Source organism: Hylobates moloch, unplaced genomic scaffold (assembly GCF_009828535.3).
Source record: "Hylobates moloch isolate HMO894 unplaced genomic scaffold, HMol_V3 SCAFFOLD_9, whole genome shotgun sequence".
Classification (NCBI taxonomy): domain Eukaryota; kingdom Metazoa; phylum Chordata; class Mammalia; order Primates; family Hylobatidae; genus Hylobates; species Hylobates moloch.
The window spans coordinates 66,271,695-66,343,783 of record NW_026652284.1 but is presented as its reverse complement, the minus strand read 5'-3'; the positions used below and the strand labels follow the sequence as shown (position 1 = coordinate 66,343,783).

At 39.4% G+C, this 72,089-nt stretch overlaps 2 protein-coding genes across 2 annotated transcripts in view; one reads left to right on the top strand and one right to left on the bottom strand.

The window, feature by feature from the left end:
• The window catches only part of ATP6V0D2 (ATPase H+ transporting V0 subunit d2), a 53,344-nt gene extending 40,472 nt beyond the window's left edge, over positions 1–12,872 (bottom strand). The window contains exon 1 of the mRNA XM_032758465.2: positions 12,674–12,872. Coding sequence (XP_032614356.1) covers positions 12,674–12,803 — 130 coding nt within the window. The 5' untranslated portion in view covers positions 12,804–12,872. The remainder of the gene's footprint in view (positions 1–12,673) is intronic.
• Positions 12,873–42,365: 29,493 nt separating this feature from the next.
• On the top strand, positions 42,366–63,711 carry PSKH2 (protein serine kinase H2). Its single transcript, XM_032758464.2, has 3 exons — positions 42,366–42,596; positions 47,377–48,043; positions 62,050–63,711. Exons 1-3 carry the CDS (start codon positions 42,412–42,414, stop codon positions 62,353–62,355), a joined length of 1,158 nt encoding a protein of 385 aa, XP_032614355.1. The 5' UTR covers positions 42,366–42,411; the 3' UTR covers positions 62,356–63,711.
• Positions 63,712–72,089: the final 8,378 nt, after the last annotated feature.

Sequence of the window (72,089 nt, the reverse complement as noted above, 5' to 3'; positions counted from 1 at the left end):
TTAAGTGGGAGATAAATAAATTAAAAATAGAACTCCCATATGATCTAGCAATCTCACTACTGGGTATATATCCAAAGGAAATGAAATCAGTATGTTGAAGAGATATCTGTACTCCTACATTCATTATAACATTGCTCACAATAGCTAAGACATAGAATCAAGCTAAGTGCCCATCAATGGAAGGTGGTATAAATATACCATAGGATACTGCTCAGCCTTCAAAAAGAAAGAAATCTTGTCATTTGTGATAACTCAGAAGTAGAGAGTAAAGTAGTGGTCATCAAAGGGCAAGGAGTGGGCAAGGAGTGGGCCAGGAGTGGTGGCTCATGCCTGTAATCCCAGCACTTTGGGAGGCAGAGGTGGGAAGATCCCTTGAGCCCAGGGGCTTGAGGCTGCAGTGAGCTATGATCGTGCCACTGTACTCCAGCCTGGGTGACAAAGCAAGACCCTGTCTCTACATTTAAAAAAAGAGAAAGAAAGAAAGAAAGAAGGAAAGAAGAAAGAAAGAAAGAAAGAAAGAAAGAAAGAAAGAAAGAAAGAAAGAAAGAAAGAAAGAAAGAAAGAAAGAAACGACTTAGTGGGGGACAGGTGAGAGGGTGAGGGGTTGGAAAGATGTCAAAGGATACAAAACTCAGATTCAGTTAGATAGGAGGAATAACTTCAAGAGACCTATGGTACAAGATGGTGACTATAGTAAATAACAATGTATTGTATTTTTAAAATCATGTAAAGAGTAGATTTTGTGTTCTCCCCACAAAAAATAAGTATGTGAGCTAACATATATGTTAATTCACTTGATTGATAACATATAGGTCACATTGGGCAGGCTTCCAAATTAACCTGCCTGGTGGAGGTCTTATGATGCCTGTCCTGTCCTGTCCTGTCCTATCCCAGAGTAAAGAATCTTACCATGAGTCCCTCAGATTGTTGATGTACTGATTAATACATAACCTACTGGCACTGAAGAGGACACTGATTTGTTTCTGAATCATCAAGTTTTGGTGATTTGTTTCTGCATCATGAAGTTTACTGATTGTCTTGCACATAGACATTTTAGCCTGTATATCATCTGTAGCCAGTGATTGTAACCTCTGTATTGTGACCTTTAATGAAAAGAACAACTCTAGTATGAAGAGTCCTCCTCTGTTCTTCTAAACTTTCCCTTTAAAGCCTTCCAACTTGTAGCAGACTCTGGGACACACTCAGCTTTGTTGCTCTGTCTTCCTTGATCGGTCCTCACATTTGGCTTCCAATAAACCTTTACTGAACTATTTCCGCCTCAACAGACTTAATTTTGGTTGATACCACAATTAATACATATATTAAAACATCATAGGCTGGGCGTGGTGACTCATGCCTGTAATCCCAGCACTTTGGGGGGCTGAGGCGGGTGGATCACTTGAGGTCAGGAGTCCGAGACCAGCCTGGCCAACATGGCGAAACCCCGTCTCTACTAAAAATACAAAAATTAGCTGGGTGTGGTGGTGTGCGCCTGTAATCCCAGCTACTCAGGAGGCTGAGGCATGAGAATTGCTTGAAGCCAGGAGGCAGAAGTTGCAGTGAGCTGAGATTGCGCCACTGCACTTCAGCCTGGGCAAAGGAGTGAGAGACTCTGTCTCAAAAAATAAAATATAAAATAAAATAAAACATCATGTTGCATATGATAAATACATGCAATTTTTATGTGTCAATTTTAAAGGAGTGGTAGAGAAGGAGAGGTGAGATTTGAAGCCAAAGAAATAAGCAGGACTGTCCTAGGGAGGGTTTGGTATGCCATGTTTATCCTGAGATAGCAGGAAGCCACTGCGAGCTATGAATGGATTGCTCTGGTAGCTGGGGGAGGGTGGATCTGCAATTAGGGACAATGTGGTTCTTGCAGTCTTCCTCAGTGTCTGGAGTAGATTTTGCATCGGAAATGCTGTTCATCTGACGGCAGAATTTATTTGCTCAATTACCTATTTAATTAACTTAAAACAATTCTACTTTGTTGCCATGCCTTATTTGGCTTTCATTTTGGCATTTCAGATTTTTATGCAATTTGACAGTTTGAATTCTCAGCACCAAGGAATATTTGCCAACAGAAGTGACACAAATGGTATTTCTTTCAAAACCATGATATTTTGCTCATGTGACATATGTTTCTTTCAAGCTAAATAACTTTCAAGCCTTTCAGCTGCCAGGGACATCCTGAAATTAAATGTCTCAGTGTTTCATACCCTGTAGGAACCTTATAATACTGTAATCAGTGAAAGTAGAACAGAAGGAACCTCTCTTCCCCAGCACTAAAATGATCCAAGGAATGCTTGATTTCAGATTCCAAGAGAATCTGAGGGTCTGAAATGCACGCTGGGATGATGATAGACTGTCAATAATAACAACAGTACTCATAGTTTTATAGTTTTCATAATGAGTTCACTTAATTTTTTTTCCTACATTTCCCTAAATGCTTATCTAAGTAGGTGTGTGAGTAATAAGACTTCATGGTAAAATAAATTTGGAAGGCACAAGCTTCTTTACTGTAGGAATTGAAAGGCTTTACTACATGAAAGTGATTTCTTTGAAAAGAGTATGGGACAGAACCTCCCAAGCCACTAAAAAACAATGGGCCGCCCACAGAGCACACTTGGGAAAATCACACTACTTTTTATCTAGAAAAGTAGAGTGGCAAATGGTGTTTTTTCCTTTTTATTAAGATAAGGAAAATAGGATATATTCCAAACTGTAGGATCACTACCAATTAGATCAATTTAATAGGTGTCACACAGCAATAGAATAAAAAAAATAGATTACACCATTTTAACAAATAGAGTCTATCACATAGTGTGAATGTGTGCCTGGATGTATGCACTCAGAGTCATAATATAAACATGCGTTTTCTGTGGGTTGCAGTTACTGCGTGAGGGGAATTATCTGAGATCACTTGGCTATAGGGAAGTTAGACTTCATGGTTATTGTCTACTAATTTGTTGGCAGACTATTTTTAGAAAATTCCTTTTTGGCTGGGCATGGTGGCTGATGCTTGTAACCCCAGCTACTCTGGAGGCTGAGGTGGGAGGGTTGCTGAGCCCAGGTGTTTGAGACCAGTCTGGGTAACATAGGGAGACCCCGTCTCTACTAAAAGTAAAGAGAAGTGACTGTCTACCGTTCTATCCAAGCAGCCCCCTGCCTTTCCCCACACTCTGCTGCTGCTGAACTTAGGGAAATTATCTGACTTTTCTGAACTCAGTTTCCTCATCTACAAAATGGATATAGCCTATGCTTTCAGGTTGTTTTGGGGATTAAACAAGGTTGTCTGGTACAGCGGCTCATGCCTGTAATCCCAGGACTTCGGGAGGCCGAGGTGGGAGGATTGCTTGAGGTCAGGAGTTTCAGACTAGACTGGGCAACATAGCAAAACCCCATCTCTACAAAAGAAAAAAAAAAGTTAGCTGGGCATGGTGGCACATGCCTGTGGTCCCCCTACTCAGGAAGCTGAGGTGGGAGAATTGCTTGAGTCTGGGAGGTGGGGGCTGGAGTAAGCCATGTTCAAGCTACTGCACTCTGGCTCAGGCAATAGAGTGAGATCCTGTCTCAAAAAATCAAACGAACAAACAAACAAACAAACAAAGAAGATGCAGGTAGGTAAAGAGCCAGCATAGAGAATCCACCACAAAATATTATTTTTTTCAATTGTACCCACCTATCTCCAAAATAAATTGCTAAGGAGTTCAACTTTTATCCTCTAAACCAGAATTTTTCCAACTAACATATTGGAATCAACCATCAAATCCGGTAATTACTCAGACTTTTATAAATACACCAGAAGATGTACAACCAGACACTTCTTTCTCCATTTTTGCTAATATACTGCTATTCTCAGGGTGTGGAAATTTCAAAGTCCTCTTTGGTGCTTTATTACTCCAAATGCTCTGCATTTCTTCCCTGATTTCTGCTCCTCACTCCCATTTTGAATGACATCTGGCACTTCGATTACTGCAGCAATCTTTGAATCGATTTTCCCACGCTCATTTCTCCTCATGTGCTCCCCACCTGAAGTTTAATCTTTCCTAAGAATTGTTTTGGTCCTGTAATGATCCTAAAAATAGCTTGGAGCCACTGAAAAGTTTTAGGCAGATTAAAAACAACTTTTATAAAATTTGTAGAGCGTTTTACCATTGCCAGAATGGTTTTAGTATACATAATCTCTTAACTTTAACAATAATCCTGTTTCATAGATGAAGAAACTGAGGCTCAGAGTAACTTGTTCCTGTTTTCCATGCTGGCAAGTAGTTAACTGAGAATCATACCTGACTCTTGTCTTCATTCAGTGTTAGCTTCAGGATCTTGAAACTTCAAATCAAACCTTCAAGGTTTTTCAGAGTTTTCCCAGCCTGAATTCCAGCCTTATCTCCAAGTATTCTAGTATTGCAGCCTAACTGGTTTACTCCCCATCCACAGGCTTTTATTTTTTCCCTTTTTAAATTCATTTGTTTTCTCTGCCTGCTAGAATGTCTTGACATCTCAATTCTTCTCCTCCTGAAACCCCATTTCATTGGCCTTTTATCAACCTATTATTCAAGATTTGGTTCACCTTCAAGTATATCTGCTGTCAATAGGTTTGAACCATTTTTGGATTTGAATTTTTATCTCATTTTACTTATTTGTGACATCCTATCAACTACACAGCTGTCTAGGTAGTAAATGGTGCCTTTTTTTTTTTTTTTTAGACAGATTCTTGCTCTGTCACCCAGGCTAAAGTACAGTGACATAATCATAGCTCACTGCAACCTTGAACTCCTGGCCTCTAGCAATCCTCTTGCCTCAGCCTCTCGAAGTGCTGGGATTGCAAACATGAGCCACTGCATCCAGCATGTTCTTTTTTGTACTCTCCACAGCTCCAAATGCATTTTTTGCCACATAAATGAGCCTCAAATATTAATTTGTGATTAAAACTTAAGATCCATGTAGCAGTGGCCCCACAGAACTTCATTATGCATTATCTTAGTAAATCTTACTAGGGTTGAAAAATCTCCATTTTAATTTTTACTTACCAAAATAAATATTTTCAAAACTGGTGCTCTCTGAAGGAGAACAGAATAAACTAAATGGAGTCATATCCAAATGCAACTATCCAAAACCATAAAATGGGAAGAACTATTTCAGGAATTCCAAAGTCTAGCAGAAGAGGGAAAACAAATTCTTGTTGTATATAAACTACAGTGCAGGGGTGTATTGTTAAGATTTACAATTTACAAAACATCTTCAGATATTTTGGATCCTCCCAGTGAACTGGGAGTTAGGCCAGGGAGATACCATCTAAAGATGAGATAAGAAAGCACTTATCAGTGCTCACGCTTGCAATTCCAGCATTTTGGGAGGCTGAAGCGGGAGGATTGTTTGAGGCCACGAGTTCAAGACCAGCCTGGGCAACAAAGTGAGACCTTGTCTTTGCAAGTGACAAAAAAGTTAGCCAGGCTTGGTGGCACGCACCTGTGGTCCCAGGTACTTGAAAGGCTAAGGCAGGAGGATCACTTGAGCCTAGGAGATTGAGGCTGCATTGAGCCATGATCACGCTACCCGCTACTGCATTCCCTGGCTTGGGCAACAGAATGAGACCCTGTGTCAAAATAAAAATAAAAAATATAAAAAAAAAACACCATGTTAAAGGTTAAGCAGCTTGCTTAGAAACCCAGAACCATAAAGCAGAAGATCCAGGACTTGAATCCAACATGCAGATATTTCCAGCGTGTATTTTCAGATTCTTACTACATGCAAAATACGCTCTTAGGCTTAGGAAGGTAGGAGAGAGAAAAGTTTAAGGTGTACTTTCTGCCCTTAAGAAGTTTACAGGCAGCCGGGCACAGTGGCTCACGCTTGTAATCCCAGCACTTTGGGAGGCCGAGGCGGGTGGATCACGAGGTCAGGAGCTAGAGACTATCCAAGCTAACACAGTGAAACCCAATCTCTACTAAAAATACAAAAAAGTAGCCGGGCGTGGTGGTGGGCACCTGTAGTCCCAGCTACTCGGGAGACTGAGGCAGGAGAATGGCATGAACCTGGGAGGCGGAGCTTGCAGTGAGCCGAGACTGTGCCACTGCACTCCAGCCTGGGCGACAGAGACTCTATCTCAAAAAAAAAAAAAAAAAAAAAGAAGTTTACAGGGTGGCTTAACGCTTGTAATCTCAGTACTTTGGGAGGCCGAGGTGGGCAGATCACTTGAGCTCAGGAGTTCAAGACCAGCCTGGGCAACATGATGAAACCCCGTCTCTACAAAAATACAAAAATTATCCAGGAACAGTGGCCTATGCCTGTAGTCCCAGCTGCTCAGGAGGCTGAGGTGGGCGGGTCGCTTAAGTCCAGGAGAGGTAGAGGTTGCAGTAACTGAGATCACGCCACTGCACTCCAGCCTGGGTGTCAGAGCCAGACCCTGTCTTAAAAAAAATAAAAAAGCTTGCAATAAAGCGGATAGAGCTATGTATTTATTTATCAGCTAAGCCTGTAACCGCAGCAGCCTCTGGAGCTAGATAGATAAACAAGGCAAATGTTCTGCCTCAGGATGACACATCTATGCAAATGTCACAGATGTTATAAAGGGTTAGGTTCATTACAAGGTACCGTGGAGCATAAAGTTGAAGCTTGTCAATTCCGTCCCATCATAGATACTGTAGGAAGAGGCTTACAGAGGAAATGACTTAAATGGAGACTTTAAAGGGAGATGGTCACTTTCCAGGGACATGGGATAAGGGATGGAATTTGTGATTGAAGGTGCAGCTTTAGAAAAGGCAAAGCATTCTGAGGAAGGGCTTACAAGGTAGATCAGCCTTTTAAGCATAGTGTCATTTATCTTGCCTGATGGAAGCTCTTGGGGTGTGTGTGTGTGTGTGTGTGTGTGTGTGTATGTGTGTGTGTGTGTGTGTGTGTGTGTATGTGTTTTAAACAGGAAAGAGAGAATTGGATATGTCTTATTAATATAAGGCAGAAAAAGTGCTATAATTAGAGGTACAAATAATGTCTAAGGAAACAAAGAGAAAGCTGTTTGAAATCAGTCATCCTCCTATATGTTATTTTGAAATTAAAAACAAGGAATAGGTGTATATATGGGTAAACAGTGACAGGTCCCTATGCTTGTCACTCACCTACCCACCACCCTCTGCCACTCGTTCCTAGCTTCACGTAACCTCTATTTTTAGTTTCTTTTTAATCCTTTCACAGTTTCTTTGTATCTAGGCAATCATATAGGAAGTATATTTTTAAAATTTAGCCCCCTTTTTACTAAAGAGTGCCATGCCACACCTGGTTCTTCCCCTTGCTTTTCTGACTTAATGTATCTTGGTAATCTTTCCATATTTCTCCTTTTAGAGTGCTTCCTCATGCGTTTTTCCTTTTAAATACAGAATATTCCATTATGTGAATGTTCCATAACTTATTTAACTTATTCCTGGCTAGTTGTGGTGGCTCAGGCCTATGATCCCAGCATGTTGGAAGGCCAAGGTGGGAGGACTGCTTGAGCCCAGGAGTTTGAGAGTAGCCTGGGCAACATAAGACCCTGTCTGTATTAAAAAATAAATTTTAAAAAATGAAAACTTATTTCCTGCAGAGGGACACTTGATTTGTTTCCATCTTTTTCTATTCCAAACTATGCCACATAAAAGGCCAGCCGCGGTGGGTCACTCCTGTAATCCCAGCAGTTTGGGAGGCTGAGGTGGGTGGATCATTTGAGGTTAGGAGTTTGAGACCTGCCAGGGCCAACATGGTGAGACCCCATCTCTACTAAAAATACAAAAAATTAGCCAGACGTGGTGGTGCACGCCTGTAGTCCCAGCTATTCGGGAGGCAGAGGCACAAGAATCACCTGAACCCAGGAGGCAGAGGTTGCAGTGAGCCGAGATCACGCCATTACACTCCAGCCAGGGTGACAGAGTGAGACTCCGTCTCAAAAACAACAAAAAACTATGCCACATAAAGAGCCTTGTACAGCTGTCATCTCACATGTGTGTAAGTTTGTCTATGAGACTTGGAATTCCTGGACAAAGTGTATAAGCATTTGGAATTTCGGTAGGTACTACCCAATTGCCATCCTTAAGGGGTTCTCATTTTTCTAATATTTTTATTCTCCAGGTAGGATCCTTTTTAGGGCAGGGACTCTATCTTGTTCATCTTTACTTTCTTGGCCCTAGCTAGAAAGTGCTTACTAGATGGTGTTGAATTAATTCCTACCTGAAGACACAGTTGGAGAAGCTCTGAAGCTCAAGCCCCTTGACAGGGGCACCATTGTTGGTGAGATATAATCAGCCTCCCTAATTCCCTTCTAAACAAATTGTGGCAAGGACAAAGTAAGGACTTAATCCAGGCAGGCAGCTAACGTCTGGAATCCCAGCACTTTAGGAGGCCAAGGCGGGCGGATCACTTGGGGTCAGGAGTTTGAGACCAGCCTGGCCAACATGGTGAAATCCTATCTCCACTAAAAAAAAAACAAAACAAACAAACAAAAAAACTAGCCAGGCATGGTGGCACATGCCTGTAATTCTAGCTACTTGGGAGGCTGAGGCAGGAGAATGGCTTGAACCTGGGAGGCAGAGGTTGCAGTGAGCCAAGATCATGCCATTGGACACCAGCCTGGATGACATGAGCTAAAGTCTGTCTCAAAAAAAAAAAAAAAAAAGACTTAATCCAGAATGACCTCCCACATCTTGAGAGCCAGTGGACACTGTTATCATATGTTTTAGAAAAGACTATTTACTACTAAACTTTAAGTATTGATTTACTATTTTGTCTTTTTTGAGGAGGGAAGAATATTTCCAAAAGTCTTATTTGTAATTTTTAAAAATTCTGATGCAAACTGTAGTGTTATTTTTTAAAAGAATATCCTATGCTCTTTTAAAGTTATTGTTTTGGTTCCAAGTTACTTTTAAAGACCCTAAAGTTTATAGATACAACTTTAAAGCAATACCAGTGACAAAGGCAATGGGAACTAATTTCCTTCTTCTGTACCTAGGAAAGACTGAGTCACAGTGGATCCAGAGATCTGAATCAAGTCAGAATTAGTCAGGGGCAGGCCTCGGAATACATGAGTATTTCTTACCGCACTCAACCCAATTATGCACACAATTAAGCCCAATTATGAATACTAACACTGTTCAAAGCTTTGCTGGATGATCTTTATTTTCTCTCTTCCAAATTTACCCAAAACCTTATATGTTCCTTGCAAGTTGTTCTAAAACAATTGGTTGCTATCAGAACATTTTCCTTTTAAAGACCAGATGACTTAAAAAGACTAAAGCAAATTTAATCTTGGCCAAGTTAGTTTTTCTTTTACAGAAAGTGCCTGCTTCAACATATGGTATTGGAATGGCACAGTGTAACCTGTTGTTTATCCATAATTTGTATGGTGTATATTTTGTGCAAAAGTAAACTAAAATCTTGAATCCTTTAGGATTCTATTCCAACAAGTGCCCTTGATTTCTTCTCAACTCTGAATCTAGCTCAGGGCGGACTGAATCTCCCTAAGTACATTCACAGATGCAACAATTGCACTGCTGTTCATACACTATTTATTTCTCAACATCCTATAAAATAATCAGGTACAGCAGTCATTATTTTCTATTTCAAAATGGAGTGGACATCAACTCAACACAGACCTATTCATATATCTTCAATTTATACTCAGGAGGCAATGGCATATTTTTGTGGAAAGGGAGACACAGATAGCTCTATCCATCCTCCATCACTGACAGCCTGTTAGGTGGTCACAGCCATTCTAAGCCCCAGTGTCCTCAACTAACAGAAGACATGAAATTCTTGTTTAGATTTGTTTTCTCAGCAGTCATGATAACCTAAACATGGTTTGATGATTCATGCTTGATATTTCTGGGAGTCTCTGAACAGTAGATTGGCACAAAGATTCAAATGTAGTTGAGAATTGGGAAGAGAGAGAGTTAGAAATCATGAGACACAATGACAATAAAGCAGTAGAGTACAGGTGGGGTGGCTTCAGGTGGTTTCTCATCCCCTGATGTTGTATGGAAAATTCTGCATATGCCTGCTTATGTGTGTTTTTCTAACACAAGCTTTATTCTTGAGGTCTTTGAGATGGTTTGAAACCTTTTCTTCTCTCCCAAACTGAAAATGAAGATACCAGATTCAGCTAACTCTCTACGTAGAGGATAGATCTGTTAATCTCATTTCTTCCTCCTTCTATCTATCCCCTTCCCTCAACAAGTCTTTTGAGTAAGAGGGACCTTGGCAGAAAATATAGGGTGCAAATTTTAAATTCCGGATTTTTATCTTTTTACTTTCTAGAATTCTTTTTTTTTTTTTTTTTTCCTGAGACAGGGTCTCACTCTGTCGCCCAGGCTGGAGCACAGTGGTGCAGTTACAGCTCACTGCAGCCTCAACCTTTTGGGCTCAAGCCATCCTCCTGCCACAGCCTCCCAAGTAGCTGGGACTACAGGCATGCGCCACCATGCCCAGACAATTTTTAAAATTTTTAGTAGAGACAAGGTCTTGCTATGTTGCTCACGCTGGTCTTGAACTCCTGGCCTCAAGCAGTCCTCCCACCTAGGCCTTTCAAAATGCTGGGATTACAGGCATAAGCCACTACACCCAACCTATTTTTCTAGAATTCTTTTTTTGTTTGTTTGTTTTTTGAGACAGAATTTCACTGTGTCACCCAGGCTGGAGTGCAGTGGCATGATCTCAGCTCACTGCAACCTCTGCCTCCCAGGTTCAAGAAATTCTCCTGCCTCAACCTCCTAAGCACCTGGGATTACAGGTGTCTGCCACCACACCCAACTAATTTTTTCTATTTCTAGTAGACACGGGGTTTTACAGGCATGAGCCACCTCTCCAGGCCTAGCATTCTTTATATGGCTTTAGATATGGCTTCCCTTGATTTATCTCTGAATTCTTTTCTTCTTTCCTTCTTCTTTTTTTTTTTTTTTTGGTATCACAAAGATATTTTATGTATTCCTTGCATTTAAATTTGCATTCCTTAGCTCATTTAAGAGCTTGGCTGAAAACTAAATAGAATTCATTAAAATGGCTCCGAGTCTCAGAAACACTTAGTCAGCCCTGTGTTCTTTATTTTATGTAGATTTTCTATACATGACTAACGTTCTCCAGTCACCAAACCCGTATTTTAATATGCTGAAGTGACTTAGGATTTGTGGTTTTACTGTAATTATCTGTAGCCAACAGAATTAGTTATCTGAAAGGTTCTTGCTGTTTCCAATGCTAATGAAGTGCAGGGTTTGTTCTAACTTGGGTGGTTCTGTCTGAACTCTGGCTTTAACTGGTCAGAACTGTAAACAAGTAGCCTCAGGACCCTTCAGCCCTACTTGAGGAGACTGCAAAGTCACCTTTAGAAGGTTCATTGGTTCGTTTTTGCCTTTTAATACCCTTCCTAGGAGGCTTTATTATTCGTGCTTTCTTGCCTTTTCTAGAATAATCTGGAAGCTTTAAACCACCTTATTATTGACCTATATGGGTTTTATAAGTATGTTTCAAAATGAGTGAGTGTGGCTGTTTTTAATAATAAGAATACTGTTACAGATGTGGAATCTTTGGTAAGGTTTTGAAAAAAAAATTTGGTTTAGAGACAATTTCGACTTGTTGAGTATTTATTTATTATAACTGAGAACACTGAGACTCAGAGGCTTGGAGCCACAGGTCACCTACCTAGGCATGACAGAAGTCAAATCCAGGACTTTTGAATCCAGGGCTGGCCCCACCAGTAACGTCTCTTGATTTTTTTTTTTTTTTAACTTCAGTGAAAGGTAAATTTCAAACTCTCAAATCAATAGATACTGAGAAATGTGATAGAATAAAATTCTATAGAACAAGGTTTTAAATATATATATTTTTTCTTTGTCGTAGATCCCTTGGCAGTGTGGTGAAGCCCTTCTCCAAATGTTTATAAATATGTAGAATGAAAATACACAGGATTATAAAGGAAACCAAATATTTTTAGATATAGTTATCAAAATGTCTTTAAAATGTATAAGAATCTGGCGGGCATGATGGCTCATGCCTGTAATTCCAGCACTTTAGGAGGCCAAGGCAGTCGGATCACCTGAGGTCAGGAGTTCGAGACCAGCCTGGCCAACATGGTGAAAACCCATCTCTCCAAAACGTACAAAAATTAGCCGGGCCAGGTGGTGGGCACCTGTAATCCCAGTTACTTGGGAGGCTGAGGCAGGAGAATCGCTTGAACCCGGGAGGTGGAGGTTGCAGTGAGCCAAGATCATACCACCGTACTTCAGCCTATGCAACAAGAGTGAAACTCCGTCTCAAAAAATAAATAAATAATAAAGGATGAGTGTAATATCTAACTTCAAAATAGAGAAAACATACATGACATTTCAAGGTATCTGCAAGAACTTTAAAGGGATACGAAAACATTGAATTTTTGTTGGTGACAGTGTCACAGATACTACTTATCTTAACTACTGTGATTTGTTGCCTACATTCGTAATGAAAGATGTTACATTTCACTTAGAGGTTAAAAATAGAAATGTATTTTTTTTTTCCTCATTCAAGTTTATGGACCCCAGAAATCTGGACTGCAGGAATAAGGATCTGCTCAGAACTCTCAAACCATACAATTATGGGCTTTTTTTCTCCATGCTTCTGGAGAGTGACATCATTTCATTTTGTTTTTTTTTTCTTTTTAAAGGGTGAGAAGAGCTACACTTACCTTCTAGGGTCTCACACTGGACCAGGTTGATATAGTCTTGCTGGGTCAGGAGGCTGGCCTTGCATCCTCGAACCAGGCCCTCCAGGTAGCCATGGTCCACGTTGAAGTACAGCTCCGCACCTTCGAGCATGGGGGAAGAGATCGAAGCCAAGGTAGGGTGAAACAGCTCTGTAGTCCTGGACAGCCCCTGAAGATTTGCACTAGCCTGGGAAAAGTGCGAGTAATTATCAGGCAGCACAAGCAATCTATCAGGTGATAGTCAGGGTTTTTGTGACTAGTTTCCTCCGGTTTCAGTGGCTTTCAACACAGCACACTCAGCCCTGTTTTTACAGCAACAATGAATCAGCCAGATGACCCAAGTAAACCCAGGCAACAAACCACGATTGGGAAAAAGAGATATGAGAGTCAGGGGAGGATCCAGGCTCAATTCTTACTCTCTCACAGATGGGACCCTTCCCAGCTTTGCTATTGGGAGGCTTCAAACTCCTGAATAGTTTGTAAACATTCCTACCACCAGCTGAGCTTTCAACTGTAATTTACACTAATCCAAAATTCTTTGAGGACTATCAGTATGAACAAAGAGAGGGTTTTTAATAAAAATAATTTAATTTAGGCCAGCATGATGGCTCACCTGTAATCCCAGCACTTTGGGAGGCTTAGGGGGGCAGATCACCTGAAGTGGAGACCAGCTTGGCCAGCACGGTGAAACCCCATCTCTACCAAAAATACAAAACTTAGCCAGGCTTTGTGGCTCATGCCTGTAATCCCAGCTACTCAGGAGGCTGAGGCACAACAATCGATTGAACGTGGGAGGCGGAGGCTGCAGTCAGCTGAGATCGTGCCACTGCACTCCAGCCTGGAGGACAGAGTGAGACTCTGTCTCAAAATAATAATAATAACAATAATAATAATAATAATTATTATTATTATATAAGTAAATCAAATGTGACTAGGCAGTTTGAAGAGTCATGAGAACCTAATTCTGCCACACAGTGTAAGACAATGGTCAGAAATGTCCTAAAATTGCCAAAAGGGGGCAGTTGCTTCCTAGCCAGTCGAAGGGCATAGCCCAGGAAACAGTCCTGGAAACAGATACGGAAGGCTATGATTCTATAATAATAAGCCACTACCACTGCAAAATTGGACTGTTTAGAAGGCACTCTATTTTCTTTTTCCTACTTGAATCTCATGTTTACTCTGCAATGTGGATCTGCACATACAGTATTATTACTAAAATCACAAATAAGGAACCAGGCCTCGGAAGCTGTGAGGCAGCTCAAAATGCACAGCTGGCAATACAGTAAGTATTTAATGAAGCTGGGACTTGTGTTGAGTTTCATACTCCAAAAGGAGTGCTTGTTCTCTCATATATTGTATTTAGTTAAAAAATTATGTAAAATATCCTGAATGCTATTTGCATATAGAGTGTTTCATATATATCATGTCAAATCTTTAATCGGAACTAAAGTCCCAGAAATTCTCCAGTCTCTATCGAGGTATTTCCAAACTGTTTGGGAGAAGCTAGATAAAAAGGAATCAATGTAAATTCTGCTTTGATTGTTGAAAATCACAGAGAATCAAACCTACCTTTTCACAGTGCCCAGACTTTGAAAGTATTCAATAAATAATAGAGGCTGTCATTATTGTTATCATTCTGTATCCACCCACCACAATTCCACCATCCTTAAACATCCTGAGTGTGTTTTATGTTGAATCAGTCACTTATTTATCACTTCTGTGGTCAAAAGATGGTTACATATCCGCAGTTTTATAGAGTTCAAACTAATACAACTTAAATAAATTATAAACACCACACTTATCTTTTCCTAATTATTTTACTATGTTTTACTATTATTTATGCACTTGAGGTTATTATGTCTATTGTATTTATAAGGTAGATATTCTATATAATGACATGCTGTCATGCATCTCTTCTCAACTCTGGGTTTAATGACATAATGATGGTAGCTTGCAGCAGACCATGGCAGGAATGAAGTATTTATACCATGAAAATGGGCAAATGCTACAAATCAGGGCTTGATTCATTGTTTGGTTAATTGTCTGGACTTGAGAAAAAGATGGAGAAAATGTTAATAAAGCAAAGTAAAAGTATGTAATGTTTATAGCCATCATGTTGTAAATTGCAAAAATATTTGAAGAAATGTTCTTTCAGTATTTAAAAACTGTTATCTGATTCAGCAAGGAAGCCACTCCCTTTATGAAGATCAAGAGAAGTTTTACATATGTCTTCGTAGTTTCACTTTCATATTATTCATTAATGTAAATAGAAATATTAGCCAACATTTATGTTGGATATTCACTTATTTGTCAATTGCAGGTACAGGTTGGGTACAGATAGAAGAATTGAACGAACAAAAAAATCAATGAAAACATTCTGTGAAAATCAATTGACTATTGAATTGGAATTTACAATAAAGAGTATTTTTTTGGCTGGGTGCAGTGGCTCACGCTTGTAATCTCAGCACTTTGGGAGACTGAGGCAGGTGGATTGCTTAAGGCCAGGAGTTTGAGACCAGCCTAGGCAACATAGTGAGACCCAATGTCCACAAAAAATTTAAAAAAATTAACCAGGCATAGCGGTGTGCACTTGTGGTCCCAGCTACTTGGGAGGCTGAGGTGGGAGTATCACTTGAGCTGGCTAGGCAAAGGTTGCAGTGAGTCGAGATCACACCATTGCATTCCAGCCTGGGTGACACAGTGAAAGCACATCTAAAAAAAAAAAAGTATTATTTTACTGTTACGTATAAATTGGTTGATACACATTCTTTGCATCAGTAAAATTTAAAATAAACATGCCATACATTTTTATGGACAGCCAATTGTTAAATGTGCACACCATAGCATCTTCACAGTCTTGCCTAGAGCCAGTCCTGGAGGTCAACATGCTCAAAAAAAAAAAAAAAAAAAAAAAAAAGGAATTTTGTTGTTGTGTGTGCAAAACAACTTTCCAATTTGCCATATTTTACATTTATATGTAGAGACAATTTCAATGCATCTTTAAAATAATAGTCACCCACATCTTTTGCTATTATGAAATTGATGGGTAAGGCAGCAAAGTGTTCCCCTTCCCTTCACATTGTCCTTCTCACCTGGCAGAAGCAAAAATGTCTCACTCTTGCTAAAGGTACTTGTCATAAATGCCATCAAGCTCACAAAAAATGAGAGGAAACCCAATAGAATGACAAGATCTGGAGTTTCTTTATAAATGGGTCCTTATGGTGAAAACATAATAAAATTGTCATTCCAGTGTTTAAACTACCAATGATGTTCAGGAGAGTGGGCTTTGCAATGTGACAGTCATGGGTTTGTGGCTCCATCTCTCTAATGGCCAGTGTTTTCATGCGTAAAATAGAAATAATAACACCTGCCTCATAGGTTGTTGCAAAAATTAAATAAGATAATATCTTTAACATGCTTAGCACAGGCGGGCGTGTGTGCTAAGTACTTGGTGAAAGGAAGCTACAGTTTTAGTTATCCATGGTCAATGACAGTCTGAAAATATTAAATGGAAAATTCCAGAAATAAATCATACACTTTAAATTTTGTGTCATTCTGAATAGTGTGATGAAATCTTTCTCTTGCCAGCCCCCTATGCCCCAGCCAGAATATGAATCCTCCCTTTGTCCTCCAGGCTGTAGGCACCCCCTGCTTGTGAGTCACTTAGCAGCCATCTCAATTATCAAACCAACTGTCAAGGCAGTTGTTTTATGTTCAAGTAACATTTATTTTACTTAATAATGGACCCAACATGCGAGAGTAGTTCATCTAATTTATAGATAAACTTTAAATTACACTGGTATGTATGTACAGGAAAAAAACATAGTATATAAAGAGTTTGGCAACCGTTGGGGTGGATTAGGAGGGACTATTGTACAAAAACCACTGTAATCACTTTTATTTATTTATTTATTTATTTAAGAAGGAGTCTCGCTCTGTCCCCTAGGCTGGAGTGCAGTGGCACGATCTTGGCTCACTGCAACCTCTAACTCCTGGGTTCAAGCGATTCTCCTGCCTCAGCCTCCTGAGTAGCTGGGATTATAGGTGCATGCCACCATGCCCAGCTAATTTTTGTATTTTTAGTAGAGACGGGGTTTCACCATGTTGGCCAGGCTAGTCTCAAACTCCTGGCCTCAGGTGATCTGCCCACCCCGGCTTCCCAAAGTGCTGGGATTACAGGTGTGAGTCACTGAGCCCGGCCTGTAATCACTTTTAGATTGAATTTCCTAAATCCAGGAACAGTGCCTTATTCATTTTTCATTTTTCTTTTTCTTTCTTTTTTTTTTTTTAAAGAGACAGGGACTCACTGTCACCCAGGCTGGAGTGCAGTGATGTGATCATGGCTCACTGCAGTCTTGAACTCTTGGGTTCAAGCCATCTTCCCACCTCAGGCTCCTGAGCAGCAGATACTACCAATGCACACCAACAGTCCTGACTCATTTTTCCATCTCTCCAGTGCTTAGTAGCATGCCTTGTGGGGGGCAGAGAATTCAATACTCATTTCATGAATTAACTAGAGTCAGAGTTTTAAAATGACTTAAAATTGCTTTTACAGAATCTTTAATTCCCTGTTTCTCTAGGAAACACTATACTTGGCGAGTGTATCTGAAGAGTGAGGGTATTTTGTGGTTTTGTAGCATAATGCACATACATATATAATTGTGGATGCGTGTATATCTGTATAGGATGTATAAGAATTATTGTGACTTTCTGTGAACTTCAGGGGCTCCTAAGAGTCATTATCTTCATAGCATTAGAGGATCAATTTATTCTGCAAGGAAAGGAGATATTCCTTGAAGAGGTAAAGTGTCTCTTATTCTGAGCATAAAAAGTTTCTTTCTAGGTGTAGTAGGTTCTTCAAAGCACAATGCAAAAGCAAAGGAGAAGAAGGCTGCTTCCCACACAGCACACAGTCCTCTGATGTCTTCGATGCAGCTAAGGCAGCCCAAGGCTTTGCCAACTCTAAAGTAGTTGTCAGGGTGGACAGTCATATTCACCCTCAGCCCCTGAGAGCATCTTTAGAGGCAGTGTGTGGTACACAATGCCCCTCAGAGCAGACCTATGATGCCATCATTAATAGCTAATCAAAGGCCAGGTCAAAGCCCTTTCCTAGGACTATCAGCACTTTAAAAAAACAAAACAAAACTTTTAAACTTTTTAGGTCGGGTACAGTGGCTCACGCCTGTGATCCCAGCACTTCACGAGGTGGAGGCAGGTGGATCACTTGAGCCTAGGAGTCCAAGACCAGCCTGGGCAACATGAAAAAATCACGTCCTTACAAAAAATATAAACAAACAAAAATTGACTGGGCGTGGTGGGCACGTGCCTGTAGTCTCAGCCACTTGGGAGGCTGAGGTGGAAGAATCGATTGAGCCCCCAGAGGCTGAGGCTTCAGTGAGCCTTGATCACGCCACTGCAATCCAGCCAGGGCAACGGAGTGAGAACGTGTCTCAAAAACCAAAAACAAAAACCAAAAAAAAGAAATCCCAAAACAAACAAACCAAAACCAAACCAAACTCTTAAGCTTTTTATGATGGAAAATTTTAAACATACAGGAAAGAAACACTACTATAATTAACCCCCACTTATCCATCACCTACCTTCAATAACTATGGACTCATGGCCAACCTTGTGTCAGTTACACAAAGGATCAGTAAAGTACTTTTTATATAGTCAAACAGTAAATATTTTAGGAATTGTGGGCCATTTCATCACTGTTGAAATGACTCAACTTTGCTGTTGTAGTAGAGAAGCAGCCGCATATCACACATAAATGAATGAATGTGACTGTGTTCCAGTAAAACTTTATTTACAAAAACACTTCATGGGTCAGATTTGACTTCTAGGGTATAATTTGCCAACCCCTGATCTATATATAACCTTGCTCACTTTCTTCCCACCCTGAATTATTTTCAAGTAAAACCAAGATATATTATTTTATCCATAAACATTTCAGTATCTCTGAAAGATAAAGATCCTTTTGCCATATAATCACAATTCTATTAACATACTTAAAGTTATTCCTTAATATCAACAAAATCTAGCCTGGACATGGTGGCTCACGCCTGTAATCCCAACACTTTGGAAGGCCAAGGCAGGTGGATTACCTGAGGTCAGGAGTTTGAGACTAACCTGGCCAACATGGCAAAACCTCATCTCTACTAAAAATGAAAAATTAGCCGGGCATGGTGGTGGATGCCTGTCGTCCCAGCCGAGGCTGAGGCAGGAGAATAGCTTGAACTCAGGAGGCGGAGTTTGCAGTGAGCCAAGATCGCTCCACTGCACTCCAGCCTTGGAGACAGGGTGAGACTCTGTCTCAAACAAACAAACAAACAAACAACAAAAACCCAAAATCTAGTCAATGTCCAAATTTTCCCAATTGTTTTGTAATTTTTATTTTTTATTTTTGCAGTCGGTTTATTTGAATAGGAGACACTACAATTGGTTTACATGTTTTTATATTTTCTTTTAGGTATGCCTTCCCTCTTCTAACCCTTCTTTTTAAGAAACTGGTGGGTCATGTACCCTGTAGAGTTTTCCACATTTGGAATTTGCTGATTGCATCGTGTGGTGTCATTTAACATGTTGTGGTGTCCCCTGTAATTCCTATAAATTGGTAGTTAGATCTGGAGGCTAGATCACATTTATCTTAGATTTTTCTTTTGCAAGAACACTCACAGCAGTACTGAATGCTTGCATCAGAATGCATGTAACATTTGTCTCTCACTTTTTTTTCAAAGCAGCCATTTATGATCACCACCTAGATCCACGATTTCATTAGGAATAACAAAATAATTATATTTTTAGTTTATTACTCCTTCATTCATTAGCTGAAATACTCTAAAAAAGAAACTACATCAACTATTGGTTACCCTAGTATACAGTTTGTATAGAAAAGGCAGGATAGGCCAAGTGCGGTGGCTTATACCTGTAATCCCAGCACTTTGGGATGCCAAGGCAGGTGGATCATGAGGTCAGGAGTTCAAGATCAGCCTGGCCAAGATGGTGAAACCCCCTCTCTACTAAAAATACAAAAATTAGCCAGGCATGGTGGCGGATGCCTGTCATCCCAGCTGAGGCTGAGGCAGGAGAATCGCTTGAACCCAGGAGGCAGAGTTTGCAGTGAGCTGAGATCACACCACTGCACTCCAGCCTGGGCGACCGAGCAAGACTTTATCTCAAAAAAAAAAGAACAGGATAAAGGCCAGGGTTTCTAACAAATAAAGATATTATTAAGGTACATGAATAAACATGATTAACATGTTCTTTTGATACAACTCTGGCAGGATTTTTTTGTGTTTCCTTCCTTCCTTCCTTCCTTCCTTCCTTCCTTCCTTCCTTCCTTCTTCCTTCCTTCCTTCCTTCCTTCCTTCCTTCCTTCCTTCCTTCCTTCCTTCTCTCCCTCCATCCCTCCCTCCTTTCCTCTTTCTTTCTTTCTTCTTTCTTCTTTCCTCTCTCTCTCTCTTTCTTTCTTTCCTTTCTTTCTTTCTTTTCTTTTTTCAGACAAAGTCTTGGTCTGTTGCCCCGGCTGGATTACAGTGGTGCAATCTTGGCTCACTGCAACCTCCGCCTCCCGAGTTCAAGTGATTCTCCTGCCTCAGCCTCCTGAGTAGCTAGGATTACAGGCGCCCACCACTGCAGTCAGCCAATTTTTGTATTTTTAGTAGTGATGGGGTTTCACCATGTTGGCCAGGCTGGTCTCAAACTCCTGACCTCAAGTGATCCACCTACCTCAGCCTCCCAAAGTGATGGTGTTTCACCATGTTGGTCAGGCTGGTCTCGAACTCCTGACCTCAAGTGATCCACCTACCTCAGCCTCCCAAAGTGCTGGGATTACAGGCATGAGCCACCACACCTGACCAACTCTGACCCTTTTTGATAGCTTCCTTGCTTTCTGTAATGACTGGATCTTCCAAGCTCATTTTGTACGATTTTTTGCCCAGACCTAGAGTGGGCTGTTCTCTGAGAAGCTCTGGTTTAACACTGCAGTTCTTATTCCAGCTGCTTTATTAAGATATAATTGAAAAAATTTGAATATATTTACTGTATAGAATGTGAATTTTTGATACATGTATACATTGTGAAATGATTATCTTTTTTTGTATGTGTATAAAGAGAAAAATTTAAGATTTAGTCTCTTAAATTTTAAGTGTACCATACAGTATTGTCACCTATATTCACTATGCTGTACATTAGGTCCCCAGATTTACTCACCTTGTAACTGAACATTAGTACTCATGGACAAATATCTCCCCATTTCCCCTCTCCTCCAGCCCCTGGCAATCAGCATTCTACTTCTGCTCTCTGTTTCTATGAGTTCAACTTTTTCAGATGCCTCATATAAGTGAGATCATACAGTTTTTGTCTTCTTAATCCCACTTCTGGGCATATGTCCAAAGGAAATAAAGTCAGTATCTCAAAGAGATATTTACACTCCCATGTTTATTGCAGCATTATTCACAATAGCCAAGACATGGAAACGCAGTGGCATTCAATGGATGAATGGATAAAGAAAATTGATAAAGCTAATACATTTATATGTATATGTGTATATACATATGTGTGTCTGTGTGTATATATATATAATGGAGTATGTATTATTTATTATTATTTATTTAGTCCTAAAAGAGAAGGAAATCCATTTGCAACAATGTTGATTAGCTTTGAGAAGATGGCGGTTCTTTTGTTAAAAAAAAAAAGGAAATTAAAAAAAAAAGATATGGGATCTCACTATGTTGCCCAGTCTGCTCACCTGGGCTCAAGTGATCCTCCTACCTTGCCCTACCAAAGTGCTGGGATCCAGGAAGATTGCAGTTCTTAATGCATGTTCAGAAAAATGCAAAGCCCCTGCTGTGCGTGGATGGTACAATACGTGGTGTGATGGCCCCCACTTCTCTCTGGAATCTAAAGTGAGGGCCCAGGAGGCAGATTTCTAAGAGCAGATGTGCTCAGTAGGGAACAGTGCTTTCGTGGATGGCTATGTGGTTACCTTTTCTTAACTTTCCCTCCACTACTTAAGTTTTTCTAATTAGAACATGTCAAAACAAAACAAATCTTCCATATCAGTCCAAGAAAAATATTATCCTGGAAAAAGTGAATTATAAAATCATATGAACTTGATGCCTGTGTATGTTCTTCAAGGATTCTAACTTGACTAAGGCAGATTACAGTGAGAAAACTTAGCATATGACTGTCTTCAGTATCAGAACACTGCAGGCAAACCTGATTGCTCACTTGACATTGATTCCAAACAGATACTATGCTCCTCAGCCAGAGCACACTCCTGGTTTAACTTGCCTTTGATAAACAGAGGAGAATTTGTGAACTGTCGCCAGAATCATTGACTTTCTGGACTTCTTCACCCAGAAGGATCTCTTATGTTTGGAGTTGGAAGTGGGGCCATTTATGCTTTGTTGATTTTGGCAATTTAAAGTTATGAGTATTTTAATATTTTCTTCTTTCTGAAGAGAAGACTAAAAGAATTTTAGGTGTTGGTTAGTTATTAAATCTTCCTTGGCAGTAATTTGTAATGTGTTATTTGCCCAAATGGTTTACCTTCTGTATTGTAACAAAATAATATTTTTGCTATTATATATTAATTAAACCTGGACCTGATTTAGTACACCTTCCTTCATAATATCTCACTGTTCTTCAGTGACCTTATTTCATTTCTTATTACAAAATCTGTCTAGTGGCAAGAACTTTTATTTGAATTAGAAAAATGGAAAAATCAATCATCATTTGTTAATATTTAGATAAAATATTTATGTAGGCATAACTACAAAGCAAAAGTAAGAAGTTCAAAATCATGGAATAGCTATATATTTCAAATGCTTAAGGGAATTACTTAGTACTTTAATCCAAATTCTATATTCTGATTGCAGTGAAATGAATAATTACCTGGGAAAGATGATAATTTTTGTCTATATTTTATTATATATTACTGTCCTTATTTTCTGCTTATCAGAGCAATGCATACTTTTTATAAAAATTGAACCATTACAAAAATATATGAGATTAAAGCTACTTCATATCACTCTTTTTTTTTTTTTTTTGAGACGGAGTCTCGCCCTTTCACCCAGGCTGGAGTGCAGTGGCGCGATCTCGGCTCACTGCAGGCTCCGCCCCCCGGGGTTCACGCCATTCTCCTGCCTCAGCCTCCCGCGTAGCTGGGACTACAGGCGCCTGCCACCTCGCCTGGCTAATTTTTTGTATTTTTAGTAGAGACGGGGTTTCACCGGGTTAGCCAGGATGGTCTCGATCTCCTGACCTTGTGATCCGCCCGCCTCGGCCTCCCAAAGTGCTGCGATTACAGGCGTGAGCCACCGCGCCCGGCCTACTTAATACCACTCTTAAAGAGAACCTCTGATAACAATTTGGGGGAACACTAAAGTTGCTTATTGAAGCACCAAAATATTTGCTTCGGGTGGCCGAATAAATTTTTCAAAGGTCATTTTGATTTTGAACCACAAGAGGTCGCCATAACATTATAGCAAGCGTCTACATTTGGTTCCTCTCATCTGCAAATTTTTAATTTGAAATATGTCATGTCAAAGTTTTAACAAGTGGCTTTGGGTTGTTTATGTTAAGAGATTCTTTAGACATCTCACTAAGTGTCAAGAAGTTCTGCTACTCCCTAGCTCTTACTCACTTCCCAAACCACTGTTGGTCTTCATCACAAATGTCAAGCCTTTCTTCTCTTTCCTAAAGAGCAAGTGACTTTTTACGTTTTTTGGCTGTTATTTCACACTCTATGTATGTTTTCATTTCCTCTGTGTATTCACAGTGACTTATTTTATTTTAAGAATCCCTGAGAGATGATCTGTGAAAAAAAAAGAGAGTTCTGTGAACAAACGGGTTTGGGAAATGCAGTTGATAATCAATGTATCATCTTGGACAGTCCGTGTGCATATTAACATAGTAAAGTCTCCGAGAAGCCCTTCATAATTAAAGGTGTTTAACTTTAACCCAGCGCTTTCCAAACAATTGATTGGACAATGCCTTCCTTTGTTTAGATAATTGTATTAGTCCTTTTTCACACTGCTATAAATAACTACCTGAGCCTGGGTATTTTATTTTATTTTATATTTTATTGTATTTTATTTTGTTTTATTTTATTTTATTAAGAGACAGGGTCTCCCTATGCTGCGTAGGCTGGTCTCAAACTCCCGGACTCAAGTGATCCTCTTGCCTCGGCCTCCCAAGTACTGAGACTGAGTAATTTGTAAAGAAGAGGTTTAATTGGCTCATGGTTCCACAGGTTATGCAGGAAGCATGGCTGGGGAGGCCTCAGGAAACTTACAATCATGGCAGAAGGCATAGAGGAAGGAGAAATGTCTTACATGGCCAGAGAAGGAGCAAGAGAGAGAGGGGGCAGATGCCACACACACACTTTAAAACAACCAGATCTTGTGAGAACTCTATCAGGAGACGGTACTATGGGGATGGTGCTAAACCATTAGAAACCACCCCCATGATCCAATCACTTCCTACTGGGCCCCACCTTTCACACTGGGGATTACAATTCAACATGAGATTTGGGTGGGGACACAAAGCCAAACCATATGACTATTTAATACATTTAGCAACCTGAAGAAGTGGTATTCTTTTGAACATTATCTGGGAAATTCTGATTTATAATATTAATTATTTTAAAAGTGTTACAAAACTCATATATCACTATTCTATACATATCCACTTCATTTTTAACTTGAACAAATTATATCTTTTGAATTCACATTAATTTAAAAATTTGTATTTTAAAATATGTATTTTTAAAGCTTGACGGTATTTTCTTCTGTCTTCTAAATATTTCCTATTTTTAATTTTTTTTTTTTTTTGCATTTTGATGGCAATGATCCCAGGAGCTGTCTTGCTACAGCAGTAACTTGTATAGTAATTACATAAACTAATGATGGAAAATTCACCGGCTGGACTTGTAAATGGCATTATTATGACTAGAATACTATTTTCATGAGAAATAATGAACTAAGGAAAGTGAATTATAGGCAGAAAGATCATTATTTTAAATTATTATAAGGCCACAAAAATGTCACAGAAGAAAGATTAGTAATCAGAAAAGGTTTTATACTAACAAACCTTGCAATCTTAGTGTACAAGGAGACCTTAGTGTCATTTGATATAATGTCATATCACCTGCAGAAATCGGGAAGAACTCATGACTGTTTGAGGCTGATCATTAAATTTTCAGATATCTTCAAGTAGTAGAAATATCTGTTTCCTAGCAAAGCAAAACGTGTTCCCATGAAACTAATCTACTGGTTCTATTTCTGCAATATATAGGTTTTCTTTTTTTGAAATGACTTTTTTATTTTCTGGAAAATAAATTTCTTGATGTAAGAATTCTCTAAAGATCACATGGAATAGAATAATAGAACATATTGGCAATGACAGAGAATTTAGGACAACAACAACAGCCTTCTTACCTTAAAGAAAGAGAAACTCAATTTCTAAAAGATTAAGACAATTTTTTAAATGTTAAGTTAAATTTAAAAATTGTAAACATCTCTATTGAAATATGATTCAATGCCATAAAAGCCAACCCTTTAAAGTGTGCAATTCAGTGGTTTCTTATATTCAGAATTGTGCGATCATTCTCAAAATTTAAGTTTAGAACATTTTTATCACTCAAAAAAGGAATCTCATACCCATTACTACTCATTTCCCATTTTCTCCCTCCTACTTTCCCCCACCTCTACACAACCACGAATCTACTGTCTCCATAGATTTACCTATTCTGGGCATTTCATATACACGGAACAATATAACTTGTGTTCTTTTGTGTTTGGATTCTTTTGCTTAGCAAGATTTCAAGATTCATCCATGTTGTAGCAGATACAAGTACTTTACTCCTTTTTATTGCCAAATAATATTGCTTTCTCTTTTTTTTCTGTCTCAAATCTTTTTTAAAAATAATTTCAACTTTTATTTTAGATTCAGGGGTACATGTGCAGATTTGCTACATAGGTATATTGCATAATGCTGAGGTTTGGGGTACAGATGATCCTGTCACTCAAGTAGTGAGCATAATACCTGATAAGTAGTTTGTCAGCCCATGCCCTCCTCCGTCTCCTTCTGCTCTAGCAGTCCCCAGTGTCTATTGTTGCCATCTTTATGTCCATGTGTACTCAATGTTTAGCTTCCACTTACAGATGGAACATGCAGTATTTGGTTTTCTGTTCCTGGGTTAAGTTGCTTAGGATAACGACCTCCAGCTGCATCCATATTGTTGCAGAGAACATGATTTCATTATTTTTATGGTTGCATAGTGTTCTGTGGTGTGTATATGTACCACATTTTCTTTATTTAACCCACCACTGATGGGTACCTATGTTGCCCAGGGCTGATGCCCACCTAGGTTGATTCAGCGCCTTTGCTCTTGTGAGTAGTGCTGTGAAAGACATGTGAGTCCATGTGTCTTTTTGGTAAAATAATTTATGTTCTTTCGGGTATATACTCAGTAATGGGATTGCTGGGTTGAATGGTAGTTCTGTTTTAAGTTCTTTGAGAAATCTCCAAATTGTTTTCCAAAGTGGCTGAACTAATTTACATTGTCATCAACAGTGTATAAGCATTTTCTTTTCTCTGAAGCCTCACATCTGTTATTTTTGTTTTTTTTTTAATAATAGCCATTCTGACTGGTGTCAGATAGTATCTCATTGTGGTTTTCATTTTCATTTATCTGATGGTTAGTGATCATGAGCATTTTTTTCTTATATTTGTTGGCTGCTTATATGTCTTCTTTTGAGAAGTACCTGTCCATGTCTTTTGCCCACTTTTTAATGGGGTTACTTATTTTTCACTTGTTGATTTGTTTAGTTCCTTATAGATTGTGGATATTAGACCTTTGTTGGATGCACAGTTTGTAAATATTTTCTCTCATCCTGTAGGTTGTCTGTTTACTCTACTGATCGTTTCTTTTGTTGTGCAGAAGCTCTTTAATTAGGCTCCACTTGTAAATTTTTGTTTTTGTTGCAATTGCTTTTGAGGACTTGGTCGTAAATTCTTCCTTAAGGCTAACTTCAAGAATGGTGTAAGAATTAAAAAAAAAAAAAAACAGACATCACAAATCAATAATGGCAGAACTGGGGGTAAAACAAAGATATTACAATTCCAGGTTTATGATACATTTATGTTTTATTTTAAAATTGATTTATAAATGATACATAATTTTGTCCAAATATTAGTTAACTATTGATTGACCTTAGAGCTCTATTCTGAAATGGGGTTATTTTTCTGGGGAAAAACTTCTACTTCTCTATTTCCACCATGAGTTGGCAGGTTACTGAATAGTACACAACACAGGATCTCAGATACAGGTATCAGTGAAAAGAGTGGTGAATTGCAAAGTCAGCAAAGATAGGAGGTTATAAGATTTGGGTGAGTGGAATTTACTTGGGGAGAATGAGGTCATCACCTTCCCACTCCACTCTTCTGCTAAAGCAATGAGATCCGGTCTAATGTCTCCTGAACCCTAAGAGGTAACTTGCTTTGGTGATCTCACATGTGTGGTGAGTAGAAAATAAGAAAATTTTTTCAAAAGAACTGAGATTGATCATACAGTGCATTTCAATGTCATAATGTATCCAATATAGAAGGCTTTTCTGGGTATATGCAAAAGGCAGAAACAATAAAGGAAAAAGTGGAAAAATTTCTGCATAAATATTTAAAATATATATATGTTTAAAAATTATCATAAACAAAACTGAAAGACAAGACTGACATTTACTTTTGAGTCCCATAGACTGAAACATCTGCTAAGAAGGGAGTATTCCTTTGGGCAGAACTGAATATGCCAAAGAGTTAATATCTTTAATTTATAAAGAGCACATTAATACAGGAAAGAAAAATTGGCAAAGGGCAGATAGTTTTATTGTGAGGGTGGAGAGGAGAGCAACCCAAAAGAAAAATTGACAAAAAAGAGACAATTCACAAACAGGAGTATAAGTGGCCGAAAAATGTCAGGAGCAAAATTGAAACTTTCTAATAATCAAAGAAATGTAAATTCTAACTATCAGGTTTTATTGAATTCTTCAAAAAATTGAAAAATTGGTACTACCAGTTGAGTTCCTCAGGAAGCAGGATTTTTAGTTAATTTTCAACTTTAATTTTAGTGTGTAGGACTTTTATTAGAGAGGGTTCCTGGAATCAACACCTGTGGAAAGGAGTGGAAGTAAGATTGGACAGAGGGAGAACTTGAGCTCTGATGCAGCCTCAAAGAAGGCCTCAGCCCACCCCACAGGGAGCTCTGGAGTTGTGATGACCTTCAGAGTGATTGGAAACAAAGAGCTGGGCCTTTATACCTTCCGTATATTAGTCCTTAGACATGAGCTTAGGCATGACCTTGGGGGAGGCAATTTTCTTTAGCTGAGGCATTCCCAAAGAGGAACCAGCCAGGGGCTTACAGAGGATGGGGCAGTGGGAGCAGCCACCTCTGGGTGCAGGTAAGAAAGAAGAGTGATGCCTACAGAGAATTTAAAAACAATAACGAACTGCCTACAAAGTAGGTCTGCCTTTTTTTTTTTTTTTTTTTTTTTTGAGACGGAGTCTCGCTCTGTTGCCCAGGCCGGAGTGCAGTGGCACAATCTCGGCTCACTGCAAGCTCCACCTCCCGGCTTCACACCATTCTCCTGCCTCAGCCTCCCGAGTAGCTGGGACTACAGGCACCTGCCACCATGGCTAATTTTTTATACCACCATACACCACCAAGTCTAAACAATGTCAGTGATAAAATACTCTCTCTCCAAACTTTTGTTGGTCTAAGGTCAAAATAATTGAAATTACTGTGGAATTTAATAATATGTATGTAAGTTTCACATTTGCACACTTTTATTAGTCATCTGTTATACAGTGATATAAGAAGAAATATCTATCTGTATATCTATAGTTTATCTATATCTGCTATCTGTCTTTATTTATATCTATTTTGCTATCTATATCTATATCAATAGATACAGATTTTATCTGGCTATATCTATCTATATTTATATCTATATCCATCTATATCAATCTATATCTGTATCTGCTGTGTATCTATATCTATTCATATGAATAACTATATCTATATATTTATTGCCAGGAACTGGGGGCAGATATGTAGATATGCTTCTCAACTATATACGTCTATACCTATATCTGAGATAGATATAGCTATAGTTGAGGAGCATCTGTATAGATATATTTATAGATATAGATATATTGGTCCCTGCCCCCAGTTCCTGGCATAGAGCTCCTAAAACCCTCATAGATGGGGGTGGTATAAGTATTTTTTGTTGTAATATTTGTTCTAATAGTATTCGGTCTCTGATCCCAGTTTCTGACACAGAGCTCTTAAATCTCTTGAAATTTCCTGGGTGACAGGATCTTTTTTTTGTTCTAATGAGGCAAATCTTGGAGGTTCCTCAAGAGCCTCAGGACGTGGGCTGTTGCCAGGGGAACCAACCATGTGATTAGAGGGGTGGAACTTTCAGTTCATTGGGTGCTTGTGAAAAACACAGATTTTTGTCTTTCCCAGGCTGATATTTTGAGAACAGTGTTCTCGAATTTGTGCTTCTTTTTTTTTTTTTTTTGAGACAGGGTCTTGTTCTGTTGCCCAGGCTGGAGTCCAGTGGTACAATCACAGATCACTACAGCCTCGACCTACTGGGCTCAAACCATCCTACTGCCTTTCACCATTTCTAGTTACTGGAGCCATAGGTGCACACCACCATGCTTGGCTATTTATTTATTTATTTATTTATTTATTTATTTATTTAATAGAAACAAGGTCTCCTTATGTTGCCCAGGTTTAGAATTTCCATTTTTAACTAGCTCTGTGGGTTATTTTTGCATTAAAATGAATTATGATTATTATTATTTTTAGAAATGGGGTCTCACTATGTTGCCCAGGCTGGTCTTGAACTCCTGGGCTCAAGCAATCCTCCCACTTTAGCCTGCCAAAGTGCTGGGATTATAGGCATGAGACACTGTGCCCAGACCCTGATTTATGCACATTAAAGTTGGAGAACTGTTGATAATTGCTGGGATCAAGGGTGACAAAAATGACAATATACATATTGAACTAGTGAATGCTTTTCTTTTTGAAACAGGGCTTGGCGCTGTCACCCAGGCTAGAGTGCAGTGGTACAATCTTGGCTCACTGCATCCTCCCCATCCTGGGCTCAAGTGATCCTCCCACTGCAGCCTCCTGAGTAGCTGGGACTCCAGGCTCATGCCACCATGCCGGGCTAATTTTATTTTGTATTTTTTATAGAGATGAGGTTTCGCCATGTTGCCCAGGCTGGCCTCGAACTCCTGAGCTCAAGTGATCCTCCCGCTTCGGCCTCCCATAGTACTGGGATTACAGGCATGAACCACTGTGTCCGGGCCCTGAATACTTTTATTTTTAAATTTTATTTATTTATTTATTTATTTGAGACAGGGTCTTGCTTTGTCACCCAGGCTGGAGTGCAGTGGTGAAACTATGGCTCACTGCAGCCTTGACCTCCTGGGCTCAAACGATCCTCCCACCTCAGCCTCCCAAGTAGCTGGACTACAGGTATTAACCACCATGCCCAGCTAATTTTTAAATTTTTTGTAGAGACAGGGTCTCGCTATGTTTCCCAGGCTGGTCTTGAACTCCTGGACGCAAGTGACCCTCCAGCTTTGGCCTCTGAACATGTTGGAATTATAGGCGTGAGCCATGGCACCCAACCTGTGAATACTTTTAAATTCTGAATTTTATTTGACTCCTTATCTGAGCTATTTTCCTAGCAAGTGATTATATAATCAACATTTTAAAAGGCCCAAACAGATAGAGAAAATCAGTGATGCAATTTTAGTAACCTGAGAGCCCTTTTTCTCTCAGAAATTTACTGCTTCATTAAGGTACCCAACATGTATTTAGAAACTGAAGTAAATAAACGAAGAAGAAATGTCTTAAACAAAACAAAGAAAACACGAGATAGCATTTCAGAAAGAGCACTTCACATAGTGGAGGAACGAGTTCTGGATCTAAACATCTTCAGGTATTCCTGAAACTAAATGACCCCTGACAAATTTGGACACCAAACACGTTGATAATAGGGTGAAGATAATTAGGTCTTGAAAGCTTTCACAGTTGGCTTCAGCTTGACCACAGTCTTCTCTTGGGCAGTAGGGCTTTGTCCTACCTTCTGAGACTAATGTTTGGAGGGAAACTGTGACCTCCAATTTCAATCCACAGCAGGGTTCTCCAAAATGTTGCAGAAAGACAATTGGTCACAGACTAACAGCTGGGGAGAAACGTATGGTCAAAGGTGCAATTGACGGTGTTCCAGGAAGAAAAAGCTATTTCCCTGGAGAGAAAGAATTGTGTGGAAATTGTAGATATATAAGAAGTATCTTATATAGGTTGTGAAAATGCATAGAATCTACAAATCAAACGAGAACCAAGGTTCTTTTTCCCTATTAACTTTTTAAAGTCTTGTTTATCTTAAACATTGCAGCAAGGAAAGCCAGAGTACATTTCAGTAAATGGTTAAGAAACGCTGATTTATTTAAGTTAGAAATCAGTTTTGAAATGTTTGTGAAAACTATGCAAAAATTCTTCAAATAAAAATGCAGAATTGATTTTTATTTGTTAAAATGTTCACTTGAAAATAGTTTATCTAGATATTCAGTGTTACCATTTAAAATAATAGTTGCATTGAACACTTGGTATCTATGGCATCCATGAGAATTGTGTCTTGCAAACCTCCTACTATGGCGAACACAGTTGATTGGGGGCCCCAGGGTCTGAGCTTTGAAATCCATCTTTGAGTTTGCACAGCGGCCACACCACCCATGAGCAGCTCCTCATCAGCTGACTGAGTGTGGTGAGGATGCTAAAGCTGATCTTTTTCTGACAGACGGGGGACTCCTTTCTCAGTTGACTTTGACTCAAGGACTCCCCGATGACCTGCATAGCACTCTGAGAAACTTTCTCTCAACCCTCTTCAGTGGTTTTCCTAGTCTTTCCCATCACTCTCTTTAATTTTTTTACATGGATATTACACCTAATAAAATCCTTGCACATTTAGTTCTGTCTTGGCATCTGCTTCTTGGAAGATCTAGAATAACAGTATCTCTTTGGTAGCTTCTTCCCTCAGAATTGTATTCTGATTGGAGGTTACAGTGGTTGAATTTGAGGTGCAGGAATAAAAATGCATTTTTTTTGTAAAAAAAAAAAAGACTGTGAAACTGGAATCTAGACTGCAGTGATGGAAAGTTTAAAAATGTCTAACTGCTGACATGCCACTGATATTTATTTAGTTTCTTTTTATTTCCGTTATCCTCTTAAATATTTTGGATGATTTGATCCTCTTTTTCATATTTATTTCTCTATCACCTAGCAACTGCACATTTTCCTTTCACGATGCTTTACTTGAAATTGCATGAGTTAATAGTTATCTTAGACCTTTAAAAAGTTTATGAAATGGAGGGAACATCCCTGAAGAAATGAAACAAATAAATATAAATAACTTATTATGGCAAAGTCAAAGAACTTGATTAAAAAAGCATAGATATAAATATATTTAAAAATAAATAAGCATACAGATACAGTCTCATAATAGTTTTTTTAAACTTTTAAAATTTAAATATTATTAATTTATTTTTAGAGATGGCTCTTTCTGTATTGGCTAAGCTGGTCGCAAACTCCTGGGCTCAAGCAATCCTCTTGCCTCAACCTTCCAAATTGTTGGGATTACAAGTGTGAGCCACCATGCCCAGCAAGTCTGATAATAGTTTTAACATCATATGAGGGCTGGGTGTGGTGGCTATCTCCTGTAATTCCAGCACTTTGGGAAGCTGAGGTGGGCAGTCACTTGGGGTCAGGAGTTCAAGACCAGCCTGGCCAACATGGTGAAACCCTGTCTCGTCCAAAAATACAAAAATTAGCTGGGTGTGGTGGCACGCACCTGTAGTCCCAGCTACTCGGGAGGCTGAGGCCAGAGGATCCCCTGAACCTGGGAGGCAGAGGTTGCAGTGATCTGAGATCGCACCACTGCATTCCAGCCTGGATGACAGAGTGAGACTCCTTCTCAATTAAAAAATTATCTATCTATCTATCATCTATCTATCTATCTATCTATCTATCTATCTATCATCTATCTATCTATCTATCATCTATCTAATGTATCTATCATCTAGCTATCTAATCTATAGATATTTAAATATAGCTAAATATATCTGTATCTGTAGATATCTAAATATATCTATGTATCATATGGGCTACAGACAATTAATAAAAATTTATAGATTGAAGTCAGGTAGCATGATGCCTCCAGCTTTGTTCTTCTTGCCCAGGATTGTCTTGGCTACGAGGGCTCTTTTTGGTTCCACATGAAGTTTACAGTAGTTTTTTCCAATTCTGTGAAGAAAGTCAGTGATAGCTTGATTGGGATGGCTTGAATCTATAAGTTACTTTGGGCACTATGGCCATTTTCAGGATATTAATTTTTCCTATCCATGAGCATGGAATGTTTTTCCATTTGTTTGTGTACTCCTTATTTCTTTCAGCAGTGGTTTGTAGTTCTCCTTGAAGAGGTCCTTCACATCCCTTGTAAGTTGGATTCCTAGGTCTTTTATTCTCTTTGTAGGAATTGTGAATGGGAGTTCACTCATGATTCGGCTCTCTGTCTGTTATTGGTGTATAGGAATGCTTGTGATTTTTGCCTTTAATTTTGTATCATGAAACTTTGCTACAACTTCCTGAGAAGTTGCTTATCAGCTAAAGGAGATTTTGGGCTGAGACGACAGAGTTTTCTAAATATACAATCATGTCATCTGCAAACAGAGACAATTTGACTTCCTCTCTTCCTAATTGAATATCCTTTATTTCTTTCTCTTGCCTGATTGCCCTGGCCAGAACTTCCAATACTATGTTGAATAGGAGTGGTGGGAGAGGGCATCCTTGTCTTGTGTCAGTTTTCAAAGGAAATGCTTCCAGTTTTTGCCCATTCAGTATGATATCGGCTGTGGGTTTGTCATAAATAGCTCCTATTATTTTGAGATAAGTTCCATCGATACCTAGTTTATTGAGAATTTTTAGCATGAAGAGGTGTTGAATTTTGTCGAAGGCATTTTTTGCATCTATTGAGATAATCATGTGGTTTTTGTAATTGGTTCTGTTTATGTTTATTGATTTGCATATGTTGAATCAGGCTTATATCCCAGGGATGAAGCCAACTTGATCGTGGTGGATAAGCTTTTTGATATGCTGCTGGATTTGGTTTGCCAGTATTTTACTGAGCATTTTCGCATCAATGTTCATCGGGGATATTGGCCTGAAATTTTCATTTTTTTTTGTTGTGTTTCTGCCAGGTTTTGGTATCAGGATGATGCTGGCCTCATAAAATGAGTTAGGGAGGATTCCCTCTTTTTCTATTGTTTGGAATAGTTTCAGAAGGAATGGTACCAGCTCGTCTTTGTACCTCTGGTAGAATTCAGCTGTGAGTCTGTCTGGTCCTGGACTTTCTTTGGTTGGTAGGCTATTAATTACTGCCTCAATTTCAGAACTTGTTATTGGTTTATTCAGGGATTCGACTTCTTCCTGGTTTAGACTTGGGAGGGTGTATGTGTCCAGGAATTTTTCCATTTCTTCTAGATTTTCTAGTTTATTTGCATAGAGGTGTTTACAGTATTCTCTGATGGTAGTTTGTATTTCTGTGGGATCAGTGGTGATCTCCCCTATATCATTTTTTATTGTGTCTATTTGATTCTTCTCTCTTTTCTTCTTTATTAGTCTTGCTAGTGGTCTATGAATTTTGTTGATCTTTCCAAAAAACCAGCTCCTGGATTCATTGATTTTTTGAGGGTTTTTTCGTGTCTCTACCTCCTACAGTTCTGCTCTGATCTTAGTTATTTCTTGTCTTCTGCTAGATTTTGAATTTGTTTGCTGTTGCTTCTCTAGTTATTTTAATTTCGATATTAGGGTGTCAATTTTAGATCTTTCCTGCTTTCTCTTATGGGCATTTAGTGCTATAAATTTTCCTTCAAACTACACTACAAGGCTACAGTAGCCAAAACAGCATGGTACTGGTACCAAAACGGATATATAGACCAATGGAACAGAACAGAGGCCTCAGAAATAACACCACACATCTACAACCATCTGATCTTTGACAAACCTGACACAAACAAGCAATGGGGAAAAGATTCCCTATTTAATAAATGGTGTTGGGAAAACTGGCTAGCCATATGCAGAAAACTGAAACTGGACCCCTTCCTTACACCTTATACAAAAATTAACTCAAGATAGATCAAAGACTTAAATGTAAGCCCTAGGACCATAAAAGTCCTAGAAGAAAACCTGGGAAATACCATTCAGGACATAGGCATGGGCAAAGACTTCATGTCTAAAACACCAAAAGCAATGGCAACAAAAGCCAAAATTGACAAATGGGATCCAATTAAACTAAAGAGCTTCTGCACACCAAAAGAAACTATCATCAGAGTGAACAGGCAGCCTGTTCACTGAAATTTTCATTGAAAATTTTTACAATCTATCCATTGGACAAAGAGCTAACATCCAGAATCTACAAGGAACTTAAATGAATTTACAAGAAAAACTCAAACAACTCCATCAAAAAGTGGGCAAAGGATATGAACAGACACTTTTCAAAAGAAGACATTTATGCAGCCAACAGACATATTAAAAAATGCTCATCATCACTGGTCATTGGAGAAATGCAAATCAAAACCACAATGAGTTACCAACTCACCCCTGTTAGAATGGTGATCATTAAAAAGTCAGGAAAGAACAGATGCCGGAGAGGATGTGGAGAAATAGGGATGCTTTTACACTGTTGGTGGGAGTGTAAATTAGTTTAACCATTGTGGAAGATAGTGTGGTGATTCCTCAAGGATCTAGAACTAGAAATACCATTTGACCTGGCAATCCCATTACTGGGTATATACCCCAAGGATTATAAATCATGCTACTATAAAGACACATGCACACATATGTTTATTGTGGCATTATTCACAATAACAAAGACTTGGAACCAACCCAAATGTCCATCAATAATAGACTGGATAAAGAAAATGTGGCACATATACACCATGGAATACCATGCTGCCATAAAAAAGGATGAGTTCATGTCCTTTGCAGGGACATGGATGAAAGTGGAAACCATCATTTTCAGCAAACTAACACAGGAACAGAAAGCGAAACAGCACATGTTCTCACTCATAAGTGGGAGTGGACCAATGAAAACATATGGGCACAGGGAGGGGAACATCAGAGACTGGGGCCTGTCATGGGTGGGAAGGCTAGGGGAGGGATAACATTAGGAGAAATACCTAACGTAGGTGATGGGTTGATGGGTGCAGCAAACCACCATGGCACATACATACCTATGTAACAAAACTGCACATTCTGCTCATGTACCCCAGAACTTAAAGTATAATAAAAAAATTTATAGAGATCATTCTTTGTTTGGAATACTTGGCTGGACACAAAGACTTAGGTTTTCAAGAGACTTACTACCTAGTTATGATTAGAGTTGACCACATGAAAGAAAAAGTCATAGAAGCCCAGGATTTGGAAGAGATCTGAAGGTTCAAGTCCAATCACCTTTGTGCTTGAGTATCCTTTTCCTCAGCAAGGCCAAGGGGTGCCCAGGCTGCTTAAACAGCTCTGGTGGTAGACAGCCTGCAATTTCCTAAGCATAGTGTTCATCTCTAGATTTATCTTTGACTTTCAAAATTCCCCTTTCGGTGCGGTGGCTCACACCTATAATCCCAGCACTTTGGGAGGCTGAGGCAGGAGGATCACTTGAGCCCAGGAATTGGAGACTAGCCTGACCAATGTAGTGAGATCCTGTCTCAAAAAAAAAAAAATTTCTCTTTGTAGTGAAATTTCACTCTTCAGTCCCAGTTCCACGACAGTAGAAGCCAGCCTCCATGATGGCTTCTCCAAATCCCCACCTCCTAGTAGCCACATCCCTGTGGAGTTTCTTCCCACATTGACAAGAGTTGCTCTGCATGACTAACAACATGTGGCAAAAGTGATGGCATGCCACTTCTGAGATTGAGTTATGAGAGACCGAAGCTTCTGTTTGCGTGTTCTCCTGCTCATTTGCTCAGGCACACTCACACTCCTCACTGGCTGTGGGGGATGCCAGCTGTCATGCTGCAAGGACACTCAGGCAGCCTATGGAGAAGCCCACGTGGTGAAGAGTGGAGGCCTTCTGCCAACAGCAAGCTGGGACCTGAGGCCTGCTGACGGTCATGTGCATGCACTTGGAAGGGGATTCAGTTCCTGTCAAGCCTTGTGATGACTGTAGCCTCGTCAGACAGCTTGGCTGCAACCTTATTCCTCAAATCCTGAGCCAGATCTACCCTCTCAGATACTCAATCTTCAGAAAATGTGAGAAAATAAATGCTTGTTGTTTTAAAACTGTAAAATTTTGGGGAAATTTGTTATGCAGCAATAGATAACTAATGCAACCCCTTGAAGCCATTTATTTATTTATTTTTGAGACAAGGTCTTGCTCTGTCATCCAGGCTGGACCGAAGTGGTGTGATCCGTAGCTCACTGCTACCTCAAATTCCTGGGTTCAAGGGATCCTCCTGCTTAAGCTGTGACTATAGGTGCACACCACCATGCCAGGATAATTTTTGTGTAGACGGAGTCTCACTATATGCTTAGTCTGGTCTCAAACTCTTAGTCTCAACAGATCCCCCTGTCTCAGCCTCCTAAAGCGTTGGGATTACAGGTGTGGGCCACCACACCTAGGACCATTCACTTATACAAGATAATATTTCTGAGTATTTATAACATTCCAGGTGCTGATGTAAGTGCTTCACATGAATTAAATTATTTCCAGCCTGGGCAACATAGCAAGACATTGTCTGTACAAAAAAAAGAAAAGAAAATTAGCTAGGTATAGTGGTGTGCACTTGTAGTCCCAGGTACTCAGGAGGCTGAGGTGGGCGAATTGCTTGAGCCCTGAACTCGGAGGTCAAGGCTGTGGCGAGTTGTAATCAGGCTGTGGTGAGCTGTGATCATATCATTGCACTCCAGCCTGGGTGACAGAAAGAGACCTAGTCTGTAAAAAATAACAAATAAAAAGTAAAAGAATTAAATGATTCCCAACAACCCTATGACATTCGTGTTATTATTATTTCAATTTCACAGATAAGAAAACTGAGAAGACAGAGAGGTTAAATATCTTTCCTAAGGTCACAGAACTGGTAAGTGGTGTACCGGGACTTTAACCTGGAAAGTCTCCTCTCAGAGCTGTCTCAGGAGGTTGCCATCCAGAGCTGCATTCGTCTCAAGGCTTGGCTGAGGTTGAGAATCGGTTCCCAGGATCACGCCTATAGTTGTCAGCAGGCCTCAGTTCTTTGCTCTCTGTCAGCTGGAGGCCTCCCTTCCTCACCATTGGAACTTATTTTATCAGTGATTTTAAAAATGAGATCATGCTATGTAGGCTTTTTTTTTTTTTAACCTTGCAACATATTGTAACTATTTTACCATGTAACCATTTCTAGCCATCGTTTTTGAAAGCTTTGGATGCAAATTGCCAACTTGAAAAGGCAGAAATCCTTTAGGCAAATCAGTGAAAATACAGTGAAATACTCTTATCACTTTATCTTTTTAAACTTGTGCATTAAAATAAGAAAACTTCATTTCCTGTTGTGCCTGGGGATTTCTTTAAGTCACTACAATAACAAAATGAAATTTATGTTTTTACTGGACAGCAGAGATTTTTTCTATCACTTATTACTATATACTAATTTTTATTTTCTTTTTTATAGTTACAAGACAAATAAAACTTATAAAACTTGAAATTCTACAGAAGCTAAATATTCTTTCTTTGGTGCTAAATATAAAGATATGCAAGTTAACATGAATTATTCATTAGCGTAGTGACAAAAATATTCTCAGTAATTCAAAAATTATTACTGACTTGCCTGAATTATTACAGTCCTAATTTTGTAAGGTGCCGTGATAGTGCGAAATAGTTTGGCAGGGTGGCAGGAAAGTGCCCACCATCTCTGAGTTTCACACAAAGACATCCTACTTAGAAGCTCATTATTATTTGTTTATGGGAAGAAAACTGTGAGAGCAGCTTTGCATTGTTGGTTTCACACATCATGTATGTGAAATTGGCTTAAAAGAGCCCCATGCCAGTTGTCATGACAAACACAGAACCTACACCTTGGGGAAAAGGAAGCTGATAAGACGTATACCTTCAAACTGATGTTTAAGGCAGGAGATCACTTTTGAGAAAATTAATCCCTGTAGGGGGGATCTAAAGAGAACTAAAACTTGAAAAGCAACAACACTGAAGCTATTTCAAGCAGAACTAATGTCTAAGTGATGCAAATTCTTCATTTTACCTGTTAAAAAGGAAGGTTCTATCTTTTTAGCTGTAAGGTAAAGGAGGGTATAGTACTGTAGGGCTTCCTGGTATATCACTCCTTAGGGTATCCCTAGTTACTTGTTTTGTACTCTTTATGTTGCTGGAGTATAATAAAAACTGATGACAGAATATCACAATTGTATTCTTTTCCATATTTTTCACTAATATTGTTCATGAAAGAAAGAAGTGTGTTTTCCCTAAATGTTAGTCTAAATCTGCAATGATTTTTTGGTTTGGCATAGTTCCTTAAATCCTTACAGTGAAATACTCTTTAGGGGTTGGATTATACTTTTTGAAGAATATCTCTCATAAACCAAGCCACTTAATTAAATCACTGTATGAAATGTAAGTCAGAAAGTTATTCTAGAAAGTTTCTATAGTTTCAGAATCTCGATAGTCCAGGACACATTCTGGATTTAATTCTTTGTGTCCTCCTAATTCTTCTTTTTAAAAACTTCGTGTAGAGTAGTATTTGGTATCAGGTGATGGGAGCTATGTATTACATATTATTATGAATGTTACAGTTGACTAGTAAGAATTTGTGACTTTTGGAAAGCAGTTGAGGTATGATTTTTTTTATTAAGAAGGAGGTCCACTCTAATTACTCTTTATAGTAAATACCATGTCACAGAACCATTTCCATTTATTCAGTTGCTTTAAGTGTCATAGGTAGTCACTTAAAAGCACTAAACACATTGATATAAAAATAAAGCTTCATTTAAAGCTGGCCTTAAGTCTAGAGCTATTTTAAGATTTTATTACTTTAATGAAGTTAAATACGTAATTCAAATAACTATGAATAGTTAATTAATGGGTGAATAGCAAATGGTCCCAAACAATGCTTGGGTGGTCTCCATATAATCAAGCAATTATACACAATAAAGAGAAATACATGCAGGAGAGTCTATGTATTTGGATATTTTTCTATATGTTAGTTTATGAATTATTCTTTCTGAGATTAGTCATATTAAAAGGATATATTTATGACCATTTTAACATTTCACAGCTTAGTGGAAATCCTTGAAAGTAAAAGTTTCAAATGCACAGGTACTTAAATTTTGTCTCCAAGCAAAATATTTACATCAATCAACACTTCTAGTTAATACTTGGGTCTTTCCAAAAGAGAACTAATCAGTGGTTCCATTAATGTTTTCATTTTTAAAGGGCTTTAAAATCAGCAACTGTGTTTTCCAATTTTCAAGGAACATGGTTTAGACTTAGTGGGAGGCTTGTGACAAAGCTTTCTCTGCTGTGCGGCCAGCTGCAGCCAGGACAGAAGAGGTTTCTGTAGCCTACTATGAAGGCCCTCACGGCTGGGAGAAGGTGGACAGGAAGAAGGACTGCCTGTCTCGTGGAAGTGTCTGGCGCCTTCACTGCTGCCCAGGTTTAGGTTTTATAGTAGATGCTTCCTATTTGCTGTGCGAAGCTTATGCAAACAATCCTTACAACAGGCTCTCTGAGGAACAAATTTTGTGTTTTTTTGAGTAGTACTTTAACATCTGACTTCAGTTTGTTCTCTTTATTTCTCTCTTCCATTCTGTTTATACTATTAGGTTGGTGCAAAAGTAATTGCAGCTTTTGCCTTTACTTTTTTTTTTTTGAGATGTACTCTTGCTCTGTCACCCAGGCTGGAGTGCAGTGGCGCAATCTCAGCTCACTGCAACCTTCGCCTCCCAGGTTCAAGCAATTCTCTTGCCTCAGCCTCCCGAGTAGCTGGGACTACAGGCATGCACCACCAGGCCCATCTAATGTTTGTATTTTTAGTAGAGATGGGGTTTCACCATGTTGGCCAGGGTGGTCTGGAACTCCTGACTTCAGGTGATCCACCTGCCTCGGCCTCCCAAAGTGCTGGGATTACAGGCGTGAGCCACTATGCCCGGCCTTGGCTTTACTTTTAATGGCAAAAAAACACAATTACTTTTGCTCTAACCTATTAGATAGCCTATTCTGCAAATTAGTTCCAAAGCTCGAGACATATAAGAATGAGTTGTTTACCTCCTTAAAACAAACCTTTCCTTGTTTCTTAGTAGTTGGAGAATTCTGAGGGTTCTTTAGGAAGAAAAGTCCATTATTTGGTAGTTATGCTCTCTTTGCAGGATGACTAATTTTCCCTCAGCTATATGCAAGCCATATTTTAAATTTTCCATCAAAATATAGCTCTGGGAAAATTCATGACTAATTTATTCATCACAGACATTCCCTGTTAAACCAAACTACAAATTAAATGAAATTAGAAAGGAAATTACACAAATTGAAGTAGCACTGACCTGGAAATCGGGAAACAGCCTCCGGTTCCGGTTCTACAACTTGCGAGGCATGTGATCTTGACTTGCTTGGTCGTGACTGGATTTCATTTCCCACACATCGTGTGTGTGTGTGTGTGTGTGTGTGTGTGTGTGTATGAATGAATATAATTTACAAATATCAATGAAATCTAATCAATATAGTGATATAATCAATATACATCTATCAAAATGATATTTATAAGTATTATAATACTGTGTGTGTATAATATATATACACACATTCACATACGTGTATAATATATATAAATAATACAAGAATGAAATATATAGAAAATGTAAAGTTACTATATATAATATTTATATTTATTTATATATATTTATATATATATACAGGTTTTTTCACTATATTTGTATATACAGGTTTTGTATATACACTGTATACGTATATATGCTGTATACGTATATACGCTGTGTATGTATATACAGGTTTTCTCACTGCATTTGCTTAGGGTGTTCGTCTGGGTTCTAGACATCTATTGTGGCCCTGAGTTTTTCTGTCTTAGATGGATTACCTGGAAGATGAAGGTCATGAGTGCCAGACACAGGCCTTTGTCAACCGTTTAATGCAATAGAAGGCAGTGAAGTTATACTTTAAATATTATAAGCTCTTAGAATTTTAAATATATATATATATTTAATGTTCACGTCATCTGAATATGAGCTCAGCGAAAAGTTCTTTAGAGGGACGATATCTTTTATAGAATCGTATAATTTTATATGTTCACTTTCTCAGGTTAGAGACGCAGAAAGTGAAGCCCAGAGAATTAGGCTCAGGCTCTGCCCGCTGGTTGACTTTGCTTTCATCACGTCGGATTACACACACAGACTGTGACCAGCGATGATCCAGGCGTCTGGGTCGTCAGCGGGTATCCTGGGGGCTGTCCTCCTGACCACGACCCCTCAGTGGGGTTTCTTTCCGAGTGTCCCGCCCCTCGCAGCTGCTCTTTGATAAAGGGCGGAGGAACAGGGCTGGCCGCTTCCCGAGTCCCCAGGTCCCGTGAGCGGCGGGCGTGTTGCGGGTATGGGGTGCGGCGCCAGCAGGAAGGTGGTCCCGGGGCCGCCAGCGCTGGCCTGGGCCAAGCACGAAGGTCAAAGTCAAGCCGGCGTCGGAGGCGCGGGGCCCGGGCCCGAGGCGGCGGCCCAGGCGGCGCAGAGGATACAGGTGGCTCGCTTCCGAGCCAAGTTCGACCCCCGGGTCCTTGCCAGGTAAAGCGCCACGTGAGGAACTGGCCTGGGACTGGGCTGACAAAGAAAAACCCCTGGCCAAGACCGCCTCAAGGTTTCCTTCAGCTTGACTCAATTTTGGACAGGGTTCTTTCGGATGATAGGCCACTGATATCCCCCTTTCTCTGCCGTTTTGAGATGTAAATCTTCTACAACCCAAGAGTGCCTTTTTCAAGCAGCTGGGAGCCATCCCTTTGAAATGTAGTCATCAAGAGAGTTAGGGCCACTGTCTCCCAGTCTCTGTGGGAGGGTAGGAGCCTAACTTCCGTAAGAGCCAAGTAGCAAACACAGATCTCATTGACCACCTCTCCCTAACCTTCTCCCATTCTTTTCCACTAGCTTACCCCAGCGCTTAAAAACTTTCTTGCCTTTTGTTTCAAAGGCGTCCATTTTCTTTCCCCTGTTGCAGAAGCCTTGACCCCTATTGCAGTAGTCTGGGATAAGCCTTCCTTGCTGTGTTCCATAAGTGCCCAGTACAATTTCTCTTTGACATCTCTGAGCAGGGAGTTCAGAGGATGGGGAAAAAGAGAGCAGGAGCAGCAGCAAACAAGGGAAGGAATTCCTGTCTTCGGAGGTGGGGGGTGCGGGTGTGAGAGGACTGCCTGCCAACCTCCAGCATCTGTGGTGGAAGACGGCTTTGCCACTAATATCCTGGGGCTGGGTCCTGCCAGACCAGGTGTGTGAAGGATCTTCCACTAAATTCTAAAAATTGGGATTACAGTGAGTGAACTAGAGATGCACCTTTGAGACAACCAGACTTGAGGTCCAGTCCCATATCTTCTACCATACACCATGTAGAACATTCCTTAGCTTTTTTCCCTCCTTAGTTTCTAGCTCTGTAAAATGGGAGTATCTATCTCATAAGACTGTTTCGAGCATAATTAAAGTAATACATGTAAATTATGCTGCACAGTTCATGGCACCAATCCTCATTAGACCTTAGTGCAATGCTGATTATTGTCTTCGTGAAGTACAAAAAAGCCCTTGCTATGTAGAAGATTGCAGGTTGGTTGGCCTCCTGAATGTACCATGTTGGACATGTTGGACATTTTGACCAAGTAAATCACAGAATCCCTTTCTCCTCTGTGTGTTTCGGGGGACACAATAATGAGTGGCTCAGCTGGCTTCCCAAGGCACTGCTGGTCCTAGAATTGCATGCTCACTTCATCACAGTGCTCTGTCCAGAATCTATGCAGAGCCATTTCCTGGCCTCCTTGAGAACTTTTAGTACAATGACTCCTGGAGGTTTAGTCCAGTGGCTGCTAAGCTTAGAGAAGAACAAGGCTCACTAATATGACTGAACTGAATCTGAGTAGGTACAGGGTCTTGCCAAGACTGAATTGGTTAAATGGCATCTCTGGTCATTTGTAGTCAGAGAGATGATGCTAGTCTGGTCTAGTCTTCATCCACCCTCCTAATTCCCAATCCCGGGGTAGACCCAGACCCATAGAGTGTAAAGGCATCACAGAAGCAGAGGATCTCAACATTATAAGGGCTTCAGAGACTTTAACTCAAGACTCATATTTAATCAATGAGTAGTTGAGTCCCCAAAGGTTAAGTGACTTGTCCAAGTTAATGGTAGAATTGGGACTAGAACACAGTCATCTTCCTTCTCCGTTGTGATTCCATCTACAACTTTTGCAGAAAAGAGATGATAGAATTTAGATATGAGTATATTTACTTTCTTGTTGGGAGTTTATTACAATTGTTTCTCTCAAGCAGATTGTGATACTATTATTATTTCCTTGTTTCAAATCTTTAATCTATGTTCAAAAATTCCCAGTTTATATCACAACAGCTGAGGTTAAAGTAATAGTTCCAATTTATGTAGTCCCTGGGATGATACAAAATTGCCCCACCTACTAAACTGACTTTGAGTTTACTCTTTTAAGAGAGCGGAGGAGTAAAAGTGAAGGAAATGAAAAGACCTTATAAAGGCATTCTTCCCTACTTGATGTGATCTTTACTTAATGTTTTCAAAATATATATGATGATTCAGAAATAATATGTATTCAGTGAATGATTCTTTTGTTCAGTGTTTATTGCTATTCTTCTGTGCTAGGCACTTTGCAAGGTATAACCACGCAAATCATAGACATGGTCACCATTCATGGCAGTTGAGGACTCACGAGCAAGGCTGTAGCTATAAGAATTTGTTATGGGACAAATTGAATAACAATCTGAGGCATTTATTTCCACCATTCTAAATCTTGGCTTAAAGTGTACTGTTTCCTCCAATGCCAAATTACTAGCATTTTTTCAAATATTGGAAATGTGAAGCCCCCTTAACAGTACTGAATAAAGCTTCCTTTATTTGAGCAAAAGAGTGTAGTTCTCAGAAATGGTAGTTTGTTTGATATGATTAATTCTGTGAACAAATGAGTTTGATGGCAGCTTTGAGGGCATAGCGATAAATTAGCATTTACAAAGTGTGTTCATCCACAATAGAGGTAATATAAAACTTGGTTGGTCTGCAAAGCAATAGAATTTGAAATGCCTGTGATTATCTTCAAAATCACACTGGGAATGCATGTGAATAAAAAAGCAGAGTTGGAAAGGGAAAAGGGGAAAGAATCTATTTAAGATGACTAAATTGCTGTCTGTTTTGATAAGGTAATTGGCCAGAAAATTAAATGCTCTGTGGAGAACAAAGCTGTTTTCTGTAATCTGGTACAGCCAAATGTCATTTTTATTCAGTACATACAGGAATATAAAGAACAAACAAGAAGGCAAAAACAAAAAGTTACAGGAAAAATAAGCTCAATAAAAGAAGTAAGACTATTTAAAGCATCGTTTAGTATTAGAATCTTTGGTATTGAATATGTGATATAAAAACGTGCCTTCTCCCTGGGTACTCCCTGAGTACATTCCATTCTCTGTCATCCTTAGCTAGGAGAGGTTTTATTAAAATGAAGTCCAGGCACAGTGGCTCACACCTGTAATCCCAACACTTTGGGAGGCTGAGGTGGGCAGATCACTTCAGGTCAGGAGTCCGAGACCAGCCTGACAAACATGGTGAAATCCCGTTTCTACTAAAAAAAATACAAAAATTAGCCGGACATGGTGGTGTACACCTGTAATCTCAGCTACTCAGGAGGCTGAGGAATCACTTGAACCCGGGAGGCAGAGGTTGCAGTGAGCCAAGATAATGCCACTGTACTCCAGCCTGGGTGACAGAGTAAGACTCCTTCTCAAAAAAAAAAAAAAAAAAAGAAAGGAGACCTGTGTTCTAATCCTGACTCTACAACGTAAACAACCAATTGGCTAATGTGTTCTTCAAATTTCCTCATCGGTAAAACAAGAAGTTGGGTTAAATACCCAACTTTAATAATCTTTCCAGCTATACAATCATGATTTTAAGTCTAGCATTTTCTCAACATGTCTTAGTATGAGGTAGAGGGTTAAATTTGATAGGATTCCATTTTATTTTTTATTTTTTTAATTTTTGAGAAAGAGGTCTCTGTCACCCAGGCTGGAGTGCAGTGGTCTGATCACAGCTCACTGTAACCTCAAATTCCTGGGCTCAAGGGATCCTCCTGCTTCAGTCCCCTGAGTAGCTGGGGCTACAGCCGTGTGTCATGATTGGCTAATTTTTAAATTTGTTATAGAGAAGGCGTCTCACTTTTTTGCTCAGGCTGCTCTCAAACTCCTAGGCTTAAACAGTCTTCCCATCTCAGCCTCCCAAAGTGCTGGGATTACACGATGAGCCACCGTGCCTGGCCAGATTCTTAAATTCTAATAGACATTTACACAGATAATTAAAGCTTAAGATCCCTAGCATTTGAAATCTGAGCTGATATCCTAGCCTTTTTTTCTTCAACTTTTAAGTTCAGGGGTACATGTGCAGGATGTGCAGGTTTGTTACATAGGTAAACATGTGTTCTTGGCCTTTTTGTGGGATAATTGGTTTACAAATTATGACATACATTCCATGTTAAAATTCTCTTTACTGCCTAGAAATGCCAAGTGCGGGAATGGGGATGGAGGGAGACTGTGAGAAGCTACTGGCTGCAAGGTGGCCCTGACACTACTCCCAGCAGACTGCTGAAACCTGCTCTTGTAATAGCACAGCTGCATTTACTTCTTCCTTGTTAACAGCTACTGTGTACAAGATGAGCCTGGGGCTGAGCTCACAGTCAAGCAACCCAAAGAAACATACTGTTTATTCTCTGCCTCCTGATTTTTTGAGAAATTATAAACAGGAGTAAGCTTCTGCTTTATTCTCCCCCACCTGATTTGTTTGTTGTTAAAGAATGACAAAAACAAGGGCTAGAGGAAGGAAAGAAATTGGTAGAGGGGGGTCTTAACCTTCTTGAAACCGTTTTTTGTGAAATGCGTTTGAAAGGGCTGGATTTGAATCCCATCCATTCCAACCACAATCTGGGTGGCCTTGATAACTCATTTAACTTCTTTTGAAGTCTGGATTTCCTTATTTGAAAAAGGGGAATATTATTATATTACCAAGCAGGATTTTAGTAGGGATAAGATTTTTAAAAATTGTTGGCATATAATAACTGTATAATAAATGGTAGTTATTGTATTGAGATTGTTTTTCTACCAACGGATTACCTTTATATCATTTTCCTCCATTTCAAAACAGGATTTGGGGCACCTTTCAAAAATAATAAACACAAGTAATAATAAGCAAATAAATCCGATGAGAGGAATAGAAGGATAGAAAAGACGATATAAAGCATGGACTTAAATAATTTTGAGAATCATCACTTCTGGGGATAACATGTTTGGTTTTTCTTCCCAACAGATATGACATCAAAGCTCTTATTGGGACAGGCAGTTTCAGCAGGGTTGTCAGGGTGGAGCAGAAGACCACCAAGAAACCTTTTGCAATAAAAGTGATGGAAACCAGAGAGAGAGAAGGTAGAGAAGCGTGCGTGTCTGAGCTGAGCGTCCTGCGGCGGGTTAGCCATCGTTACATTGTCCAGCTCATGGAGATCTTTGAGGCTGAGGATCGAGTTTACATGGTAATGGAGCTGGCTACCGGAGGGGAGCTCTTTGATCGACTCATTGCTCAGGGATCCTTTACAGAGCGGGATGCCGTCAGGATCCTCCGGATGGTTGCTGATGGGATTAGGTATTTACACGCGCTGCGAATAACTCACAGGAACCTAAAGCCTGAAAACCTCTTATACTATCATCCAGGTGCAGAGTCGAAAATTTTAATTACAGATTTTGGTTTGGCACACTCCGGGAACAAAAGTGGTGACTGGACAATGAAGACCCTCTGTGGGACCCCAGAGTACATAGCTCCTGAGGTTTTGCTAAGGAAGCCTTATACCAGTGCAGTGGACATGTGGGCTCTTGGTGTGATCACATATGCTTTACTTAGTGGATTCCTGCCTTTTGATGATGAAAGCCAGACAAGGCTTTACAGGAAGATTCTGAAAGGCAAATATAATTATACAGGAGAGGTAAGAGAGCATTATTTTATTTCTATTGTGTTGGTTTAGAGTGGGCTTTCTCCACCTTGCTACTTTCGACATTTAAGACTGGATGATTCTTTATTGCAGTTGTCCTGTGTGCTGTAGGATGTTTAGCAGCATCCCTGCCCTCTGCTCTAAATACCAGTAACGCACCTCCCCCAGTTGTGGGACCCCCAAATGTCTCCAGACATTGTTAAATGTCCCCTGTGGGGCAAAATTGCCCCTGACTGAGAGCCATTTGACTCAAGATAGCAAGGGCCTCCATTACTAGCTGCCTGTGGTTAGCACATGACACTGACAATCAAGTAGATAAATGAGTTCCTCTGCAGTTTTTTTCTCCAATCTGTGCAGAGCCTGAGCTGGCTGACTAGACTAATGTGTTCACAGAAACCCAGCATGACGCTTGGGTGTTTGGCGAGAGATTTTTCTGCCTTAAATCTTGATGATCCAAGCCCTTTTTGTGATGAAGTGTTTTCTCAGCGAAATGTTTAACCTCACAGCTTGTGTAAAATATTTATCCACTGATTAAACTTGAAACTCCCAGTGTTCATGAATGTGTTAACTTTTTTGTTGTTTTGGGTAAGGAAGGAAAGTTGCCAATGCTTGTGTGTGGGAAGCCTGACAAAATAGGAAATTCATTTCATGTACAGCAGATGAGCAAATTTATTTGACTTCTAATTTCTCATGAAGAACAACATTGATATTTGCTTATGCCTACTTAAAATGTAACATGTATATCTACAGCAACATCTTTAAGCAAAATTAAAGTTAAATAACAAGTTTAAATATAATGTTTTCTACACTCTGACAGACCTTTAGCGCCTTATGGTACATGTATATGTTTTTACAAACTCATACAAATTGATAAATGAGAACTAAAATTTACACAAGGAAGTAGGAAAGGATGGCAAAAATTCACGGACAATGCAATACCATTGATTATTAAAAGTCTGAAAAATGTCCAGCCTCACTAATGACCAAAGAAATGCAAATGAACACACAAATGTTTTTTTATTGTCTTTCAAATTCATAAAGATAAAACAAAAAACAACTAAATTCTACACATGGCTGCGAAGACTACTGAGAGATTAGCCCTCTCACTAAGTACTAGTAGAGGACAAATTGTCATAGGTTTCTTGGAAAGTAGTTTGAAAATATGAATCTAGAACTGTCTTAGTCCATTTTCACACTACTGTAAAGAAATATCCAAGACTGGGTAATTTATATTTAAAAAAAGGTTTAGTTGTCTCACAGTTCTGCATGGCTGGGGAGGCCTCAGGAAATTTACGAGCATGGCAGAAGGCCAAGGGGAAGCAAGCTTGGACCTTCTCACATGGCGACAGAAGAGAGGGGGAAAGAGCCCTTTATAAAACCATCAGATCTCGTGAGAACTCGCTCACTATCATGAGAACAACATGGGGAAACTGCCCATGATCCAATCACCTCCACTTTGTTCCCCTCCTGGCACACGGGGACTACAGGGATTACAATATGAGATGACATTTGGGTGGGGACACAGAGCCAAACCATATCAAGAACTTTAAAAAATTTATGTATTTTGATCTGATAATTTGATTTGTAAGAATCTAAGTAATCCCAGATGTAGCAAAGGTTTCACTGTAAGAGTACTAATCCAAGCTATATTTACAAAAGTAAAAAATTAAAAAGAGTCCTGAGAGAATGTTTGAACACATAACTGAACATCCATATGATAGAGTATGATAGTCCCCAATTCATGCACATTTAAAAATTGTAATGACATTGGAAAATTTTCACGATATACTGCCAAGGGGAATAAAAGTAGGATATAAACTGTGTATACACTATGATCACATTCATGTGGGAAAATATTTGCATGGGAAAAGGCTAGGAGGAAATACGATAGGATGTTTCCAGGGCTTTTCTCCTGGTATGGTGATTTGGATCATTTTGATTTTCTTTATAGCTTGAATATCTTTCTATTTCTGTTTTTGTTTTGTTTACAAAGAACATATATTTCTGTTTTGGTTATCTACCACTGCATAACAAACAATCCCCAAACCTAGTGGCTTAAAACAATCATCACTTTTTTATGACTCATGAACCTGTGGTTGATAAGGCTCAGCTTGTGACTCTTCTGTGCCACATGATGTTGGATGGGACTGCGGTCATCTGGAGCTTGACTGGGATGGAATATCCACAAGGGCCCCATGCAAATGTCTGGCGTCTTGGTGGGGATGGCTGGAATCTGGGTTCAACTAGATCACTGGGACTCCTAGGCCTTTCTCTCTCATTCTTTCTATGCATCTCTGGCTCTCTTTTCCTCCATGGGTTTCTCCATGTGCTTTCTCCAACAGGGCAGCCAGATTTCTTACATGACAGCTGAGGGAAGGGGATATTCCAAAAGGGAGGTATGGAAGTTGCCAGTCCTCTTCAAGGCTAAACTTGAAAATAGCACAGCTCCATGTCTGCGTCATTCTATTGGTTACTGAGTCCTACGCCAGCCATGATTCAATGTTGGGGGGAACTACACAGAGTGTGATATGGGGGTGTGGTCCATTGGGGCCATATTTGGACTAGGTATTATAATTATTTTTAATGTGAAAGAATAATAAACAATATATAATATTTTCAGTTAAAAAATCCTTTTGTTAGGTTTAATTCAAAGAGTACCTAAGGTCAGTTTCCCCAGAAGCAACTCTGAGAAGAGGATTCATGTGCAAGTGATTTATTATGGATAGACTCCTGGGGAGACAGGTAAGGGAGTGAGGGGAGCAGGACAAGGAAGGCAAAGAGGCCAAGGCCACAGAGGGTAGGCCTTATTCAGCAGGGGAGATATTAATACTTCTCAGCATTGTCCAGAGGCTAATGGGCAGGGTTTTCACACCACACCTATCTGTTGGTCACTGGGGTTGGTAATGGTAGTAAATTCTCAGGCCTTCTGAGGTCAAGGCAGAGTGACTCCATGAGCCCCAGGGCAGTCTGCTGAAAAAGAGTAGGGGGCTGGGATTTAGAAGCAAAGCATTTCAAAAGGAGGGTGCATGCATGCATACAGGAAAGAGGGGCCCAGGGTCTAGATGGAGCATTAACAGCATCTCCATGGTGGGAGGTGAAAGCCACCCTCTGTTTCTTGAGGAAATGCCTGCCTGTAGCCCCAGGGTACTGACAATATACACCACAGAGGAGTGTGACTGCTTGTAATAAAGTACTAGATTTATATTATCTTGATTTCCTTCCCCATGTCTGTCAGGCACTCATGTCCAGCATATTAACATTTCTCTTGATATCACCAAGTGTCTTAGTCAGTGCAGGCTGCCATAATAAAATACCACAGGTTTGGTGGCTTAATTACTTCCCTACAGGCCTCATCTCCAAACATAGCCACACTGGGGGTTAGGGCTCAACAGAGAATTTTGAGAGAATAAAATAATCAGTCCATAATACCAAGGAATCATATATTGGTAGGCTCAGAAAAGTATATCATCATGTTTTCATTTGTCATCACATTACCACATATTTAGCATCTGTTGCCAAGTCTAGTAATTGCTAATTGTACCAATTTTATTTAAAACCAGGTGACCATTGTAGGGTAAAGGGAATTTTCCTTCCCCTTCTGAATATAATTTGAATCTATAAGTCAAACTGACAATAGGCAGATCAACAGGAGAAAATGTATATAAATTTATTTCTGTGCACAGGAGCCACACAAAAGATGAGACTTAAAGAAGGGCCAAATGACTGAAGTTTTCGTACTGTACAGAAAGGAATAGAGACTGGGAGTTTGGAGACAGGTTATGGGAGGGGGAGGGGAGAAAAGGCATGGTGAGCAAAGGCTGTCTTGTTATGCAGATGAAGTCTCTCAGGTAGCAGCTCTCGGAAAGAATAGATGGAATCCAGTGGTGACAGTTTCCCTGTTGGAACTTTAATACTGTCAGATATTTCCTATGAGTTAATCTTTCCTAGTTTAGGATAAGGCTGATAACGGGTCTCAGAGAAATCCTGTTTGCATCCACTGTTTACTTCGCTAATGTAGATTTCCTCTACAGATGCAAATCTTTTCCACAAAAGGACAGCTTTCAGAGCCACTGTGGTGTCTGCAGCCCCTCTAAAGAGCCATCTCAAAATATGCCAAAGAAGTATAGTTTGGTGGATATATTTTGGTTTCCCATATCTTCAAGTCTGGAAGCATAGATGTGGTAGACAGAATAATGGCCCACCAAAGATGTCCATGCCCTAATACCCAGAATCTGTGATTGTTACCTTATATGGTAAAAGAGAATTTGCAGATGTGATTAAGTTAAAACTCTTGAGATTGGGAGATTATTCTGGATAATCTGGGAGGCCCAATATGATCACAAGTTTCTTTATAGTAGGGAGACAAGAGGGTCAAAGCTAGAGAGAGAAGAGATATGACTATGGAAACAGGTTGAAGTGATGTGCCTTTGAAGATGGAGAGAGGGGTCATGCGGCAAGGAATAAGGACAGTCTCTAGGAACTGGAAAAAGCAAGGAATGCATTTTCCCCTAGAGCCTCTGGAAGGAACACAGCTCTGGTGACACTTTGATGTTAGCCCATAAGACCCATTTTAGACTTCTGATTTGCAGAACTGTAAAATAATAATTTGCATTTTTTCAAAAAGATTTTCTTTTGCCTATAACTGAAATTCCAGATATGACACATTGTATAAATCACTTATTTTCCCCAGAATTCAGGTATAAAAATCAAATTAAATAGGTTGGGCATTGTGGTGCACACCGGTAATCCCAAAACTTTGGGAGGCCAAAGCAGGAGGATTGCTTGAGCTCAGAAGTTCTAGACCTGTCTGAGCAACATTGCAAAACATTATCCTACAAAAAATACAAAAAATTAGCCAGACATAGTGATGTGTGCCTGTAGTCCCAGTTATTCTGGAGGCTGAGGTTGGTAGATTGCTTGAGCCTGGGAGGTCTAGGTTGCAGTGAGCTAAGATTGCAGCACTGCACTCCAGCCTGGGTGACAGAGTGAGACCCTGTCTCAAAAAAATAAATAAAATAAAATAAAATAAATTGGATGAAAACTTCCAGAGATTTATGTGGTATACCTCTTATGGTGAAGGGGAGTGATGTGTTTAATATAATACTAAATATTACACTAATATCTAACAGAGTCATACTCTAGCTCCACTCATATATAAGTAAAAATTAGCCATAATATTAATGTTTAATTTTTTGGATTTTGTTGTGAAATATATTCTTTTTCATGAAATCTTCAATGATCATTCCACTTCTGTCATTCTTTCCCTTTGCCAAATACTGTCTAGAATTATAATTAATTTCATTTGTTCTAATTTAATCTGGTTGCTATAGGTTGCTGCTTTAAGACATTATAAGCTCCTTAAAGGCAGAGATACTACCATATTTTCTCTCTGCATTCAATAAGACATCTAAAAGGAATAAGTATGGAGAATGCATTCAATTACAAATAAATTGCTTTTGAAAAATATTAAAAGATTCTGATTTATAACTGCATAAGTAACTATCTCAGATATAACTGTTTTGAACACAGCATAGAATTTCTGACTTACAGTTAGGTAGATGATAATTAACATCCTCAGTTGCTGAGTTTATTAGATCCGTTCTGGAATATGTAGGTGGTCTGAAAGGCTACATCTACTCTATTCACTGGGTTTTGCAGGGTAGGCGTAGGAGTTCCCTTTTCTAGTTGCTTTCTGCAATGCTGGAGGAGCAGCCAGGGTAGACAGGTACAGCAGATGGTGGAGAAGGGATGGAAGAGAGCACAGATTTCCCCCCCAGTGTGCAAGGAAGCCCTTCATTTATCTGCTTGATTGCCGGTGCCATCACAATGGCTTTTGGATGGTGGCAGAGCTCGTGCGTGAGACACTAAATAAAGGACTCATCATGGAGACCATTTGAAGGCATCTTTATGCGTTCCTCACCCCTTCCTTCTGGTCAGGCCTTCCTCATGCCAGAAATTTTGTTCAGCTCAGTGTCTCTGCTCTTCGGAGCCTCGCCTCGTGGTCTTGGCTGAGAGATCAAGTATGATTATGTATCTCTTCAAATACAAGTGCTTTAATATAAGTGGGAACAAAGCCTCAGAGTTCACAGGGGCAATGGAAGAAAATCTATCATTGCTTAGGAAAATTGGGTCGGGGTCCATGAAAAGGACCACATTTGTGCTATCTTGCAGGAAGGGTAGGCGTTTCTGGAAGGAAGAAGATTCCAAATAGACAGAATATATGCAAAAGCACATAAGGGAATACATGGACTAGTAAAATGTAAAAACTTTAGGCCAGGAGCGGTGGCTCATGCCTGTAATCTGAGCACTTTGGGAGGCCGAGGCGAGGCGAGCAGATGATGAGGTCAAGAGATCGAGACCATCCTGGCCAACATGGTGAAACCCCGTCTCTACTAAAAATACAAAAATTAGCTGGGTGTGGTGGTGCGTGCCTGTAGTCCTAGCTACTGAGGAAGCTGAGGCAGGAGAATCGCTTGAACCCGGGAGGCGGAGGTTGCGGTGAGCCGAGATAGCGCCACTGTACTTCAGCCACTGCACTCCAGCCTGGTGACAGAGTAAGACTCTGTCTCAAAAAAACAAAAACAAAAACAAACGAAAACAAACAAACAAACAAAAAAAACCTTTAGAGCTCAGATGCCTGCATTCGTGTGTGTGTGTGTGTATACATGCGTGCATATTGATATAAGTATTTTGAAAAACTGTATAATATAATAATTAAGAACACGATCTGGACCAGGCATGGTGGCTCATATTTATAATCCCAATGATTTGGGAGGCTAAAGTGGGAGGATCACCTGAGCCCAAGAGTTCAAGGCCAGCCTGGGCAACATAACAAGACCCCATCTCTACAAAAAACATTTTTTTAAAATTAGGTGGGCATGGTGGCATGTGCCTATAGTCCTAGCCACTTGAGAGGCTGAGGCAAGAGGATCACAGCTGCAGCGAGCTATGATCACACCACTGCACTCTAGTCTTCTGGGTAACAGAGTGAGACCTTCTCTCTAAACAACAACAACAACAAACAAACCAAAAAAAAAAAAAAAATCCCACTATCTGGAACAAGAGTGACTGGATTCCATTACCAGCTCTGCAATTTGCTGTGTAACTTGGGACATTTAAAAGTTTTTTTCTGTATCTCAGTTTCTGCATTTGTGAAACAGTAATCATGGTGGTACCTACCTAACAGGGTTGTTGTGAAGATCAAATAAGCTAATAGATTTAGGTGCTGAGACTATTTTCATATGCTAGTGTATACAGAGTTAGTGCTATGTGTATGTTCATTATTTTTGTTCTTGGTAATTACTATTAACTTGGGAGACTAGGACTGAAAGTTTGAATTTTGCGTAAGTAAGTTATTAGTTTTATGGCTTTTTTTCTGCAGTATAAACTTCATTTATCAAGTGCACCTTTTAAATCTTTTACATGGAATAGCGAAGAAAGGTTGGTGTTAGAATTTTAATATTAATGATAAATTACAAGAATTCTCATCAATGAGTTGTGAATCATATATTCTCGTCTAATTATATTCCACTGTATCACAGTCATCTTTTTTTGGTGAGCAATACATTGATTTTTAAAAAGGAGTCTTATAACCATATTAGCTAGCTGATGAGGACAGACACTGATATTAAAAACATTTTTTTCTATTTTGAGAGACAAGGTCTCACTCTGTCACCCAGCAGGCTGGAGTGCAGTGGTGTGATAATAGCTCAGTGCAGCCCCAAACTCCCTGGGCTCAAGCAATCTTCTCACCTCTGCTTTATGAGTAGCTGGAACTACAGGTATGTGCCATGCACAGCTCATTTTTTAAGAAAAATCTTTTGTAGAGATAGGGTCTTGTTATGTTGCCCAGGCTGGTCTTGAACTCTTGGTCTCAAGTGATCCTTCTACCTTGGCCTCCTGAGTTGCAGAGATTACAGATATGAACCACAGTGCCTAGCCTAAAAACATACACACACACACACACACACATATGTGTGTGTATATATATGTATATATATGTATGTATATATATTTTAAAATCCCACATGGATATTAATAGAAAATGGTCCCTATCTACTTAGGCTCACCTATGATTCTCACACTGTTAAGAAAAACTTTTGCTGATATTCTCTTTTAGAAGTAACATGTCTGATTGATTATGCTCATCTTCACCAGCCATGATCCCAATTTTGCTCTGTCTCTTTCTCTCCACTAAATTCTCTTATTCTCTTGTTCTCCATTCAGGTTATTAAGTAGGAAAACAGGAAAGAAAAGCAGAACATTCAGTACATTAATTCTCTTTCCATCATGACTAGAATTCTTGGAATAAATATTGTACCATATTTCAGATAAGTCTGCTAAGCCTTAATTCCTCTAATTTGGTTCCCATTCCTACGGTTTAGTTCCTAAGTACTTATGCTCACCAAAAAATGTGGTGCTTAATGATTTTTAATGATATTTTTACTTTAAAAGTTACTTTATAGAAAATAATTTTAGTGGTTTTAAATCTTACAAAAGTAACTTCATTTTCTGCTCTATCACTTTCTTCATCTCTTCTCTGACTTGCCTTAAACTGAATGGATATAAACCTTCATCTCTTAAACTCAATCATACACAATAAGTGTTTCTAGGAAGGGAAATGATGGTGATGTGTTTTGTTTTGACTGTGTAGATGTCACCTTGCATTAGTGATTAGGGTATAACAGTAGCTATGCTATCTGCTTCCTTGATTAGGTTGTATCTTGACCTTGATATCATCAGTGGAATTCACAGAGTTGAGAGGAAAGGAACTATTTGAGTAAAGTTTCCAGAAACTGACTTAATATTAATACTATGTTTATATTATACTTTAATAGGTTTATACTGCAAGAAGTAGTTATAAATAATACATACATTATTCCATATGTTTATACTATAAGCACTAGTTATGAATAATAAATGTATATTATGCATAGAAGAATGAGTCATCTGTTGATTTGGGGTACAAAGGCCAACCCGTTTATTTTGGTCACTCTTACATTGTTTTTTCTTTGGAGAAAATGGAACACTCCTCTTGTTAACTTCTGGTACTTTGAAAAATAGTAGGTGCTCAAAAAACTTCAACTGTACCCAATTTTACTTAAATTTAGAGTTTTCCTTATGAGTAAAGAAATGGAAGCATTCCTTCTCTTGAAGCAGAACCCCATCACACACAAAAATATCCTCTTTATGAGCCTAGTGTAAGATTAATTAACTTTCCATTTTAAAATTAAATGGCACCTGTGACTTGTGAATATGTGTTCACTCTTCCCAGAATTTACAAATGCCCCAGCAGACAGAGCATTCTGACATAATTAGTCAATGCTTTGTCTTTCTGCAGTTTCGTTTTTGGCAAGATAAAGCATTTAAAATCTGATTTGTAGATTGAGAAATAAAGAAATAAAAATATTAAATATCTATAACAAAAATGATGTATGGAATCTTCTGCTTCCTGAGATGTGGAAGAATAATTTTTGCCATGTCTACTACTAACAAAGTCATGGAGAGTAATCAGTTTGGGGCATATTTACATAAAATTTATTTGCAAAATTGTGTTAAATTCTACCAAGACCATACACTAATGTTCAAAGAAGGAAGGAAAATTCATCAGAAGGTTGTCACGAGTAGAAATTTTTAATAAAACTTATGATTTTTGTGGAGATAAATGTGACAATGAGTATTTCTAGTGCAAGGAATTGAATGATAGCTTATTTATTTTTAAAAATAGATATTTGTAGCTTTTAAAAAATTATTTAATTAAATCCACCAATAATTGTCCTATACTTCAAGAGCTCTATATTTAGCAAATTGTAACATTAATTACAATCTTAAATTCAAAGGTTTTCATCTAGAATTTTAGGGACTGGGTCTATGTTGTGTGTGTGTATGTGTGTGTAGTGTGTAGCTTTTTAATAATTTTTGTTTCTTTGTATTTTGAGACAGGGTCTTGCTCTGTCACCCAGGCTGGTTACTGTGGTATGATCACAGTTCACTGCAGCCTCAAACCTCCTAGGCTTAAGCAACTCTGCCACCTCAGCCTCCAGAGAAGCTGGGACTACAGGTGCGTGTCACCACACTAAGCTAATTTTTGTATTTTTGTAGAGACAGTGTCTCACTATGTTACCCAGGCTGGTCTTGAACTCTTGGGCTCAAGTGATCTTCCTGCCTCGGCCTCCCAAAATGATGGGATTGCAGGCATGAGCCACCACTCCTGGTCTTAATAATTATTTTTATAATGATTTTTTTGTGGGCATTTATGCAAAGGAACTGAGAAATATTAAAGTGTTGACTAGTTGTAGGAATATTAGTCATTCTTTAAACCAATTACCTAGTTAGCTTTTGTATATTTACCAATCTTTTGCACAAGATATTAAATTAGCCCCACTAATTGGGGTTCATAAAAAAGAAGAGAATGAATATATTAATCTTGAATATATGATTCTTGTCTCCTTGAAGAGGCACCACCAATCTCCATGGGATTCCTGGGGCTCATGGTGAGGAGGAGAGATAGGGGATCTATAGTACACAAAGTGGTGTGTGACCACTAGATAAAGAGAAGCTTGAACAGGCAGTGGTTCACGCCTGTAATCCCAACACTTTGGGTGGCCGAGGCAGGCAGATCACCTGAGGTTAGGAGTTTGAGACCAGCCTGGCTAACGTGGTGAAACCCTGTTTCTACAAGCTCTCCATAAATTGACTCCTAGATACTCTCCAGTTGTTCTTTATGGCTCAGGAATTCTGCAGTTTATAACTCATGCTTGAATAATAAGCTCTGGCTGAAGAAGTTTTTTTCCAGTTACTTTATTTTCTGCAACTGCATTTTAAACATACAGTCATTTGGGGTCATCTTAATAAGCTCTCCATAAACCTTGCTGCACGTATTTTATATTCTTTCAGAAAGATTCAGTTGCTTGTCTTAAAATGTTCCAGAGGAGCCAACTAATTTAACCTTCATTTAAATAGCCTTGAGCTCAGATAGATGTGTCTGGATTCAGGGCCAAATAGATGTCTAGCCAGAACCAGAGGGCATGGCATTGTGAGTGTCAGCCACTGATGTGCATTTTCTAGACTTGCAGAGTTTATATTTTATTTTTCCTGTGTTTGAGTATTTGTCAGATATGCTCATTTATTTTATGACTTTTATTTCTGGGATAAATATTTCTCATGTCTCATTTACCTAAATACACTGAAGGAAAAAAAAGAAGAGTTCTTTTACTGGTTTCTTATTATTCAAATTCTGGATTAAGGCTGGGGGCAGTGGTTCACGCCTGTAATCCCAACACTTTGGGCGGCAGAGGCAGGCGGATCACCTGAGGTTAGGAGTTTGAGACCAGCTTGGCTAACGTGGTGAAACCCTGTTTCTACAAAAATACAAAAATTAGCTGGGCTTGGTGGCACGTGCCTGTAATCCCAGCTACTTGGGAGAGTGAGGCACGAGAATCGCCTGAACCCGGGAGGCGGAGGTTGCAGTGAGCCAAGATCATGCAACACAGTGAGACACCATCTCAAAAACAAACAAACAAACAAATTCTGAGTTAAGTTGGCATGGGTGGGGGTGGGAGTGGGTCTGCAGTCACAGTTACTTGGGAAACTGAGGCAGCAGGATGGCTTGAGACCAGGAGTTCAAGTCCAGCCTGGGCAATATAACAAGACCCCATCTCTAAAACAAAACAAAACAAAACAACAAAAAACAAAACATAGAGTTAATAGGGTGCTAAGAGATTGGAGAGTGTGATGTCTACGTATGGACTCTGATTTATCCTTACACAAGGGCAAAGACAATACATGGAAGGATTCCCTTATCTTTCCTTGGAAATACCATGTTTTAAAGACACACATCAACTAGAAATTGTGTTTGAGATACAGCAAACGTATGGGCAATTTTCTCAATGTTTCTCTTTTGTAGAGGACAAAGGATACTAAACTGTAGTGTTTTCCAGGTATGTGGTATGTGTTGGTAGAGTCAACCTAAAGGATGAGGCTGAGGCACAAAATATAGTTTTTAAGAGCTTGTCTGATCAGGCCAAAGTAGGGACATCTGCTCTGGAAAACATCCTAACTTCTGTGGGGCGTGTGCTCTTAGGTCTGGGCTGATACAAAGTTGTTTGAGAGGAATTAACACTGGTTTACAGAAATAACATTGATTAGTGATTGGCTATATTGTGGAACTGTAGGGTATGAGTGATGGTGTCCAACCTATGGCACTTTATGCCTACTTGGTGTTAGATAGTGTAGAGCCCACATAGCAAGTGGCTTCAAGAGGTAATAATTTAGCACAAGAGGAGAATGAGAAGTGAAGTCTGTTATATTTCAGTGCCTCTCTTGGCCTGATAATTTAAAGGGGCTTGCATTCCTCAGATTAAATGTTTCTTTTCTTTCTCAGCAGATAATGCAGAAAGTAAATTAGAGTATAAAGAACAGCCTTCTTAACCCCATGCTCACAAATGCCACTATGAAGTGCTGCTATTGTACTTAAAGTATGTGCAATTGCTGTAAACACTGCCACAGTAAATCCCTGAAATAGGAACTACTTAGCTGTGCATATTGTACTGTGTCATAGCTGTTACATGTTGGATCTATTTGTAGTCAAATCTATTTGAATCTATTTGTTGCATGTTGAATCTATTTGTTCCCAGCTGATTGGGAACAGTGAGGGCCCAGTGTGTTTGAGGAAGTGCACTTCACTTCCTTCCTTCCTTTCCTTTCCTTCCTTCCTTCCTTCCTTCCTTCCTTCCTTCCTTCCTTCCTTCCTTCCTTCCTTCCTTCCTTCCTTCCTTCCCTCCCTCCCTCCCTTCTTTCCCTTTCTTTCTTTCTTTCTTTTCTTTCTTTCTTTCTTTCTTTCTTTCTTTCTTTCTTTCTTTCTTTCTTTCTTTCTTCTTTCTTCCTCTTTCTCTCTTCCTTTCTTCTTTTTCTTTCTTTCTTCCTCTTTCTCTCTTTCTTCCTTTCTTCCTTTCTTTTTCTTTCTTTTTCTTTTCTTTCTTTCTTTCTTTCTCTTTCTCTCTTTCTCTTTTCCTTTCTTCCTTTCTCTTTCTTTCTTTCTTTCTTCCTCTTTCTCTCTCTCTTCCTTTCTTCCTTTTTCTTTCTTTCTTTCTTTCTTTCTTTCTTTCTTTCTTTCTTTCTTTCTTTCTTTCTTTCTTTCTCTCTCTCTCTCTCTCTCTCTGCCTCTCCCCTCCCCTCTTCTCTCTCTCTCTCTCTCCTCTTTCTTTCTTTTTAGAGACAGGGTCTCACTCTGTCACCCAGGCTGGAGTGTGGTGGTGCCATCATAGCTCACTGCAGCCTTGAATGCCTGGGCTGAAGGAATCCTCCCACCTCAGCTTCCTGAGTAGTTGGGATTACAGACATGTGCCACTGTGCCTGGCTAATTTTTACATTTTTTGTAGAGATGGGGTCTTGCTCTGTTGCCCAGGCTGGTTTCAAACTCCTGGACTCAAACTATCCTTCTTCCTTAACCTCCCAAAGTGCTGGGATTACAAACGTGAGCCACTGTGCCTGGCTCAGAGTAAGCTTTCAAAGGAAGAGAAAAGTTGATTTCTCAATCCATTCCACTTTCCCCTTCTACTCCTTCTCATTCTTGAAGTCACAGGAATTCTGTGAGATGACGACAATGTTGCAAACACTGACCTGATGTTGACATAGTTCATAAAAGACAGCTGCTTTGCCTTGTCCAGCTCCTGTAAATGCAGTATGGGAACTCGTATTGATAACAACAGCACAATGGACAGATTTCTGAGAAGGTTTTCTCACTCATTGGACAAAGAGTTTGGAAGAGAATTTCTGTGTTTGTGTTTGTCTTTTTCTTCTGTGAAAGTTTTTTCTTTTCCTCCCTCAAAAGTGGTTTAGATCCTCTATATATGTAATGACAGAGTATTAAAACTGCTTATTTGAAACAGTTTTTCGGATTTGATTGGCATTAATCTATGTAATTAAGAATAGGATTCTGTGTGTTTGTGTATGTTTCTATTTTATTCATTTTATTCTAACTTATTTATTTTTATTCTCAGCCTTGGCCAAGCATTTCCCACTTGGCAAAGGACTTTATAGACAAATTACTGATTTTGGAGGCTGGTCATCGCATGTCAGCTGGCCAGGCCCTGGACCATCCCTGGGTGATCACCATGGCTGCAGGGTCTTCCATGAAGAATCTCCAGAGGGCCATTTCCCGAAACCTCATGCGGAGGGCCTCTCCCCACTCCCAGAGTCCTGGATCTGCACAGTCTTCTAAGTCACATTATTCTCACAAATCCAGGCATATGTGGAGCAAGAGAAACTTAAGGATAGCAGAATCGCCACTGTCTGCACTTTTGTAAGCAGATGACCTCTAAAACCATTTTTGCCTATTTTAGGACCATTTCATCATGATTAGGGCACCCTCAAGCTCCAAGGACATGGGACTCCATGGTATTGTTGGATACTATTGATCTTGACTTTTAACATTTTCTTGTTCTATAATTTTTCCTATACCTGTATTCATTTTCCCAAAATATACTGCTGCAAATGATTAATAGTTTAGTAAATACTAGCTATGTTTAGATAACTGGAAACAATACATAGATAAGAAAATCTTTAAAGTATGTAATGGATTAAATAAAATACAATACTATAGAAATAAGGGATGTATATGTGAAGGCATGGTGAACGAGAGACATAGCAGGAATAGTTAGATATGGGGAATATATGTATTTATCCTGAAATTACTGATTTTTATTTAAACCCCAGTATACAGTGTTAACTAGGTAACCCTCAAAGTAGTTATAAATGTCTGTTAATTTCATATTTAGTCTGCAAATATTTATGAAAAATTATTAATTATGGGGCCTATAAAGAACTATAAGATATAATTTCAATATATCAGAAACTTTTAGTCTAATTGGGGCATTATTCAAGGGAAAAATGGAGATTTTTAAGAATCATAAAATAGTGATTTTTTTTCTAGTGTTAGCATTCATCAACCACCAGGGTTTAGAAAAAAATATATGATCATCTTGCTTCTTATCACTACTGTCAACTCTTTTTAGTATGTACTGGTTTCTTCTAGAATTATTTAATCAAATACCTTGATGACTTTAAACATTCACCATGAAACAATTATAGGTAATGCAATAAAGAGGTAGGTTTCAAAACTTAGTTCTCTAGGCAAGTCGCGTATGGCCTGATCTCTTATACAGTAAATTTTTATAAAATGATATAAAGATTGAAATATTCTTAATCATATCTGGGAGTCACTCATATGTGTGGGTAAACATAGTAAATAAATGATTAACTAGTTGATATTGCTTATTTTATTCAGTAAAATAATAAAATGTTAGAATGACACTTACTGTAAGTTTAAAATCAGTCTCAATTTTTTCATTTTATTTTTCTCTTTTAGGCTATATAGATGGAACAGCTATATATCTGATATATAGATATGAATATGTAATTAGTGACACAACTATTTTCTTTTTAAGTTGTAATGCTGTATCACACGATATATGACAGTCCTGGATTAATTCCTTTAATATAGAAAGACATTTACAAATTCATTAGATAAATAATAGAAAAATGGGCAAATATTTTGCCAGGTGGTTTATAAACATATAGATGGCTAATGAGTACATGAAAAAAATGCTTAGTTTCATTTGTAATTTACAAAATGAAAACTAAAATGACAAAGAAAATGAAAATTTAAAAGGCAAAGAATTTTTTTTTACCCATTACATCAAAACAATTTAAAACTTGGATACTACATATGGTGGAAGGTTGCAGGCAAGCAGATACTCTCATGCCCTGCAGAGAGAGAGGAGTGCAATTTGGTGCCATCTCATGGCCTTGGGGGACAGTTTCGTAGTAATATCTACTCACATTAAAAATGCATGGACCTTTGATCTAATTGTATCATTGGTAGCAATTTGTCCTACACATATTCTTGCCAAAGTGTGTATAAAACATTGTGCATAAGGTATAAAACATTGTTATTATATTAACAAGAGTCATAAATAAACGCCATCAGTAGGAGAATGCCTTAAAGCATGTCACATTTAAGCAAAGGTCTACTATGTAGCCGTTAAAAATAATGCGGTAGATCTGTAAGTTTTGTTATATAACATGTTATTGTGTTAAAGGAAAAAGCAAAAAGCACAGGAGTATTATAGTGTGATCTCCTTTGTGTGAAAAAATATGTTCAGAAGCTTGAAAGATTGCTAAGAATTTGATAAAGGAGACAGTGATTATTTCTGGAGAAAAAAAAGAATAAGTCTGGGGTGGGAGGGAAAGGTTTACTTTTCATTTTACACCTATTTCTACCTTAACTTTAAAAAAATTGATGTATTTCAGCTGAGTGCAATGGCTAACCCCTGTAATACCGGCACTTTGGGAGGCTGAGGCAGGTGGATCACTTGAGGCCAAGAGTTCGAGACCAGCCTGGCCAACACGGCAAGACCTCATCTCTACTAAAAATACAAAAATTAGCTGGACGTGGTGGAACACAACTGTAATCCCAGCTACTCAGGAAACTGAGGCATGAGAATCACTTGATCCTGGGAGGTCAAGGTTGCCGTGAGCAGAGATCATGCCACTGCACTCCAGCCTGGGTGACAGAGTGAGATCCTGTCTCAAAGAAAGAAACAAAAAAATTGATGTATTTCTTTTAAGTCTATAGTAAAAAGAAAATGCAATTAAAAATGCAAGTGGCAAAAGGGAAACAATCTGAAAGGGAGAAGCTTGAATAAGCACCCCGATAGAAACTGGGGATTGACTAATGAGATGTGAAAACTAGTTCTTTTTAATTGAATATTTCATATATTTGCCCCCCTGAAGTTTTTAGAATGCAAAAAAAGCAATCAAAATTTCTAATGCTAATACTTTCAGATTCCTTAAGTGATCAGGAAGTCGCTTTCACATGCTGCCGTGGTCATTTTATCCTAATATTTATTGAAAACTTACTCTGTGCCAAGTACTATGCTAACTTTAACACACATTATTTCATTTGCTCCTCACAACAAAGCTACAGGGTATTATTCTTAGTTTGGTTTCTATCTGAGGAAACTGAGGCTCACAGATGTGAAGTAACTTATCCAAGGTCATCAGTAGGTAAATAGCAGATTTGGAATCAGAAACTCAGAACTTTTCCCTTAATCTCTTTGTTGGATCATTTCCAAGAATTGAGAATGCAAAGACAGGTTCTGATGACTTAGATTTTGTCTATGCTGCCACAAAGAAACAATGCCATACAATATTATGCTGAGTTATGGTGTAAATATTTGTAGTTTCCATGGATAATTGACTTTCGCCTTTGCCTGTGTAGGTTGCCTTGAGGTGCTTTTCTACCCTCACCGGCCCTAATGAGCCACCCCAGCAGGGGGGCTCCTCAAGTCCAAGGGCAGGACGAGGTTATTGCTGGGACAACAAAGGATATTAAATGCAGGGCAACGCATGAGGTCTAGGAGAAGTGGGGCTCGGCTAGGAAGACAGTCAAGCCTCAGAGATCAGCAAAGGCAGGGAGTTTGTAATTTGGGGAGGCTGTCTGCAGAAGATGAGATCAGAAGAATCTCAGACACATGCTCCAGGCAACCCAGGCTCAAGAACCCAGATAGAGGGAAACAATTAGGTGTCAGAGCCTTTGAGGAGGGGCTTAACACTGAGTCAAAGATTTCTCAAGGTCAGAGTGCTTGTGTACATGGTGACTGGGGGACCATTAGTGAGACAGCCTACAGGATGGGAGGATTGAGAGGTAGGCAGTGCCTCTTGACTCCTACGTTTTTAGGTTCTCAAGAGCAAGGACCAGGTCTTATTTATCTTTGAAACCCTGGGATCTGGTAGCCCGCATATAGCAGGCACTCAGTTAGTGTTTGAAAATGAACTTTCGACTGGTCTCTGTATCCCCTTTTCTCTGCTCAGCAGCCAGAGTTCCCTTTGAAGATCTTCTAAATCACTCGCCTCTGTGTAGAAGGATGAATGAGACGGGAAAGGAAAAGGCATGATAAGGGAGACAAGATGCCTAGCGGGATGTACACTGGGAATTTTCATTCGTAGAAAAAAAATCCTTCTCTCTCCTGCTGAGTACCCCTGGGCCCTCGCTAAGAATCCTCCCAACCTTAAAGGCTTTTGAATGGAAGGTTGCAGTTGGGTAATTAGTTCTCTTCTCTCCAGCTTTTGTAAAGTTCTTATAAATCAACTCAGTTTGTTTTTTAACTGTTTCTCTAATAAGCTCATGGTTCTCTCAGAAGCTTAGTTTCCTGTTATCTTGATTTGGTGTGACAAGGAACTTCTATGTCAGTTTATTCCCCAGAATGGAATTCTCCCTACTCCCTTTTCCTACTGCAAACAAAACAGACCAACAAGCAAATTAACCAACCAACCAATCAACTTACCTTTCTAAATTCTACTTTTGAATAAATAGATTTTGACAGTCCTACAAATTAGACATATCATTCCGCTTTATTGTGAACTCCTGGGAGAAAAATGGATAAACTAGCACTTTTTCATCTATTTTGACCCTATTCTACCATCCTCTGGTGAAATTAGGTATTGCAAATCAATTTCTAAATGTGGATATTCTTTTCTTTATTTGACCAGGTTAATATCAATAGAGTGAAAAGAGCACTTAGATTATTTTATAATAAACACATTAAACCTCACCTTTTCTTTTCTTTTTTTTCTTTTTTCTTTTTTTTTTTTTTGTGATACAAGGTTTTAGTCCTGTTGCCCAGGCTGGTGTGCAGTGGCATGATCTCAGCTCACTGCAGTCTCAACCATCTGGGCTCACGTGATCCTTCCACCTCAGCCTCCAGAGTAGCTGGAACCACAGATACGTGTCACTATGCCTGGCTAATTTTTGTATTTTCAGTAGAGACAGAATTTCCCCATATTGCCCAGGCTAGTCTGAAACTCCTGGCCTCAAGTGATCTGCCTGCCTTGGCCTCCAAAAGTGCTGGGATTTCAGGCACGAGCCACCATGCCCAGCCATGTTTCATTTTTCTTATTACTTTTGTGGAATCACGTTTACTTATTTCCTAATAGAAAAAACAAGTGTCTCCTGAACGATAATGTAAACTTCTTTCATTGCTATGTAATACTCATTTAGCTTCTGTCTTATTATTTCTTCTGAGCGCTCTTACTTAGTATATTCTCTCACTCTTTTTCTGTTTCCTGGAAGCTGTGTGATAGCTCATTGTCATCTTTGCCTGCCATATTTTATTTTTCAGTTTTTTATGGTGGTTTTATTGAAACACTAAACGTGCACACGAGCTGTCTGTTCATTTTCTTTGCTGCACAACCTGGCATTGTGGTTGGTGACTCTGATGGTCAGCTGGGTGGCCCTTTCCATGTGGCTTTGCGGTTCTGGAAGGAAACATTGTGAGTGATCTCAGCAAAGTAAGATTTGTTGCACATCAGCAGCACTTCCAGCTCCTTGGCATTGTGGACCAGGAACTTCCGGAAGCCATCGGCAGCATGTGCTTTGTGTTCTTCTGTTGCACCCATAACCAGTGTTGGGCATCAAGATCTGGCCCTTGAACTTTCTACGAACCATGTTGTCAATACCTCTGGGTTTCCCATCAGTTACGCTTAATTTTGACATGTTCGTCTGACTGGTGCTGGATGAACTTCTTGGTCCTCTTTTTGATAATCTTGGGCTTCATGAGGGACCTAAGAACGGCCATGATGCCAGGGAGAAGATGGCTGCCATCTCCATAGGCAGTGCCGAGGAAGACAGCTTTGCTTGCCGTATTTTAAAAATGTTTGTTTAAAAGATCTACTTCAATGACATATACAGAATGTTAATGACTAGTTTTGAAGGGTTCTATAATGTTTAACATAACCTGTATATCAGAAATCATGCTCACATGAGTTGTAGTCACCTTTTCATACTATTGTATATTATACCATTGTCTATTAGCTACATATAAATATGTGATGGCGAAGCGTGTATAGAATTCTGGAAAGTTAAAATCTTTAGGCTAATGTACAAACACTTTCCATTTAATATGACAAATAATGATTGACTTGTGCTTGGGATTTTTTTTAAACTTTTACTACAGATGCTTTATTTATTTATTTTAAATTTTACTTATTTATTTTTTGAGATGAGGTCTTACTATAATGGTAGGTTGGTCTTGAACTCTTGGCCTCAAGCAATCCTCCCACCTCGGCCTCCCAAGGTCCTAGGATTACAGATGTGAGCCTCCACACCTGCCCATTAGAAGCTTTACTTTAAAAAGTCATTTTTAACAAGAGTTAAATTCACAGAGGGAGGTTCTAAAACCTTAAACATGAGTTAATATGAATTTCAATCTTGAGACCTAAGATGATGCATTAGTTTCCTAGGGCTGCTGTAAGAAAATACCACAAACCAGGTGGCTTAAAACAACAGAAATTCATTCCCTCACAGTTCTGGAGGACAGAAGTCCAAAATCCAGGTATCTCCGGGTTTGGTTCCTTCAGGAGGCTCTGAGGGAGAATCTGCTCTGTCCCTTTCTCCCAGCTTCTGGTGGTGGCCAGCAGCCCTTGGCGCTCTATGGTGCATGGCTGCCCCCGTTTCTGCTGTAGTCTTCACTTGGCTTTCTCCTCTGTGTGTCCCTGTGTCTTTTCCTTTTCTGTCTTTTATAAGGATTCTCATCATTGGATTTAGGGGTCCATCCTATTTCAGGATGATTTCATCTCTAGATCCTTACCTTAATTACATTTGAAAAGACTCATTCCAAATAAGGTCACAGTCTGAGGTTCTGCTTGGATGTATCTTTTAGGGGTTACTGTGCCACCCACTACACATGGAAATCATCACCTGTGGCTTGCAGCTTTGAAGAAAATATGTGCTATCTTCCCTGAGCACTGGCATCCTAAACCACTTTCTTTGTCTTTCTGTTGTCTCTGGCCTTGGCTTTATGGCCCTACTTTCAATATTTTATGAAATGGTGCTTTCAGTATTAATTAGTGGATTTGTTCAGAACAATATTCTATGTAATTGTTCCAATTCCATAAAATTATGTAATTACATTCTATTTCTTGGTATATAAATTCAGGAAAAGACAGAATCTTATTTGCCTCTGAGAAATAATTAATTGAAAGTACCAGATATTACTGTCTATTTATTTATTCATTTTCCTATTTTAAAGGTTTTAAGGTATCTTACGTAAATAGATAAAAATGAGATAAAAGTCCACTTGAATTGAGTGGAAGAGGAATGCAGGAAAAAAAACTCTGAAAGTAGAAGGGATAGGAAAAACTAAGATAATATTATCACATAAAAATTAGAAATAAAAATATAAAACATTTAAAACCATAAATTACAGAAGGCGACTTTATATTTGACTTTGTTTTCTGGCAATCCATTCAAAGAAGAAAGCAGGTACATGCTTCAATGTGGTCATAAAATTACAACAAATAATTTTAATTCGTTGCTTGAGGGAAGCACATTCATTCCTGACCCAGACTCAAAAGAAAATTTCTTGTGGGATCTCCCAGGGAGGATGTACAATGTAATTAACAAGTGCAATGCAATCAGCAACATCCTCATAGTAAACACAGTGAGCAGTTTCCACAGGTTCTTGTTCGTAATGTCCCTCAATGTCGGCCAGTGGGTAATTTGATGAAAACAAGTCCAGGGAGCTCAAAAAAACATGGAGCTCAAAAAAACATGGTCCAGGGATGGAGCTCCGTGTTTGTCTGGATTACTGGAGAGAGGGATTTTTAGAAGATTCAAATGAAGGAATAGCTTATTTGCTTTTCAAATAATATTCCAGAAATATTGTTTCTCACCCTGATTTTGGTTTGCATTGCACAGCAGTGATTCCAGGTCCTACACGTGACATTACCTGCAAGGTGGCTGCCCGCAGTGCCAGCTCAGGGCACAGCCATGTGGGTAAGCTGGCAGCCGGTGGGCTGGGCTGACAACCTGTGCCACACACATGCTGGACAGAAGCTGCCTCCCCTCCACATGGAGGTGGGATGAGGGCACATCCTTGGATGCCACCAGGATTTTCTTCAGAAATTAGAGCCTGCTGCAGTGCCCAAAGGAAGGGGCAACCAAGGTCACCAAAACTCCACAGTAAATGGCATGGATTATTTTAATATTTGAAAAACCTTGAAGTGACCATGGCAAAATACTTACTTCTGATACATAAAATAAATTTAATAAAGTATCATATGACTTTTATTGTTAGTGTCCCCTCTTGGTGTACCTTCTTCTAAAATAAACTGGCATAAAGAACTGTTTCTAGGGAAATTGAATAAATTAGTGTGTTATGTAGAATTAATACCTTTATGCTAGTTAAAAGTTGGGGAACCTCTGATGAAAATGATGACATGGATTTAAAAATAGATCTCTAGTTCTTCTTCCCAGCAGATTTCCTATAGAAGGGTCATTCATCTATTGAAAGCATACCTAGTTTGTGATAAGAGAGCCTCTTCATCTATATTTCGGCTACTTATGATTTGATTTTTATAAGATTCCGTATCAATTATTAACACATTTTCTTGACAATAAATCATCTAGGCACAGATGGAATCTCCTCCCACTGGTGAAGGCAAATGCTTGTCTCAGCAGAAGAGCAGAAAAGCAAGAGCAAGAAGCTTTTCCTTGGATACTTTATGCCACAGCAAAGCCAGAGAGAAGCCAATTACATTTCCTTCCCATGATGCTGCAAAGGTTTGGGGAGAGTAGGAAAATCCCGGGCTTTTATGTTGAGTCCTTGACCACCCGCACCTCCTAGCCCCCTTCAACATCAACACCTCCGGCATTTAAAAAGTGGGGCAGTGAGTCTGTAGCAGGAGGATGCAGAGGCTGCTGCGTGTTCACGGAGCCGTCCAGGGGATTAACCGGCTGGGTTCAGCTGGGTAGTTCTCTTTTGGATCTAGAGGCGGAGTTCTCCTTGTTCTCACAAAATGTCTAAAGTTAGATTCATGCCGCAGGCAGGTCTCCTGGTACCAGCTTGGTGTGGCGGCTCTGGCCACAGTTTAGAGCAACTTCAGAAGCACGCTGTTTCACTCTGTGCCAGAGCTGGCTTCAGTTTTGAAGCGATTAGCGAAGCTCAGGGCTGGGCGCCTTGCATTAGCATGGCTTCAGTGCTAAGGACATTCCTGGCCACAGTCAGTGCCATTTTCCCCTACCCACAGGTGTGAGTTAGAGACAAGCAGAATAGTGAGCAAGGGGTGGATCACGCGGGAGCGAGCTTTTCATGGCCTTTAGAACAGACTTGTGCTTAGAAGGGAAAAAGAAAGCAAAAGGGAAAGGAATCAAGAATGTGGCCACTTCTAGCACACACTCCAATGTCCTTAAAGCAACCCAGGGACTCTTCTTCACCTGCCAGAGTTCATCTGAAATTAAGCCCCCCTCCACAGTGGAGAAGTCACCCCAGAGTTATTTGTGAATCACAGCTTAGGTTTGAGGGTTTCACTAATCCAGGCTCCAACCAAGGCAGAGGACCCGGGACTGGGACTGGCACATTTCCAAGAGATGGCCAGTCTCCATTGGCACTCACAGGCAAAGCGGGAGACACTAACAGCTGAGGGGACCAGGCTTATTTTTCTCTGGCAAGAAAACCAGGGAAGAAGGAGGCAGTTTGGAAATGTGGCTGTGCACAAATGCCAACTTCAAAGTGCTCTGTGTACAAAAGCCAGCACAGAAAGCAGGCTTCTTAGTGGAAAGAAGTGCATTGCCCCAGTGGGAACTATAGTCCATGAAAGATCAGAATTACTGAAACAGCTGTTTTCTATATTGCAGTATGGGTGATTCTGAAAATAGGACCTCTTTGTGAAGAATAGCCTGTGGCTGCTGGATACAAAATAAAAGAAGCAAAATCAGTCCAGGCCTGGGCTCTTAACATTCATACCTATGCAGACTTCAGGGAAGAAAAAAATCTCTGAGCACAATTTTATCAAAAGCCTTTACAAAATTGGTAGATGGATTGAAACATGGGTGTTGTAATTTTGAAAATGCAGACTTTTAAAAAAAATTCTGACAGCTTTTCAAAACAAGAAGTAAATCTCGTTGAGAAACAGACATCTAATCATGACATTGCAAAGTAGTAAACAAGCTTTTCAACAATAATGAAGCATAATTCATCAT

Excerpts from the sequence above, each read along its gene's own strand:
- PSKH2 (XM_032758464.2), top strand. The coding sequence starts at position 42,412 with ATGGGGTGCGGCGCCAGCAGGAAGGTGGTCCCGGGGCCGCCAGCGCTG. Across the intron at positions 42,597-47,376 it reads GACCCCCGGGTCCTTGCCAG|ATATGACATCAAAGCTCTTA; the intron begins GTAAAGCGCCAC and ends TCTTCCCAACAG. Across the intron at positions 48,044-62,049 it reads AATATAATTATACAGGAGAG|CCTTGGCCAAGCATTTCCCA; the intron begins GTAAGAGAGCAT and ends TTTTATTCTCAG.